Source organism: Chinchilla lanigera, unplaced genomic scaffold (assembly GCF_000276665.1).
Source record: "Chinchilla lanigera isolate Chin_1 unplaced genomic scaffold, ChiLan1.0 scaffold00139, whole genome shotgun sequence".
In the NCBI taxonomy this organism is placed as follows: Eukaryota; Metazoa; Chordata; class Mammalia; order Rodentia; family Chinchillidae; genus Chinchilla; species Chinchilla lanigera.
The window spans coordinates 1569314-1639453 of record NW_004955540.1 but is presented as its reverse complement, the minus strand read 5'-3'; the positions used below and the strand labels follow the sequence as shown (position 1 = coordinate 1639453).

General features: G+C 42.9%; 1 long non-coding RNA gene across 1 annotated transcript; it reads left to right on the top strand.

Moving 5' to 3' along the window:
• The first annotated feature begins 9795 nt into the window (after positions 1 to 9795).
• On the top strand, positions 9796 to 51039 carry LOC106147291. Its single transcript, XR_001232119.1, has 3 exons — positions 9796 to 9933; positions 10710 to 10910; positions 50473 to 51039. It is a non-coding gene; the product is annotated as an uncharacterized LOC106147291 (long non-coding RNA).
• The last annotated feature ends 19101 nt before the right edge of the window (positions 51040 to 70140 follow it).

Here is a 70140-nt window from a genome sequence, read left to right as displayed (position 1 = left end):
CTTCTTCTTCTTCTTCTTCTTCTTCTTCTTCTTCTTCTTCTTCTTCTTCTTCTTCTTCTTCTTCTTCTTCTTCTTCTTCTTCTTCTTGTTCTTCTTCTTCTTTCTTTTTTTTGTCTTTTTGAGATAGGGTCACGCTGTGCACTCATGCTGGCCTTGAGCTCACTTTGTAGCCCAGGCTGGTCTCGAACTCGCAGTGATCCTCCTGCCTCAGCCTCCTGAGTGCTGGGATTACAGGCGTGCATGACCATGCCCGGCAATGTCTGTCTTCTTACATCTGCCCACCAGATCCTCTTAGTCACTTATGAATCAACAATATTTTCCTTTCTTTTTTATTTTAAAGAGAAAAGAACAGAAATAAAATAACAAAAATAAAGACAAAACCAAAACAGCACAAAAATTATAAAAATGATACATAATTTCAAAACTAGATAATCAGAAATCAACAATGGTTCTTGTATTGCTTACTGTTAACCAATATTTTTCTTTAGAGTGTCTGCCATGTGTCTGAGTTTGTCAGTGATAACTTTGGATAAGATCCTTCTGACTTCCCACTGATACAACTATTTTTCATTGAGGGATCTAAGTGTTACATAAATCTCATCACACCTATTTTTGTTAATTTACATATTTTTTTGTTGGAACTAAGGTCACTTTAGTTTTAAGAGCTGTTGAAGAGTGAATGTGTTTGAACTTTATAAATATGTAAGGCTTGCATTTTTGTATTCCCTTGGAGAAAATTCTCCCCTTAAATCTCATCCTTATGGCTTCATCAAAGTACAGAATTGCACAAACATATTTTTATTATTTAAAATGGAATCAATGCAATGCCCTAATTAGTGAGTTTGCTAAGGAGTAATTGTTGTTTCCAGAGAATTTGGGACTGCAGCATAGATCCCAAACCACCCCTGAGGTTTTCTGATTTCACAAAATGATAGCTTCACATCCCAGCAGAACCCTTGGCTGGATTTTTGGCCTAGTTGTGGGTGATAACATTATGTGTTTCTGAGTTAGTTGTTTTCCTCAAGTGAAAGTCTACTTGCCTTCAGTGTGGTGAGCGTGTGCTCACTCAAATGTCTGGGTGGACACTGCAGTCTTTTCATGTGCTCCACGTCCAAGTGTTGAATTTTTCCTTTCCTTGTACATTCACACCCCGCCCACCCTCTGAGGTCTGTCTCTAAACTCTTTTCTCTGAGACTCTTCCCCGTGTCATGATGTCCCTCTCTTCTAAATGATGACACTCTGTAGTTTGGGGTATTTGCTTAGTGGAAGTCATGCATTATTTTGCACCATCTTTTTACTTTTTCCCCCCTTGCTTCTGCTTATTTTAAAGATAAAAAAATTAACAAAACAACAATGAAGACAAAATCAAAACAACACAAAACAACAAAAATGATACATGACCTCAAAACAAAATGATAGGAATTAACAATGGCGGCTACACTACATACTGTTATCCACAACGAAGTTGCTCAGTCCACCAGACATAAGAATATAAGATTGATCAAACAATCAAAGACAGTAATTTTTTTACTTTTTAATGAAACATTATTTATAAATTCATACTGTTATTTAACTTTATATAAGTTTATATCTCATGTCTTTCCTTGAATAATAAGATTTTTTTGATGCCAAAAAACTTCATCTTACACTTGATTGTTCATCCCACAGAGTGGGGAATATCTATTTCTATATGTTCAATAGATGAGCAGCCAGTGCTGTTGACTGATGGGTTGTTGTGCCATTTGCCCATCCTAGCTCTAATTAGTGTACTTGCCCAAGAAATTATTTACAAGAGACAGATTGGCCCAGGCCATCATTAACACTTCCTTGAAATATTGTCATGCATGTAGATGCTTTGCAAAATGTATCCCCCAAATGGCAGTGTGTGTGCACACAAAGGGAAGCCAGCTTATGATCACTCAGTTTATTGTCGATGCCAGATAGTTTTAAAGACTAGTTTTAATTTTCATCAAATTATGTGTATGATTTTCCAGATCAGATAGTTCCAAAAGGCTCATTGAAAAACAGCGCTCTTCTCACTCCAGCCCCTTCTTCCTAGAATCAACAGTCAACCTTTAATTGATTATTTTGCATTCCTCTGTGCACTGGTTTGTGCTGACAGTGTCTCTTTCTCCTTGCTTCTGCTAGCTGTAGGCGTTCCCTGTTAGCTTCGCGCTGTTTAGCTGTCTTTTACCACTCCTGCCGCACAACTCCGGATCAGCCCCACCCCGACACTCTCATGAGCTCACTCATGTTATTTCATAACTTAGCTCAGGCTACTGTTTAGGGACTGTGTTACCGTAGCTGCACAAACACTCTTCATGACTGAAACCTGACTGTTTTTACTCTCTTGTACATAAGTTTGGTTTTCCTGGAGTTAATAGCTGGGTTCTTCTTCCTCTTTTTTTTAAACCATTAATTCATCTCAAAAGCTCTCCTTAATTGCTTAAATATCCCCTCAGTGTATTAACTCATCTCAGGTGCTCTACAAAGGACATCTGGGCGCCTTTCCCACACCCTTCTGAGCCGTCCCATTCTAGACCTGTTTCTTTCAAGGCTGAGCTCACAGCTGTGCACCGGTCTCCTCTCATCTTCTTCCCTGCAACTCCCATTGCTCTTCCTTGGATTAATAGTCTTATTTTACAAGTGCTGTGCCTCCTGCCTTCTTGCTTTGCTCCCTAATTTTAGATGAGCAACCTCAAGTAGCTTCATCAGAGGGGTTTATGGCAGGAAAATATTTTGAGACTTCTGTCAGTCCATATTCAGCTGGTATAACAAAATACCAGAGCCTCGGTACTTCAAAAAATGTTTGTGGAGCACATGGTTTTGGAAACTGAAGACCATGCAGTGGCAGTTGCTCATCTCCTGTGGCCATGTCACCAGCAACGTGGCAGCTGGCAGCAGAGTGGAAGAGAGAGGTCGTATGGCAGAACAGGAAGCCAAGGATGGGAGGAGCCGGTTTTGTGCTTCGCACAACAAGCCATTCTCACGGTACCACAGCCAGCCTCAGTCCCCCAAGCGCCTCGCCCCAAGCGACCTCATCACCTCCCACATCTCTCACACTGGGGAGCAAGCCTGCAGCACCCGAACCCTGGGGAGACAGAACACATCCAAACGATGGCAAGAATACCAAGTCTGGAATAGCTGCATCCCACCATACTATTTGTTGGTAATTCTGCTGGGAATAAAATTCTAGGCTGGAGATGATTTTTCTATTCAATCTTCTGCTTTAAGTTTAGCTGTTGAGAGATCCATACTTACCCTGATCATTTCAGTCACCTTCTTAATTTTTTCTGGACATCTTTATGATTGCATCTATTGCTTTGGAAATTCAAGATGACTCACCTCAGCATGTAACTATTTTTATCTATTGTACTTTGTACTTAGTGTAACTTCAGTCTAAAAACTCATGCCCTTGTATATTGGGGGAATTTCTTGGATTATTTCCTGTGTCTTCTCTTCTATTTACAAGTTCTCTTTTACTGAAGCTTTAGTTATTCAGTTGTTGGACTCCTAGACTGATTTTTCTGAGTTTCTTATCTTTTGTATATCTTCCATCTCTTCGGGTTTTCACTCTTCTAAGAGCTTTCTCTAACTTCATTTTATGACCTGTCTACTGGAAGTTTCATTCTGGTTATCCTAGATTGGACTGCTAAGCATTCTCTTTGTTCTACAATTGTTTCCTTATTGCTAGAGTATAGTTTTTTAAAATTAATAATCGCTATAACTTCTATGGGTCAAATGCATAAATGATAACTTCTTTTAGAAGTTTTTAGCTTCCTGCAGAGTTTTCTAAAATTTACTCCTGACCTGTGCCCAACATTTTGACCTCTGTTTTGAGTTAGAGGGTTTCCTCAGGGGTCTGGTGATAATTGACTAATGCTCACAGTTTGAAACGGGACACTTAAATGCTAATTCGAAGGGTGGAACCTATTAAATGTGGGGTTCAGTACTTGCAAAGTGATTTGGTTGGTCAGATTCTTCTGGGGAATTCTGCTGTCAGTCATTTAAGTCTTTTCTTGTAGTATGCAGACTTCTGAGAGAGTTGAGTCCCAGTCTCCAGTAAGGAGGGTGTCAAGTCTGACTGCTATGCTCTGAGAGGTAATGGAGATGTCTTCATATTCTGCCTGTGAAACTCTTTTTCCTGTTTTCATTCAGTATGTTGTCCTCACCTTCAACAACACCTTTTGTTATCGCTTCTCGGCCTTTTGGCTAAGATCAAGTGTAGTAACAGTGCCTTTTGTGTCTTCATATGCTTTCACCTTTCCAGGGAATAAATCTCCAACCTCCAGGCTGAGGAAAGGACAGAATGGGAGAGCTGGAAGGATTTGCCTATTTGTTAAATATGCTTTCAACCAATCATCAGTGGAAACTATACCCAGGGGTATCAGGATTCCACAGACGAACTGGGAGGTTCTTGTGCTCTTTCATTGGCTGGAAAGCAGCATTCTCAGGTGCGTTGCTGAGTTATCATCATTCATCTGTTTCCTAGATTTCCACATTTTATCACTATGTTCTTTCCTGTTATTTTTGCCATAGAAGTTTAATGCCTTTGCCACCATTTCCTTTACTGTGATTTTTATTGGGATTTCCAGAGGGAGAAGAAAGAATGTGTATGCTCAGCTCATTATCTTTCCTGGAAGTCTGCAATGCCCTTTTATAGCATTGAATACTTTTATGGAGAGGGTGGGAAGATGTTTTAACAATTGGCTTTAGGAAATGGTAACAACATTTGCAGGACTCATAACAAATGTTGGGAGTTGGCACGGCTGACTCTTAGATGAAAACAGAGACCCCTGGAGAAAATGAGTGAGCAGACCCTCATGAACGGCAACCACAGCTTGGATTCCATTTCACACTTTGAGAGCAGGGAGTGTCTGTGTTCAGTAAGCAGGGCCTTGGCAATCTTCTGGGGATGGTGTGTGAAGAACAGAGTCATCATTTCTTGGAGAGCTTGAGAGCCAGAGGTTATTAATCCTCGGCAGGGAACAGGGCATCTTTTCTTCCCCTGAATCTAAGTACTTTCTCCTATTTCTAGAGTAGAAAGAATAATGCAAACCTAGGTCATTTTCATATCTTTCAGATCTGCCTGGGAAAAGTTCCTCTGCCTTATGAGGCTCAGATTCTTCACATATTAAATAGTGAATATGGAGAGCCAATTCTGTAAGGTTGTTATGAAGTTTAAACAAATTACACTCTGAGTTGTTTACCTTATGAGTATCTAAGGCACCTTACTTGTAAGGTAAACAACTCAGGGCCTACTATCTCCATTTTACAGATGAGGAAACTACATTCAGAGAAGTGAAATAGCTGGCCCACCCTCATGCAGACAGTCACTTGATCTTGATTCATTGATTTGTTTGTTCAACATATATATTTAAAAAATTCTATTGTGTTGCTGTAAGATTCTAGGGATTTAATACTGAACAAGAAAAAGTCCTTGACTTTGTGGAACTTATTTCTACAAGGAGAGATGGACAATAAATCAATAAGCACATATATGACATATTGATTGGTTTGAGTAAGTACAATAAAGTAAAGCAAAGCAGAGGACAGAAGTAGCAGGGAGCTGGCTGGGAAGAGGGAGTGGGGGGGCTACTGTAAACCAGATGTTCAGGAAATCTTCTCAGAAGGGTGACATCTGGGCCGAGAGCTAAAGGAAATGAGGGTGTTAACTGTGCAGATAACTGGAGGACGAACAGCCTGGTGAGATGGTACAGCAAAGGTGGAAACTCCAAGCTTGGCAGGAGCTGGGTGTACTCAAGAAACAGCAACAGAGGCAGTGTGGATGGGGAGAAGGGAGAATGGGGAGGAGCAAGAGAATCCTCAGAGGGGTAGGCTGGGACTCTACCTGGGGCTCACAGGTCCAGGGAGAAGGTCAATGTCACTCCAAGTGGGAAGCTGTGGGGAAGTGATACGAGCTAATTTCACCTTGCAGATATCCCTCCGGCTGCTGTGTGGCTGGCCGGTGCGAGGTGCTGGCTGTGTAGGTAGGCGTCAAATGGAAGAGTGTGCGGTGGGCTGAACCATGCGGCGGGAATGTGCCTTGTGCTTTGTAGAGATGTTCCATGCCATCCCCACTCTGGGATCTGACTGATGGAAGAGCTCTGTCTGGAACATTGCTGGGCTCCGGGCAGAGACACCAGAGCTTACAGGAGCCATGCTGTTTATTCTGTACTCTTCTGCCAGAAGTGAGAGGCAGCATTTGTGTCCCCTTTCATGGTTGAAGTAAGGTATATGGCAAACAGTACTAATGGGGAAATGAATGCAGATGGTCGCTGACTTAGGATGACTTCATTTACAATTTTTGATTTTACCATGGTGCAAAGGTGATATGCATCCAGCAGACACCATACTTTGAACTTTGATTTCTGCCTGAGGTTGGGGATGTTTTGTACAAAACTCTCTTGGATGCTGGGCAGTGGCCGGAAGCCACAGTTCCTGGTCAGCCATGAGACCGCCAGGGTAAACAGCTGACACTGTACAGTGTCCTGTATTGGTAAGCAAGGGTACGTGGCAGGTCTTAGGTTCATTTTGGACCAGGTAATTTGAACTCACAATGGGTTTATGGAGATGTAACCCCGTAAGTCCAGAAGCATCGGTAACTGGAAATTATGGTACAGTCTACCTCCAATTAGCAGGAAGTTATTGTAATTAGACAAAAGCGTAACAGGTTTGGCCAAGGTAATAGCAGTTGAGGAGGCAAAAGCTGTTGTTTATTGAATAAGATTTGGTACAAAAGAAAAAGATAAGACCAGTTCTCGAGATTTGATCTGAGCACCTTGGTGAAGAATGAGCGATACCATTTGCTGAGGGAGGAGTGGGGGTAAGGGAGAAAATTAAATTCCATTTTGAATCTGTTAGGTTTGCAATTTCTGATGTGGGTAAGATTGGATTTAATGGTAAAATCTGGGAGTTACTAGCATGCGGTCTGACTGCCTTCAGAAGCGTGGGGCTGGCTGAAGTCACAGAGGGAGTGAGAGGAGAGGAGGAACGAGGCTGAGCCCTGGGCACACCAACACATAAGGTCAGGCACAGGAGGAGAACTGAGTGGAGCAGAGGGAGAAAGGGCTGCTGAAAATAGGGGAGAGAGTGTGGGATGGCCCCAAAGCCCAGAGAGGAAGTGTTTCACCGAGAGAAAACAGTGTCTGCAACACTGAGTTAAAATCCACCGTGATCTGTGGCCAGATGTACCACGAGCCCGACCAGCCACTCCCCGCCTTGCTGCATTGTGTAGTGGGGGTGAAAGTCCCACTGGGATGGGTTCAGAAAAGTCTATGTAGCCCTCTGATTCCAAGTTCAAAACCTCCCTTGCTTTACTAAACTGCATTGCCAGGTGTCAAGGACAGAACAGAGTCTTTAAAAGTGTTAAGGATCCACACCACTTGTGCCTTGCTCTTTGCATCACTCAGTCTGGAGAAAAACTGCCTAAAATCCTGAAGCAACCACCTGGGCATAACTGAGGTCACTGCCTTCCTCCTGTGAGTGTGCAGCAGAGTGGAATTTGTACAGAAATCTGTCTCTTTCCATTTAGGCTCCAGGCCAGTCTCCATGCATGATAGGGCCTGGTGTCACTTTGTGAGGCCCCTGTAACCACAGAGATGCAAGGAGAGGCTAGAAAAAATATACGCATCTCATTTACTGTCCAATGTCAAGCATAGGAATTAAGATTCACTTCCAAGAGCAATACACTGAATTAAATGAGGTAATTTTACTCTAGAATCATACTCCAAGGGACTTTTGAAAGTAATAAAACAGACAGCAAAAGCCATGAAGTAAAGAGAGAAAAGGTGAGGCAAGGAATGCACATTTATTACCACGTTTGGTTCTGTTCAGCCTGCGGGGCATGACTGCTGACATCTGTGTCTGGTTGTACAAAAACTGTGCCCCAGAAACTGGGGAGGGCACTTCTGCAGTGCAGCCTCATGCACTGGCTGTACCCAGAGCAAGCTGGGTCGGGGAGGCCAGGAAAGGAAGGCTGGAGGGTGTTTCCTACAGACTTGAAAGTCTTCCAGTACTTCCCAAAGATGAGTATGATTTATGCCTCTTACAGTCACGTGCTCCCAGGCAGTCTTTCAGATATTTAATAGCCAGTAAGGAAAAGGCTGTGAGTAGTTGAGACAGACACAAGAGCAATCAGAACTGAGTCTGCCAGTTGCCAACAGCTGAAGTGCAGTGAGACTGATCTGCCAGTCTAATCAAGTCCACCTTACCCAGCACTTGGAAGTCATAGCTCTGTCTGTGAGGGAGTGAACGCTGTACTGAGCCTCGTTTTCCTCCTATCTAAACAGAGGGAGTAATGTTTCCTTTACTTTGAAAATGAAGTGACATGTGTTTCTGTTGTGCCTTGGTATGTAACACATCTTCTGAAAACTTGGAGGCTTAAAGCAATGATTTAAACAACTATTATTGCTTGGTGGTTTGGCCAGGTTCCATGTGGTGTGTGCTGGCAGGGACTCACTCCGTGGCACCCACCGGCAGCTAGGCCTGTTCAAGGGGTCCAGGGAGGTCTCAGGCATGGGTCTGGCACCTCAGGGCTCCTCCATGTGACCTCTTTCTCCTGCGTGGTGTCCCGTTATGCTGGAACCACATGGTTCTGGCTCCTCACAGCCAGAGGGGAAGCTGCCTGGTGTTTCCAAGTTCAACCCCGGAACTGGCTTCGTGTCGCTTGTCACCGTGTGGAAGGGGAAGGGAGTTGGGCATCATGTGTGTCCATGGAGGGAAGGGATTACTGGTGACCACTGTTGGAGGCTGCCCACCCCAAATGAGCGATGTACAGTGCTGGAAATCTTTCATGCTGGCGTTTCAGTGTTTTCAGCATTTCAAGCCAGCCTCCAGCCTCCAACTCCTAGCAACTGCGTTTAAGACCTTTGAGGATCTGGCCCCTGTCTGCTGCTCCTGCCTCAATCCTTAGTGCCCCCTTCCTGTCTGGCCCCCTCTAATCAGTTGTACCCGTTCTTTGCTAACACAAACACCTTTCCTTCCCACGCTGCTGTCCATGCCTGCTGCCCCTTCAGAGCTCTGCTAGTGGTCGCCTCCTCTGCACTCCTCCTGGTTTCCTGCCTCAGCTTCTCTTCTACAGTCCTTGGGTACTGTCCTTCGTCTGAGCAAAAGCCTTGTCCGTTGGTTGTGTTTAACTCATCCGTTTCCTGTGCTTCTCTCCTGGGCTCCTGAAGGCCTGGACTGAATTGTTAGAGTACCTGTGCCCAGGAGGAGGAATGTCCTCCACAGATGGCAGCTGACTCAGTAATGACGCGAGCGTGCAGCAGTCATCAGCTTTCTGTGGAGACCTGTTCACTTCTTCACGTGAACAGGTGGCTGGGACAGGGAAGACAGGAGCTGCAGAAGTGAAAGACCTGTGTGATGGCTCTGAAGCTCCCCAGGGACGACAAGGAAGCATCCTTAGTGGCCAAAAGGTCACATGTGGGATTAATTGCTAGGCTGTGGAATTACTTTCCCGGGCTCTACAAAGGCGGGGAAGATGAGAACCAGCAATGTCAGGTGGTGTTCCCATTCTGCAACTTAGACAGATTATGTAATCATCCTTTGCATTCCAACCTGCTCCACCTGTACCTGATATTTTGCAGAGGGGATGAGTGAGATTCCAAAGTTCAGTTAGTGAAGAGGGAGTGGGTGGAGCTGGGCTACTCAGCAGCACCTGACAGACACACCCACCTCCTCTCCTGTTCCACCTTGTCCATTTCTCAGTGAGTGAGGGAGGATCCAGAACCATTGGGTTCTTCTTTTTCTTTTGGATAATGAAGACGGTATGCATGAGGCAGTCAGTGAGAGGACCCAGGGTTTGTCTCTGCTGAGAGATGCTAATGTTGATAAATGCTCCATCTCCATACAGTTGTGCCGTCCCAGCCCCCCAGTTAGGTGTGAAAAGCCTTTGGAGATTGGCTGCTGCACCATGGCCCTGAGTGTTGCTCAGTAAGTATTTTCTGAATGAATGGGTGGATGAATGAATGAACGAAGACAGTTCAAGCATTATCCAGTCCGTGGCAGACTCAGCTCTCTAAGATCCAGTCTCTAACCTAGTTTGCTGGAGAGTTTCTTTTGTTTCATCTTGCTGCTAAGACAGTGGTAGCCACCCCACAGGTATTTCACTCCTCTTGGAAGTTTTCTGGCTGCACCTTGCTATCACACACTCTCACAGAGACCTCACTGCTCAGGACAAGGGCAAGTGCTCTGATGCTGGGTGAGGCAGAAGGGATGCTGTCCAGTCGATTGCATTTATTAGGTGTTGCTTTAATATTTGTGAGGAGGCTGTCTCCATAACATCTATGTATGTACTGGTAAATTTTACCTTTTAGTGGCTGTGATTTCCTATTGCTATTTGATTTAAAAGTCTTTCCTTCCTTTCATATATGTCCACATGAAGGAAAATCTGAGAGAGAAGAATGTCTGTCTGTCTGTCTGTCTACCTATGGCCAATGTATTAAAATTAAATTGACTTAGAATTTAGGAAAGAGTTTATACATATATCTTCAGATTACCTGAAACTCTTGGAGTGGCCCCAAAGCTAGGCTCCTCATGATGTTCAACACCACTATGAAAGCTCATGCCTCTGGTGGTTTGTTAGTTAACTAAGAGTTTTCTTTCTCTCCATGTATTTTAAGGTGTTCATAAAATTGTACATAACAGTCTGTGGGGATATGAAATGTTTCCTTGCCAGCTCATTTTTTTATATGTTTGTGTTTGTACAGGTCAAAATGAAGGTTTGAATTTCCTTATTTGGGCCAAGAGTGTTATGTGAGCTGGATGGACCAACTAGCTCTTAAAGGCAAGATTGTGCACCCTGAGTGGACAAAGCCAGGCAGCAGCGTGCCTCCCAGCATGGTGTCTGAGCCACACTGACAACGGTCTGCGAGGAACATGCCCTGTGATCCCACAATACTCACAGCGAGGTAAAAGGACTCCCAGGGGAACTTAGCATCCAGCTTAGCATGTAGGAGACATTTGAACATTCAGAAATGGTTGAGTGATTAAATCTATTCTATTGCCTTTTTATGCATGATGATAATTACCTTGTTTACTCTCAGGGATTAATGTGGTACAAAAACAGGGAAGGCCACAGCAGCCTTCCCCTTCAACTCTGCTCTTTCTTGAAGCTTTGGCTTGAGAACTATGGGCAGGAGGCCAAATCTAAGGTCTCGCTGCACCTCACCCCTCCTCTTTCTTTTGGTTGTGTTTCTAAGGGCCACTAAGTCAAGTTAGTAAAACAGGAAGGAAATATTATTTTAGCCATTGGGGAATAAGACACTGCCGTGGGCTCTTAGTGGATGTGGCCCCTGAACTGATATCTCTGAGCTGTTGCCAGCACCTTTGTGACCAGCCTTTCTCAACCTGGAGGGAAAACAAGCAGAAGCATCTACTTTTCTTGTTGACAGAAGCAATCACCACAGGACACTCGCTGAGTCTGTGGTGCTCAGGACTCCCAGTCTTCTCTATCTGGCCTCTTCATGAGGAGCCGTGGTAACCCTTGTGCCACTTGGCCCGTAGAGTTTGGTTAATTAAAGTAACCCAAAGCCAAATAATAGCTGCTGGAATTTGAATGCAGCATTTTACAGTTTAATCCTAGGCATGGTGTTAGTATCTGGAAGCTTTACAGGTCGGTTAATCATAATATTCCTGAAAAAAATCCTGTATTTAGTGATATGCCTACTTTAGTGGTGGGACAAGATTCTAAACAAGTATTGTCTGACACCAAAGTCTGAGCTGTCTTACTGTAGCACTCTCGCTTAGCAAAGAAGCCGCCCAGACACCTTTGGGATTTACCTCCAAGATGCTGGCCTATGACTTCTTACTTAATCTCCTTGTGTCATGACTCAACAGACAGGAGCAAAGGAGTGGAACAGGAAATGAAATGTTAGCTTTGTTGCTGGCAAAGCTGGGTTGGAGACTGACTTGGCTCTAAGCTCAAAAACATTGTCCGATTTGTCTCTGGAGGTCTGACTCGCCCTCTGAGTCCTGTGGTAAAGAATCACTGTTCTGTTAAGATGACTGGCACGTGGAGCAGGAAGAATCACAACTTGTGTGTGTGTAATATAGATGAGGGCCAGATCTCTACCCACTGTGGCAGGATGAGCTTGTGCTTACTGAGTATCTACGAACCATTTTTCATCTCTCTGCCCCACTTGCAGCAAGAGTGGGGCAGTGTGACTGGGTCTGGCTAATATGGAACACTTCCCAAGCTCAGCTCTTAAAAATGTCCTTGGATCCTTGGGTAACTATCTTCTTACAAGGTAGTGAGTTTAGGGACTATGTACTTCACAGGGCAGGGATACAAGATGGAGGAGGACTGCTCAGGGTGGGAGAACAGTTAAGGAGAGCTGAGGCCTAGCTGGCCTCCTCTGTGAGCACAAAGGAGAAAGGCAGTGTGCAGGGATGAGGGAGCATTGCAGGTTCTGGGGAAAAATCAGGAGAGCTGAGACCGGGTCGTTCACCTGGGTGGGTACTAATGCATAAGAGGAGGCAGGTGAACCTTGTCTTACTGTAATTGCTTGTGCCTGTGTTTGAGTGAGTAAAAGCAGGATGAACCAAACACTCAGGGCGCCTTTGCCCACTAGAGGTGGGAGCCCCCTGGCTGCCCACGTGCTAAACTGACTTTGTGACTGTCTGTCTTTCATCCTCCTTCACCCCCAGGTCCGGGCGACAAACTAGCAGGACTAGGTCCCTATAAGTGGCGCCTGGGTAGGGAAAGACCGAGTGGGCTTGTTCTCCATGGGTGGCACCTGGGCAGGGACCTGGGGCCTGTGTAGACCAATTCGCTACAGCTCAATGGCTGCGTGAGCAAGAAATAAGCCTCAGTGTGTTATGCGTTGGAAATTCTGGCCTGGAATTGTTACTACACTATAGCCATGCTATTTTTTCTTTTCAGAGCTGAGGACTGAACTCAGGGCCTTGGGTATGTTAGGCAAGTCCTCTACCATGACCTACATCCCAGCCACACCCTTGCTAATACAGTGTCATTTTCCTTTATTGATTCTCTCCACTCAGGTAATACACTGCCTTGAAGTGGAAGACAAGAAGCTGGACACTATTCACTACCTCAAAGGGAATAAAAGTTCTTTTTTTTCAGCAGGAAAAGTAGGAAGGAACAGGAAACGGGCCTTTCCCCATAGGTGCTGCTAACCATGCAGCAAGGTAGATAAGTCATTTTTAATTTTTATTGTTGTTATTTTATTCCAGCTGACAAGAGAGCTGAAATGTCATGATGGTAAATGGTTTGTATAAGGTCATGTCCACACCAATACCCCTGAGGCTTCATCCTCAGAATCTATCATTTTTACATGAATACCAGACTGTTGCTCCAAAAGGATTTGCCCTCCTCAACTGTAAGTGATGTTGTATCAGAATAATAATATCCATGGTATCCGCCGGGAAGTGCAGCAAAATTTGGATGGAGAACTGTATGAGAAATTGCAATGGCCACTGTTAAATCTCTGCCCTCCTGCAGACATCCTATGCAGAAGTCTGATGTACAGATCTTATTGAGTCCTCACAGTAATTTTGTAGAGTGTGTGTTATCACCAGCTATTAGCAGATGGGTTTGTCAGATGAGGTCCTTGTCCCATCCATAAACTCTCAGTCATCTAGGAGGTGCCACAGGCCTGGGTAGAAATTTCTATGCGTGGCAGTGGGGGCCTCAGTCAGGCACCTTTGTGTCAGTGCCTCATTGGGTTTTCTGGCCTGGACAGCAAGTCCATGTGTTGTGGTGTGGGAAGCTGGTAAGAGGTAGCAAATGATTAACTCCCAGGAACAAGTTTCAGACAAGGAGGGCAGGGAGTTTGTGAGTTATTACCCCACCTCTTTTTTACCCACAGAATGAGTCTTCTGAGGGCGGGTCTATGAAGGCTGTTGGCAGATACTGAGGATGACTAAGGCTGGCTGCCCACAGCTGTAACCTTCTTAATAATGTGTCCTTTATAGCGTCCTTCCTTTTGGATCGTTTTGCTACTTCTTCACCATATGTTTTAGGTTGATATTATGGCTTAGACCTCAGATGTCCCTCAAAGGCCTCATGTATTTGGAGGTGGGGCCTCTGGAAGGTTGTTGGGTCGTGGGGGTGCCGTGCTCATCAGGGATCGATCCACTGATGAGTTCATGGCTAAATGTGCTGTCAGGAGGTGAGAGTCCTGGCTGGAGGTTGTACATAGGAGTGTGACTTGGAAGTGTGTATTGTTGTCCCAGGTCCTCCCTTCTTTGTCTGCTTTGTGGCTGCCACAGGGGAGCAACTTTCCTTTGCCTTCCATCAGGCCATTTCTGCCTAGGAGCCAGTCGACCATGCACTGAGTCCCCCAAACCATGAGCCAAATTAAACTTCTCTGCCTTTAAGTTGTGAATGTTGAGTATTTTGTTCCAGTGACGGAAAAGCTGACTAACACAGCCAGATTCTCTGGAAATACATTAAGGTGGAGATTTGTATGGTTTATTAGAGAATATATGTTGGAACACTGTAAGGAAGGGAGGAAAAAGATCAAATGAAAACATCACTGCTGGGCCAGGGGAAAGCTCCACTTTCCTGGAAGCTGTGCTGAATCCTCAGCTATAATTAGTCAGGAGCTCAGACCCTGAGTCAAATGGGCCAGGAGTTAATAGTCATTGAATCTGGGATGCCCTTTTGTAGAGGATCTAACCTTGGGCTAGACAGTTCTTCTAGTCTACAGGGAAATTGCAGAATGATGTAGCTGTAACTTAGCAGGCATCTCATTTGGAGGCTGAATAATGAGCCCCTAAGTCATGAAGTGGATCCAGACATGGCATTGTCATAACCACCGAAGTCCACCCTTGCTCTGGTAAGATCTACTTGCTTCTTAAAGATTAGCAGCAGAAAATATTCTCTGGGAGTGACTGTACACAGGACCACCCCCTTGTCTCCTGAGTCCATGTTCTGCTTATCGGGTACAGAGCAGTGAAATGGTCACTGGTTTGGGAAGTGACTGTGTCCTTAAAGTGACTTTGCAGCACAGCAGAATATCATCTCTAAACTGTACTCTTCTCTTGTTCTTGGCTGATTATGGGTCATGTACTGTGGACTAGAACTGATGCATCTATCCCCTCAGGTCCATCCATATCCCTTTCCCAGGCCTCCTTTTTCTCAGTCTTCCAGTATTTCTATTTCCAGGCTGACTGATCACGCAGCTCTCTGGCTGCCCATACTTTTGCCTCGGGCTCTTTCTTTGCCTACACAAAATGGATTATCAGGTAGACCACCTGTAGCTCTGGCTGCCAGGAAGACCTCCTCTCCTGACTGTCTTTCAGACCATGTCTAAATGGGACTGTATTTCAGCAAGGGCTTGAACGCACATGCTGAGCCAACTCACGGAGACCAAACTTGGCCCTTTTTCTGTTCTACCATCCATCTATTGTAAGCCAAACTCCCTCCCCTTCACCATGACTTTGAATGGGGGAGAGGTGTCAGTGCTGCAGTGGTGGGTGATGAGGGTCTGGGCCAGTTGCTTGTGTAGCTTCTCTGTGTTCCCAGCTCTCAGTGCCTGCATGCCATATGTGCCCTCTTCATCTTGTAATCCTTGCTGCTGGGTGTCTGTACTATATGACCTGATGGGTTTGATAGAAGCCAGCTCATGATGGGAATCTCTGGCTGTAACATCCTTGATGTCCCCCTCCATCTCTACTAGTATTTGAGGAGTTAGGAATGGCCTGCAGTTCTTTGCTGTAATGGCATGGAACTGTGTAATGCTGGGATTAATGATGTTGTTTTTCTTATTTGTCCTTGTTATACACCCCATACAGCATCACTTTTTATTTTACTGCAGGTACCTCTTGAACCATATGGTTTGACTCAGATGGCAAAGCTCCATACCCAGAGGTTGGAGCTGATGCTCAAGCCAGCAATGCTACAGTGGGTCAGAAAAATATTCTGAGTTGTAGGAATAGACTTCTTCTGAACTCTAAGGGTGTTCTGAGGCTTGCATTACTTTTTTAGTGGAAGTGTCTTTAACCTTGAGGAGGATGTTCCAATATGCCACTATTTTCCTGAAAACTTCACCAGTGTGGTGGCTCCCTGAATCCTTTTGGATTTATTTCCCACCTTCAAGATTCCATATTTTACCAAGAGCTTCAATGTAATTACCAGTTCTTACTTGTTCAGTTCAATTACTAGGAGATCATTGACAGATTTGTCAGATGTGATATTCTGATGGATGTCCAGAAGGACCACATCCTTTCAGATTCAGAGTGGAAGAGTTAATTTAGACACAGGGAGAGACTATTAATGTGTATCCTTACCTAACTTGCATAAATATAAATGCTTTTGATATATATTCTTCATAAGGACAAAGAAGCTCTCATTTGCTATATCAGTAACTGAGTACTGGGTACCTGAGCTGTGCTCTGGCAGGAGCACCGTGTACAAAACAGCAGGGACAACTGCAACTTAAATCTGTAGTTATTCTCTGTCATTGTCTAGGATTGCTATAGTTTCTTGGGGGTGGCGTGTCATTGGGTAAATTAAATAGGAATATAGTGAGGGTGGCACCACTTTATTTCTTGTGTATTTTTGAAAAATTATGTTTATTGGTACAATTTAAGAGATACATAATGATCACATTCATAATATATCCTGATTCCTCTTTTTTCTCCTTCCCCTTCCCTCCCTTCAAGCCTTCTTTCTCTCCTTATTTACAAAGCTTTGTTCCCATTTTATCCTCCTTTTCTCTTTCTTTTTCCTTTTTTCCCCCTCTACCCTTCCTAGTTCCCTTTCCCTTGTGAACAAACTCTTCCTATTTCACAGTATCTATTAAACATTTTGGTCCTTATTTGCACTTTCCATATCTCACACCAGAGATAAAATGCAATATTTAAACATGTGTGGCTTACTTATTTCACTTAAGGAGTATGGTCTCAAGATACATCCATTTACCTACAAATGCTTCAAGTTTATCATTGTTTATGGCTAATTAGTACTCCATTATATACAAAACCACATCTTTAGCATTCATCAGTTGATGGACATTTGGGTTGTTTCCAAGATTTAGCTATTACAAACTGTGCTGCTATATACATGAGTGTGCATATATTGCTGTGGTATGATGTTTTTAAATCTTTTGGGAGGATACCAAGAAGGGGAGTAGCTGGGTCAAATGGGACCTCTAGTCCTAGTTTTTTGAGGAATCACCACACTGATTTCCATAGTGGTTGCACCAGTCTACACACCCACCAACAGTGGTTCGTTTTTCCTCACAGCTGCACCAGCATTGTTATTGGTTGATTTCTTGATAATAGCCATTCTTTCTGGAATGAGATGGAATCTCAGTGTTGTTTTGATTTGCGTCTCTTGAATGACCAGTGATGTTCAACATTTTTTCATATATTTATTTGCTGTTTGGACTTCCTCATCTGAGAAGTGTGTATTCATTTCAGATACCCATTTTTGGATTGGGCCTTTAAGTTTGGGGAGTCTGATTTTTAAAAATTTTTCATATGTTCTAAATATTAGTCTTTTGTCTGAGGAACAACTGGCTAAATTTTTTTCCCACTATGTGGGTTGTCTTTTCACTCTGTTGGTGGTTTCTTTTGCTGTGCAAAAGCTTAATAATAAGATGATATCCTGTTGAGTCTTTATAATATTTCCTGTGCATTTGGGGTTTTGTTCATGAAATCTTTGCCTACAAATATGTCTTCTAGAGTTCTATCTATTCTGTCTTCCACCAGATATAGTGTTTCTGTTTTAATATGTAGATATTGGATCCATTTTGATTTTAGTTTAGTTCATGGTGAGAGACATTGGTCTAGTTTTCATATTTGCATGTGGAAAACCAGTTTTTCCAGCACCATTTAATAAAGAGGCTATCTTTCTTCCAGTGAACATGTTTGGCTCCTTTGTCAAAGATAAAGTGGCTCAATGTGTTTGGAGTTGTTTCTGCATCTTCTAATCTGTCCCATTAATCCTCGGGTCTGCTTTTTTTTGCCAATACCATGCTGTTTTTGTCACAGTAGTTTTGCAGTAATTTCAAGTCTGGGATTGTGATGCCTCTTGCCTTGCCTTTGTTGCTTAGACTTGTTTTTGCTGTTCTGGATCACTTCTGGTTCCAAATGAATTTTAAGAATGTTTTGTCTAGGTCTGTGATATATGCTAATGATATTTTGATTGGGATTGCATCAAATTTGTATAACAATTCTGGGAGTATGATCATTATCACTGTGTTAGTTATTCCTACCTGAGAGCAAGGGACATCTTTCCATTTTCTGATCTCCTCTTCCATCTTCTTTTTCAGAGTACTGTGAAGATCATTTTTCATTGTAAAGATCTTTTATTTCCTTTGATAAAGATTCTTATGTATTTCATTTTACTATTGTGAAGGGTGTTGTTTCTCTAGTTTCTCTCTCAGTGAATTTGTTATTTCTTTATAGGAATACTATTGACTTTCCAGTGTTGAGTTTGTATCCAGTTATCTGAGTAAACTTGGCTATTAAATTTAGAAGTCTTGGTGGAATTTTTGGAATCTTTTATATAGAGTATCATGTCATCTGCAAATAATGAGAATTTAACTTCTTTCTTTTCTATCTTTATTCCTTTTATTTCTTCCTCATGTTTAATGGCTCTGGCTAATGTTTCCAGAACTATATTGAGTAGGAATGGTGATAATGGATGTCCTTGTCTTGTTCCTGATTTTAGAGAGAAAGCTTTCAGTTTTTGACCATTTAGTGTGATGTTGGATATTGGTTTGTAATAGATGGCTTTTATCAGACTGGGATAAAGACCATCTATTCCAATTTTCTGTAGGGTTTTATTATAAATGAGTGTTAGATTTTGTCAAATGCTTTTTATGCATCTGTTGAAATGAACATGTGATTTTTGTCTTTGGCTTTACATGTAATGATTTACATATGTTGAACCAAATCTGCATCTCTGGAACGAATCCGACTTGTTCACAGTATATAATCTTCTTGATGATTTGCTGCATTCTGTTTGCCAGTATCTTATTGAGGATTTTTGCATCTATGTTCATTAGATAGATTGGCCTATAGTTCTCTCTTTTTGGTTGGCTCCTTCTCTGGTTTTAGTCAGGGTAGTACTTGCTTCTAGGAATGACTTTGGGAGTATTGCTTCTCTTTCAATTTCATTAAAGAGTTTGAGAAGTAGTGGCATTCAATCTTCTCTAAATTTCTTATAAAACTTACAATGAATCCATCAGGGTCTGGGCTTTCCTTTGTTGGTAAGTTTTTAACTACAGTTTAAATTTCATTGACTGATATTAGTTTATTTAGACTTTTTATATCTTCTTGATTTAGTTTTGGTAAATCATATGTGACTAGGAATCTGTCAATTTCTTCTGTGTTTTCCATCTTATTAGAATACAGGTTATTAAAGTAGGTATTGATGATCTTCTGAATTTCCACAGGATCTGTAGTGATTTCACCCTTTTCATTCCTAATTGCATGAATTTGAGTCTTTTCTTTCCTTTTTTTATCAGGTTGGCTAAGGGTTTATCAATTTTATTTAATTTTTCAATGAACCAACTCTTTGATTCATTGATTCTTTGTGTTGCTTTCCTAGTCTCATTAAATTAATTTCTGCTCTTATCTTTATAACTACCTCCCTCATATGACCTTGGGGCTTGACTTGTTCTTCTTTTTCTAGAAGTTTGAAGCTCAACATTAGGTTGTTTATTTGAACTCATTTTGTTTTTCTCATATCTCAGCCTCCCAACTGCTGGGATTATAAATGTGTGTCATCACACTTGGCTCATTTTGTTTTCCTGGTGTGAGAATTTACTGCTATAAATTTTCCTCTTAAGATTGCTTTCATTTTGTCCTATAAGTTCTGGTATGTTATATTGGCATTATTGTTTAATTGTAGATACTGTTTAATTTTAAAATTTTCTTTAATTTCATCTGTGACCCATTGATTGTTCAGGAGTGTTAATTAATTTCTATATGTTTATGGAGTTTTTATGGTTTCTTTTGATACTGATTTTCAATCATTGTACTGTGGTTTGATAATATGCATAGGAGTGTTTCAATTCCTTTGCATTTATTTAAGCATGTTCTATGGGCTACTATGTACTCTGTTTTGGAGAACATTCCATGCAGTGCTGAGAATAATGTGTATTCTGATGGTTGGGTGGTATACTTTGTAGACATCTACTAAGTCCATTTGTTCATAAGATTGAGTCAGTTCTGATATTTCTTTGTAGAATTTTTTTGCTAGTTGATCTGTCTTTTTGTGACAGTGGTGTATCAAGGACCCCTATCACAATTGTATAAGTGCTTATTTGATTTTTCATGTCCATTAATATTTGTTTTATATAGCTGGGTGCACTGATATTTGTTGCATATATATTTATGATTGTTAACTCTTCCTCTTGGAATTTTCTCCTAACAAGTGTGTAGTGACCTTCTTTTTATCTTTTGATCAGTCTTGGTTAAAGTTCATTTTGTCTGCAAATAGAATTGCCTTTCCTGCTTTTTGACAGTTTCCTGTCATGTGGAGTATTGTTGTCTACCCTTTGGCTTTCAGTGTATTAATTTCTTTTTTAGTTAAATGTGATTTTTATATGCATGATACTGTTGGATCTTGTTTCTTGATACATTCTGCCAGTCTGTTTCTTTTGATTGGTGAATTGAGACCACTTACATTTATGGTTATTAGTGATATGTACTGGTTTATCCTTCTAGTATTATTTTCCTGTTGTTGGTTCCCTGTCTTTCTGCTCTGTTTAATTGCTTGCTTTGCCTGGTGCTTCTTTCTGTTGGTGTTCTTGGAATTGTGGTCTTTGTTACTCTTCCTAACATATCCTAAAAAAAATCCTTCTGAACATTTTGTAGAGCTGGTTTGGTGGTCATGAATTTCTTCAGGTGTTTTTTTGGCATGGAAGTATCTTATTTCTTCGCTAATTTTGAAAGATGATTTTGCAGCATACATCAATCTGGGTTGGAGGTTGTTTACTTTCAAGACTTGAAATACTTTACTCCAATCTCTCTTTGACTTAAGTGTTTGTGTTGAGAAGTATGCTGTGATTCTGATAGGCTTTCTTTTATAGGTGATCTGTTTCTTTTGTCTATCAGCTTTAAATACACTGTTCTTGTGCTGAATTTTTGGAATCTTGATTATTATGTGCCTTGGTGTAGATATATTTTAGTCATGGCTAGTTGGAGTTCTATATGCCTCACATATTTTTTGTGAAATTTTTTTCTATGTTTGGGAAGTTTTCTGCCATTATGTCTGTGAACAGTTTTTTTTTTTTTTTTTTAATAGCATTTGGGCTGTCTTCTTCTTTTGATTGACTCTGATCAATCTTATGTTGTTCTTCTTTGCATTATCTTGCAGCTGTTGGATTGATTTTTCATAGTCCATTGCTATTTTTAAGATACTGTTTTTTTGTGGTTGGTAACTACACTCCTGTCTTCTAAATCTGATATTCTGTCCTCACTTGGTTCAATCAGTTTCATACACTTTCAGTGGATTTTTAATTTCCTGGATATCTGTTTCAAACTGTTTTATGAATTCCATTTCTTTCCTATGTTGGGCATTTGTGGTTTCCATCATTTTCCTAAGCTCCTGTATTTTTTAATCTGTGTCTACACTAGGTTCACTGAGCAAGTCCTTCATTTTGATTGCTTTTTTTTAACCTGGGAGATTATTTCTAATCTGACTTTTTCTATAGCCTCATCCATCTCTTTCTTTTACTTTTGCTGTTATCATTTCAGAAAATCCTGGTCTGTGGCTTCTGGTTTCCTCTCTCATTGTCCTCTAGTTTTGTCCTGGTTTGGCTGGAGGTCTGGAGTTGCAGTTTCTTCGGATCTTCAATTTTATTTTGTTTTCTTTGTTGATGCTTGTAAATTTTTTAGATGTATCACTAGTATTGCGGCTTCCCTAGGAAATGTCTATTCCCCAGAGATGTCTTCTAGGTGTAGGTGCTTCTTGGTCTTTATGTATTTCCCAACATCCTAACTTCCCAATTTATTAAGGTTGAGAAGTTGTTATCTATTTGGCTTAGCACATAGTCTTTTGGTACTGGACTATGGTTGTGATTACGACCCCAGGCAATCACAGTGTTGTCATACAAGGGAGAACAACTGATTATAACAGATATGATACCCTGGTTAAAGTAGTACAATTAGCAATAACAGTAGCATCAAACACAGTTTAGAAACTGATGAACTGTGCTAACTATTATTTTGGTATCATAGGAGAAAGATCTACAGTTATGTAACAAAATCCAACATAAACCAGGAACATCCATGAAGTTGAGTTTCTCCTTAGTAGAGTGGTTTTATCCTTGGTGTATTTAAGAGGGATTAGGAGCAAAACAGAGGGATAAATGAAGAGAAATATAGTAGAAGCTAGGCTGGAGGACAAAAGATATTCACCCAAGCTTTGGGAAACTGGAGCAGATTAGAGGAGAGAAAGAATGAAGGAATAAGCAAAACAATATTGAAGTGAACCAGAAAGACTAGAGACAATGTTCACTAACATGAAAATATCTAAAAATCAAGAAAGACAATTGAGGAAAGAGAGAAACAAGATGAATAGAACAAAACAAACAATAACGTGAAAACCTAAACAACCAAAAAAAACCAATCAGTCCTATGTACAGTTGGCTCCTCCTGGTCCTTGCACAGCCTTCTCTGTTCACATCTCTATCCTTTCATGCCACTTGTCACAGGGTGGGGTAGGGGGAATGCTGTTGCCTCTGTGGAGACAGCCCAAGGCTGTTCGATACCCTTTCAATCTCCTCCCCAGCAGAGGGGAGGGAAGGTCAACCTCCCATTCATTGCTCTGCAGCAGCCCAAGAGTGTTTAAAGCCTGTGCATCCACGTCCTTCTTTCAAGCCACTGGTCATGGGTCAGTAAGGGTCGTGCTATTCCACTCACTACTTTCCTTGCCTCCACTGCAATTCCTAACCCGTTGTCACTAGGGGTTCCAATTAGCTGCTATGGGTCACAAAACAAACAAACAAACAAACAAACTGGCAGCTCATTGGGAGGCAGCAGTTTCCTGGCCATTGTGTTTGGTGGTGAAATTTGCTGCCAGGCTGCAGTGTGCTATGTGGAGGAAAGCACACGGGGAAAGGGGCTTTATACCCCAGATCTGTCCTGTGTGGCTTGAGTTAGCCACAAGATTGCAGCCCATCAGTTTGTTGGAAACTTCCCACCGTGGCAGTTCCTGCTCTACTTGCAGGTGGCAGTTCCACTGGCAGCCCTGGGACTGGTTTGCTGTTTTATAAAGTCTTATATCTGTGTTTTGTTTGAGCTACAAGTCTCTTATTTTGGACTGAGTTTGGCATCAGGATGTATATTCCTTTTCTTCTAATTATCTGTGTTTTTATTTGATTTTTTCTGAGTAGCTCCATTGCAGCTCCTCCTCTTTTCAGCCATGTTGAGTGTCACTCATCAAACTATTTCCATACATAGGCTGTGCTCCGTAGAAGTGTCCCAGGTTCTCTGCATCCTTATGAGCATGCATTTCCTTAAGTAATACTGATGTTAGGTGCTGTGGTAGGGGGTTATTTTGTGCATGTCAAGAGAGGCGCTGATGTCCAATACTCCTCTGGGAGCAGATTCTGGTTTTCATTTGCTGCCTTGGCTCGCATGAGTCTGGGAGAGGTGGGGAGCAGGAGGCTTCTGCTTGGTTTTCCTGTTTAGTCACCAAGAATAAAAGGCACCTAGGCCAAGGGACTAGAGTGAAAACCGTGCACACCATCATGTTTGTTCATTTTCATTGTTTCTGGTGACCAGGGCAATGACAACTGGGTGGGCCTGTGGATGCAAGAGACCACCCCACAACTTGAGCTGGGCCAGGGCTCCACTCACTACCTGGCCCAGTACATCATTGCTCCAGTGGATGGGTTACAACAGCATTTTAGAACCCCAAACATCAATGTGAACTCTGACTTTCTTTCCAGCTGTGCATAAAATTTCTGAGCATTCCTCTTTCCCAGTGTATGGTTACCCAAGTAAATGGCCATGGGTCCTGTGGGGAATAGGAATAAAATAGTCTTCATTTTACACATTAGGGATACTGCAGGGCCCTTCCTTAGGGGAAACTGACCTCACATTCAGTCAGTGGGTTCTGAGTGTGGCAACTGCTGCTGGTCTCATCACTGGGCCAGCACTTGTAACTCTTAGCCAGGTATTTGCCTTCAGCCTCCTGACCATCTCTCCTTGGTTCCTTTTGATTGTATGGATTAGCAAACTTGTGGGTGCCAGTTTATGATACTCCTATGAATACCATGGTTTACTAATAAAGACCATAGTACTCCATGGTTCAGGCCCGGGGCTGACACCCCAACCTTGTCATTCATGATGTTAACTGTGACTCTGTTGGCCCTCTGTGTTGTGTAGTTTGCATCTACGAATTCAACCAGCTGCATATGCAAAATATTCAGAAAAAAATTGCGTCTGTGCTGAGCATGTACCTCATTCCTCACACAGTGCAGCATATAGTATTTACTGCACAGACCTCTCACAGCATGGGGGCTGCCTGCTTCAAGCCAGCAGGAGTATTTCTCACTCCAGGATGCCAAACTGGATCTTACATGATTTAACAAAGCCATAGGGCCAGCAGATAGACCAGTCTCTAGCTCACAAATCCTGTGTAGGATTGGTGATGGAGAGTGTTAGAACATCCATGGATACTTTAGTGAACTGTGACTGCTGCAGCAGTTGATTGGCTACTCAAGAGTCATAGAGCCTTTCTCAATAGAACTGCAGAATGAGACAATTATTTGAATGACCTGGATTCTCCCAAAATTAGTATATAACTAGTACCATTATAGATGCAGAGAGAAGTTAATTCATTACATGCAGTGCATACTTCAGGGCTTTAAGGTTAATTCTCTTTGAGATCTAGGTTTCTTTTTCTTTTTCTTTGGTACTGGGAATCGAACTCAGGACCTTGCACTTACCAGGCAGGCACTTGTGCCACTGAGCTATATCCCCGGCCCTAATTCTCTTTGAGAAATCTGATTGAGAATGGGTATATGGCTAGAGTTCCTGTCCAGTTACTGAGATTCCATTCATTAATGTATTTGCTGATGCAGTCATTCTTTCCTTCACTTATTTACTACTTCATTTAACAAGTGCTCATGCTAGCAGTAGACACTCTCTTATCACAAGCATACTTTGGAATTGAAACTGACTTGAATTATCATCATCAGATGATGCTACCAAAGATAGAACTGAGAATCCGGACAAGTGGAGTAAGTTACTCAAAGATTCTTAGTGTTTATTTAAGATAGTCAGGGTTACAACTATGTTCCAGAAGGAAGAGGACAGCCCAGCCTAGTCTTTCATTGCAAAGACAGGGATATGTAATTTGTCTTAATTTGCATGTTATTAATATGCTTCTTATATTAACTTTCTTTGACCACAGTCCGAAAGTACAGGATGTAGCCTTCCCTTCCAACTGTATTAATCTAGAAAGCTGTGTACCACTGGGTGCTTTTGAGCTGGAGGTTTTCATAGTCCTTGCTTCAAATTTGCTTGAGTCAAGAGGGCAATTCAGTTCCAAGAAGTTCCCCTTGCAGGCTAATTCACAGCACAGAAATGAAACTCTCTTCAGTCTCTGGGAAGGGAGGCCCTGGATTGCCATTGAAGAGAGTAATCTGTGAAACTGCCTTGTTCCCCAAGTGCTAAGTCCAGCCATTTGCCAACTTAATTGTAAGTAGAAAAGTCACTGTCAAGAGGATATAAATTGGGACTTGGGCTTGGAAGCTTAATTAGAAACTGCAGTGCCCACTGTCTTTGCCTCAGCCCCTGAAAAGCTCAATTTTCTCATTCTTTTGGGACTAGTTATGCACCTTTTGTTGCAAGTATGGTTCTGGGATAGAAAGCTGATTTGTTTTTACTGACTGACAGACAAAATTCATTTCATTTAATTCACGTCTGAGCACTGCCAATTCTCCATTTTGTAATTCAATCAAGAGCACTATCCTGTTATTACCACAAAGGTGGCTTTCCCTGGTATTTAGTTACTAGTCTCATGCCAGAGATTAACTTGATTCCTAAGGAAACTATTCTCAGTACCCATTACAATAAGTTAAAGGAGGGTTGTTTCCATAGTAACCACACAGGCTCCAAATTTGCTACCTGTGGGTTTAAGCCTAAAGAATTTACATAGTGAATTTCTGTTAATATGTTTAATTTTTAAAGGTCTTGGCTTTACATTAGTTAGGAAATCAGGGATGCATGTGGGTGAATCCTACTAGCACTTGCTTACAGGCAAGGGGTTTATGGGCTCAGGCAAAGGGCAGGTCATGGGTGGAAAAGGCTTAGTGATAACTAGGACCTGGTACTGGACAGCTGTGCTTAGCCTGGCCTGTACACATTTGTTAGAAGTAAAAGTTTCCCTAATCTTGCTGATAATTATGTGTACTGAAAGGAAGGGAAGAGGGTGGCTTAAATCTGACCACAAGTGTGGGAGAATAGGCAAAGTGTTGCTCTCAGCTCAGGCTCTATCTCTCAGAGTCCTAGAGAAGATGGCTCTTCTCCCTTGCAGGTACTTTGAGGAGGTCTGCGATTTCCTAATAGTGCCCAGGACTGGGCAGAAAAGTCTGCCTGACTCTGGGTTTCCCGATTATCCTCTGTACGGTCTGCAGACAGAGACCACACTATCTCGCTAGCACTGCTTGTGGGTAATGAAGGTGCTATTTTCGTCTCCACTGTACTGACCTGTCTCTTGGGTTATTTTGAACCTGGGTGGGAAGGTAACTGTTATTTTCTGGACTATCTTTAGCTGCATCGTCAATCCTCCCTTCAGAGGGTGTTTATTCTGTGATCATTATGTATCGGGCATTCAGAAGAGCCGGCAACCTAGTGAGAATTGCCTGCTGATGTTTCTCTAGGGCTTTGCACTCTTGAGAAACATCCATTGAATAAGAGAATGAAAAGCCTGTGTGATGGTGTAGGGAGGGTGCAGTGGGTGCTGAGGAGTGTGGTCTAGAGCTCCCTCAGTGACTCACATGCTCTGGCTTCCAGTGTCGGTGGCTCTCAGCTAGTCTGTCTCCAGCAATTGCCCTTGGTGGAGGAAGTCTCACTCAAGGTTATGTCCCTTCCTTAAGGGCCACCTCTGACTGGAGCATGGAAGACACCGAGTCTTGGCTCCCCTGTCTCAATGTAGACCACACTGAAAGTCTGTTTCAGCTTTAAAGCTCCCCAAAGTACCGTGCTGAAGCTTCTGTGTTGGTCCCTCAATAACCTTCCTGTGTGTGAACCTCCGTTTCAGGCTTTAACAGAGGATCAAGACACAGTGTGGAAACTGTGGCATTACGGGAAGGAGTGTAATGCAGTCAGGCCAGCGGAGCATTGCTGAGCCAAATGTGCTTATTAGAATAACCCCACCTTGTGCAGCAATGGGGTGGCTGTACTGCCTGACCTTGCTCAGTTTGGCTGGGAGCAGCCTAGACAAACTGTGACCTTGGGATTCAGGGAGGTTACAGCTGGGTCTACCAACTATGTTCTTTGTAGTGGATTCTCTCAGAGATCCGAGAGATGTGTTTCCATGGCCACCACAATCCCTCATTCAGACAGGAGGCTCTTCAGGATATGGGCTGATCTGATTTATCTCTGCAACCTTAGTGCTTGCACAGTGGGCAGGTCTGGCACACAGAAGGTGCTTGATAATTATTTGTTGAAACACTGTCAGGAATATATTTGGAGAGATGTGAAGAAGGGCGAGAGGTTCAAATGATAGGAAATGGAAAGTTTTTCATGGTCTTAGAGTAGAAGATCCAAGCTACATGTAAAGAACAATGTAGGATGAAGTGAAGTGGGAGCTTTTCACTTTTGCAGAGTATAGGAATGTAACTGGTTGAAGGAATAGAAAGGAAGACAGTGACAGTAGATGATTTTGGAGGTAGTATCTTTAGGATTTTGAAACTGGAAGTTGGGGAAGAAAAAGTATGGGGTTAAAAATACTATGAGGTCCTGGGCCTTAGGGCCTGGGAAAATGGGGAGAGATAAGGAGTTGGTATTTCAGGTGAAGTGCTGATTTTGGTGTTAGATTTGCTAAACTAGACATGCTCTTAAAACATGCAAGTGGAAATGTCCAACTGCCAGTGAAACTTGCCTGTCAAGAGCTTGCCCGAGAGGTCCAGATTAGAGATACATATTGAGAAAAACAATCAATGAGATCCAAGTGAAGACGGACAACAGAATTCAAAGATTAACTGAGATGGACCAGCTATGTGGGAGGCAGACAGCTGTTAGGCCTTTGATGCCTTCTTTGGCAGGTTTGAATAAAACAGAGTGATTCTGTTCACTTCAATCCTTTTGATTCTTTGGTGAGAGGGGTTTCTTTTATTTGTCTGCATTTTTCTCTTAAATTGTGACTTTCCAAGTCTGTCATTTCACCTTTGATGCTCAGAGAACAGCAAGATGATTTGCAAAAAAGTGGTGAACTCCTGAATGGTAGACTTTGCTTATTAATTTCTGTTTATCTAGTGTCTAAAATGGTACCTAGACAATAGGAACTATTTAGTTAATATATATGGAATTGAATTATTTGATTTGTATAATTACAGTTTAGAAAGTTCTTGAAAGTATATTGTAATCCTTAACCCTCATAATAATTCTGGGAACTAGTATTACACCTATTTATAAATGAGAAAACTGAATGGCGTGTAACTTATTTGAAATCCTACAGTTAGTAAGAGATGGTATCAGTCAGGACAGGTTAGATTATGCTTGTAACAAACAAGTCTTAAACAAATTGGTCATTAAGAGCACAAAGTTTCTTTATTATCTAGAAACACTCTCAAGAAACTCCCCCCATTTAGTGGCTCAGAGTTTTGGGATTTTCTAATCTCGTATCAACTGCTTTCGTATTTGCTGCAAAAGATCAGAGAATCATATATCTTCCATTCATATCTCACTGGTCACAGATATGTGCCCACAAGCATGTGACCTCAACTGAACTCAAGGGAGGAGGGAAGGGGATCTCCTTGGGTCCCTGGAAGGAGGACTGGAAGGACTGGTGTGTAGTTCTGTTATCTATCACAAACGCAGAGCCAGCTTTTCAACTTGGATTTCTGATTTCAAATGTGGGTTACATTTTGCTCTTTGCCTCAAATTTTATTTTTCACTAAGCATATTAAGGAAGCTATCCCTGTTCACGCCAGTTTCCAGTGTTTAATTAATACCCTGAAAATAATCATGTTCTCCACCCTCTTATTCTACTTTTGCTACAGACCCAACCTTTGTATCATAGCACTGGGGGTCAGAATGGGCTCAAAGGAACCCAAGATATCACTTTTTCAGGGCTGAAGATGGGGTTTAAATATGAAGAGGACCCCATAAGCACCAGATCTTTCTCTGCTAATTCAAGTTCTCCTTTCCTCTTGAATTTTCAAGAATGAGAAATATCCATATGGTGTGACCTTGCCATCAAGTGGGGTGGTACCTCCTGTCTTCCAGTGGCTCTGTCTAGCACAAGCTCTGTTCAAGTCATACACCAGGCTTCAGGCCTTGTGGAGTTTCCAATCTTTGTACAAGTCCAAATCCACATATTGGGTTATATTCTGTTAATGTCCACTCGTATTGGGGTTGGAGACCATGACCAGTATGCTATGTGATGAGAAAAACAGCATGACCAGGACTACTAGGCATACAGACAGAATGGACATTGAGGTTCATTGGCTTGGACAGAGAGACAGGCAGCAGCATATACACATAAGGAATTCCTCAACTACAGAATGTGATGCAGTAAAAGCCCACCAGATCTATACTCTTGGGGATGAGGATCTGTTCAGAGAACTGGAGTTGTATATACACCTATATTTTACTTGTAAGAAGATGGAGGGCCCTAGATGTGTGGGCTTCATGACTAGTTAGAATTTGAGTTGCTTCCATTGTAGCTCAGATAGGTCTAACACTAGAATGATAAAAAATCTATCACTGCTGCATTTTTAAAACTGTGCTAGGCCTTTCTTTTGTGCTGAGTTTATTTTACTTAACCTTACAATGTTATGGATGGGTGCTTTTTTCACTGATAAAGAATGTGTAGTTCACAAGGCTAGACTCTTTTCTCTGTCTCAGTCGGCTAGACTGGTGTTTGGTATACTTTGGGTCTTCAGTATATATTTGTTGAATAAAAAAGCCCAAGTTCTCTGAGCCAGTGAGCCGAGGAGCTAAGAGAGAAACCCATCTAACATGGGTCTGAGATCAAGGCTTTCCTCTGAAGCTTTACATTGTAATGTGATCTCATGTCTGTGTCGCTCTTGTTAACTATGATGTATACTGTTTGCTTATCATGGCTCATTCGTTAGCCTCATTCCTCTACTCCCTCACTATACTATGAACACCTTGGGAGGCAGAGATAATGCCAGCTTCCTCTTGCACTTCCTTTCCCCCAGAAACTGGGTAAAGAGTGAGTTTGAATCACTCCTTAATGGGTTGCTTGGCTGCAAAGTTGCTCTCATACGACAAGCAAGGTGGCAGATAGGCAGCCACAAGTTTTGTTTTTTTTTGTTTTGTTTTGTTTTTTTTTGGTTTTTCTCCGGTACCGGGAACCGAACTCACGACGTTGCACTTGCCAGGCAGGCGCTTTTGCCGCTGAGCTAAATCCCCAGCCCCAGCAGCCACAAGTTTTGGTAGCTGGTTTTATCTTCCCCAGGTGAGGTTCCATCTTTCCACCTGCCTCCTTCAGGAGACAAAGCCAGTGCAGTTTCACTGCTCCGCTAGGGGGACCCACATGCTAACAAAACACCTCTCCTTCCTCTTAGGTCACGGGGGTCCTTGCTGCCACCCTCAGGAGGGGCGGGGAAGCTGCATGCTGGACCATGTGCCCCAGCTCGGCTTTCTGCTCCCCTGACAGCAGCTCTTACAATCAGGGCTTTTGGAGTGAATTCCACCCTGTGGGGCCAGGACCACTCAGTACTTGGGATCCCTGCTGCTTCTGTCAGTGCCGACATGTGGATTTGTCTTAGGAGCAGAGAAGATGGAGTTTGAAGAGCTGCCAGCTTGGAGATGGGGCTGCTCTGATTTCACAGGGAAGCCCCACAAGCAAGATCTAGTTAAAAAAAAAAAAAAAAAGGTACTTTCTCTTCCCCTGCTTCCTCCTCCTCTTTTCAAAAGTCCCGGGCCTTTCCAAACACTTGATATTTCGGGGGCGGCCATTTGACATTTGTTCTTCCTTTCTACAGCGAAGGAACAGGAGGCGTGGTTCTCCTACGGCCATCCCAGCTGTGCAGAGACAAGAACGATCGATTTTGACAACTCACCTGACAGGGATGGATGTGTTTGTGCAATGTCAAGCAGTTTTATTTTATTGGTATATTTTAGCGCTGCACTGCAGATCCCTTTTTACTCTCTTTAAACATCTTGCAAGCATACTGCAGGCATTTGGGGAAATTCTCAGCTATATATGTTCTGTAATGCAATCTGATATGTTATTTCTTCTTTCCTATGATCTCTAACTAAATCCTTTGATTTCATTTTCGTTGTAGAGTTTTATTTCCTCTAAGACCTCATTTTCCTTGAGAATGAATGATGAGAGATATTCTCACTGAAACGTAGTTACCACTTTGGAACTTGAAAATACTAGTATAGACCCAAATGTGCTTGTAGAGGGCGTTCCACAGTCGCTTTGCACTACAGAGGCACAGGATTTGGGCTGGCACGGACCCCAGGGTGGCGCTCATCGTGCATCATCTATGCGAGGGTGTTTGCAATGAGCTCTGCCTACAGGCTGGGACCTGGGTATGAATTTGTGCCTTTGTCATGATAATTGTTGTTTAGAGGTGAACAAGCTTTTAGGGACAGTGGTTCCAAAACGTGTAATGTCAGGTCTCCATTGTGAAAAAACAAAGCCCACAGTCCCTTGCTCAGCTCTAGGATGCACTAGTTGTGGTGCCTAGAGTGACTGATTTGATGTTTACGGAAAGCTCTGAGTCCCCAGCCCAGTGGGGAAGCATTTCATGCTGTAATAGCAATGTCTGCTCTGGGTGTAGAGCGGAGGGTTGTCTTGTGTGTTGTGGGTTTGCTATCTTGGACTGAAATTTTCTGTGCTTTTCCCTAAAACTACTATTTTTTCTTCATTTTTATTTTTCTTCTGTGCTTTCTCTACCTTTTGGTACTATGTGTTTCTTTTTTTAAGGAAACTAACTGAATCATTTCAAGTGAAATTACACACAGAAGCTAAATGTATGCAAGCTGCAAAAACTCTGATGATGTAACAGGAGGGCCTTTGGCACTTACCCTGGCCCTGACGCTCTGCCTTGGAATCTGTGGGTCAGTGGGCCAGCAGCCCACTTCCGGCTTATCCCTTTCCTGTGCTTTGCTTTGCTTCTTTCTGTTCTCTTCATCTGGATTTATGTCCTGTTTATCCTCCAAGATCTCTGGGGTCCCTCTTCCCCAAACCCTCCCAACTACTCTCTGGTTGGATGCATTCTCACCAACAGTCATTGCATTTTTCTGTAGCTTTTTTTCTGGCTCCTAGTTTGCTCAGATATGCTATAGGTGCTTCTAAGTAGGTCTGTTTGTGAAGAATAATTTGAGGTCCACTCAGTTAATTCAAGTGAAAGAAATAACATTTTTCCATATGGATTTTTTTTTAGGTGTTGCAAACTCTTTGTAGTTTTCTATCTCGTACATGCACCTACTGGTAACTTTTCTGGACATGTTTTTGTTTTTGTAAAATTGGGGCAGTTGTTTTGTTTTTGTAAAATTGGCTCTAGGGTTTCTGTAATGAGTGGATTCATTTTACGCAAAGTGCCTATTTACAGTATGTGGCACACAGTGCATTAGTTGCTGGTATTATTGTAATGTTTATGATCTCAGGACCGTCAGGATAACAACACTTCTCTGTTTTGACTTCACGCCCAGGATCTTGCCTGAGGGGAGGCCTGCATTTGCTTTTCACTTGGATGCACAAGGAATTGAAACTTTTGGCTCCTGGCTTGGATGCTGGTTGTATGAAGTGACAATTAGTCATGGTCTTATTCACAGTCTGAGAACAGTCACACTTGCTGCACCTGCATGGAGAAGCTTGAACTCAACCAGAAAACTTCACAGTTCCCAGCTACAGCCTGGGGCAAAGCTCGAGTTAACAGCCTTACAAAGGCCTCTTTTCCACAGCTCAGTGACTGCAGTCAGGACCTGGTGCTCTGGAGAGTGTGTGAGCTGGGCTCTTCTGAAAGGCAGGAGAAAGCCATGTCAGCTGCAGCCTGGGTCCTCCTGTCCCACACTTGTTGTTCCCAGTGTGTGACTCAAACCCAAGCAGCAAAGAACAGTCTTTGCTAAAGACATCAAGAATCCTTCACAAAACTGCTCCTTGGAGGGGAAAGATTAGGATGCCAGGATCTTGGCTGGGATCATCAAGTGAATTTACAACCTGCAAAAGAAGCATCCATAGGGGTAGATGACTTTGGGGGCCTCTCAGATGTGCAGGGTTTGTGGTGTGCTGTTTCTCCTCTGTCCTTTCTGTTGACCTCTCCAGTTGTTGGACAACTTGCATTTTGATATTTGCCATGTTTTCTCTTCCTTTAGGGCCTCTACTAACAAAAGTTGGCCAGTTTCCTTTCAACTCCCATTCTAACCTTTTGACCTTCTGGTCACACACTGTGCCTTCCAGAAATCCCTCCTCACCTCGGGCTCTCTTTTTTCAGTCCCCATCACGAGGCTTCTAAAACTGGATTATCATAGCCCGTTTCCTTGCATCTCTCCCATTGGAAAGTGATCTGCAGATCCCCAGAATGTGGTGTTTGTTTAAGTTTGTAACCTGGGGCCTGGTGGGGATCTGGTCAAAAGTTATACAAATTAACAAATGAAAACAATTAGCCAATGAACAATTGAAAAAGAATCAGGAATAAATAGTTCTTTAGGTCTATCTCATTTTTAATGATCTTACCCAAGCGTGAGAGGATGAGAAACAGAGAGGAAATTTGTAAGCATGGTTTCAGAGTAGCACTTTTTATGACCCACAGTTTTTTTGTTTTTTTAGGGTTTTTTTTTGGTACCGGGAATTGACCTCGGGACCTTGTGTTTGCTAGGCGGATGCTGGTGCCACTGAGCTATATCCCTGGCCCTAAGAGTAGCACTTTTTAAACAGTGACATAATCTCCATTTTTGGAACAGATGGGAGATGTATGACAAGAGGTATAAGGCCCTATCATGCCACTTTTGCCTTTCTGCCTTTGGGAGACTCTAGGTTCTTTGAGAAGAATTTGAAAATTACTGTCCTCACAAAGATGGTACTGTTCGGAAAAAAAGAAAAAAACTGAGTAGAGAGACCACAGTCCAAGCAACACCAGATTCCCTTGCTGCCTGGAGCTAACAGCACTTACTACACGTAAACACCAGGACAGTTGCTCTAAGTGCTTTGTTTGTATATTTTTCATCCTCACAGTGATCATGGGGTATGCCCTATACTTGCTCATTTCTCTTTTAGAGAAGAGGAAATAGAAGCGTAGAGAGATTAAATCATTTGCCATGGCCTGCATCTCTGCTGAGTAGCTGAGCTGGGTGTCAACTCTTGGAGTGTCTGCATTTGTAGGCTGAGCCCTGTGCAGCCACAGGCAGCCTCAGAGCAGAGCTGCACATCAGCACCTCTGCCGAGAACTGTACAGGGCTGTGATGGCCACAGTGCTAAGTCCTTCCTGGTATTATTAGCTCTCAGGCCTCCCCACACCTCTAAGAAGTGGGGTTCATATTGGCATGTTATCACATTAGCACTGGCCTAAGTGTGTGCACTTTTCTCAGAGGGCTCTCAGCCCATCTGTCGCCAAGCAGAGAACCACTCAGTAGACTTCAGATGCCTTCTGTGACAAGACAAGCTTCATTTTTGTTTTAAGAGAAGCACAGACTATTTAGGGCCGATAGGGTTAGTTAGGCTTGGCTGCCTCAACAGGACAAAATAAATTGACCAATCTACCTTTTGGAAGCAGAATGTGAAGTAGCTTCTCCTGATCTGACTATGCACCAAAGGACAGAGCCTTCTTTCATATAAATTGTCTATGAAAATTCCCCAGATGAACTCAAGAGGGGAATCTGGCACAAGTCCCAGAGAAGGATAAAGATGTTTGAAATCTTTTCAGAAGTCATAACTTAGACACTTCTTCTACCTGCCCCATTGCTGTTTATTGGCTGCAGGAAATATGACCCTTTGTCTCATGGGTCCCAACACACAGGACAGGCTGCCAGATGATATGCAGAGTAGGAAGTGCACTGTTTTTCCAAGTGGACAATTTGGAGCCCCATAGACCCTTCTCCAATTATACTGTAAGGCTGAGAGCCCTATGGTAAGAAGTCTAAAGAGAGATGCTTCTATGAATGTGTGGCTGTCTGTTGTCCCATCTTCCCTCAAAGGTAACCCCGTATCCTGTGAAAACAGACTGCTTCCGCCAGCATAGTCAATAAGGGAAGGGTGAACAGTTATGATACTTTTCTTAAAAATTCAGGCAACATTATGATACTGTGGAGTTTATTAAGGTTGCTCATGAATGTTTTTGTTCTGTTCTGGGACCCTGGGTTGGATTATACTTTCTTGACTGTATGGCTTGGGAATGGGGATATGGTTCAGTATGGCTTGGGAATGGGGATATGGTTCAGTAGTGGGATGCTTGTCTAGCCTGCACAAGGCCCTGGGTTTAGCACTGGTTGGAAAAAAATGTTGGGAAGGCCCTGTGACTTCCTGTGAGCCCCAGTGCTACCAGTTAGCTCTGGAAAGAAATGTCAGGAGGCAGTGTGATTAGCTGTGGTCTCCTTTTCTCTGTCAGACAAAATTTGAGACTGTGGCTGATTCTTTAGCCTGGATTTGATGGTTAATTTTATGCATCAATGTGGTTAGGCCATGGTGTCCAGCTGTTTGGTTAAACCTTAATCTGATACTGCTGTGGAGGTACTTTTCTTTTCTCTTTCTTTCTTTCTTTTTTTTTTTTTTTTTAGATGAAATTAACATTTAAATCAGTAGATTTTTTGAGTGGAGTAAACTACCCTCTGTTATGAATGTGGGATTTATCCATTCATTTGAAGGATTTGAAAGCAAAACTGAGGTTCCTTCTTCAAAGGAATTTTTCCAAAGACTGTCGCATAAAAAGCCCAAATTTCCAGCATGCTGCCCTGAAGAATTTGGATCAGGAGTCTAGGCTCTGGGTTCAGCTGATTTTCCAGTCTGCTGGTCTACTCTCTAGATTTTGGTCTTGTCAGCCCCACAGTCATGTAAGCTGATTCTGGAAACTAAATTTCTATCTGTAGGACATATATGTGCTAACCTGCTTTCCATTACTGTAATGAAACACACACACACAGGCTGGGTGCTTTATAATGAAAGAGGTTCACTTAGTTCATAGTTTTGGAGATTGAAAGTCTAAGATTGAGAGGCACCATCATTTTGGCCTCTGGTGAAGAATTCAGGGCAGAGGCGCAATTGCTGGGCATGGTGCTACAGGTAGAGACTGCCTGACCAGAAGGCAAGAAAGGGCTTCCTTCTAGGCCCTGCCTCTTAAAGTCCTGGCACCTCTTAACATTGCCACATTAAGTACCAAGATCCCAACATCTGAACCTTTGAGGGACACAGCTGAACCATAATCAAACCAGAGCATGATGGGTCTGTTCTGTTTCTCTGAGTAACACATTGGGCGAGGATGGACTAGAACAGAGACCCACTCAGCTCCTCACAGAGATGTGTTGTGAGCATCCATTTGTTGTTGAAAAGCCACTGATATTTTGGGGTTATTTTAGACTGTATATGACCTGGAGTATGCTCACTTATAGAGACGTTATATAGGATCCATTCAATTCATCTGTTTCTCCATTTAAGCTTTTACAGAAGTCCAACTGAATGTCAGTTGTACAGCATGATTGAGCTTGGTTTGCATGAACTTAAAATCACTTCAAAGATTTCTGGCCCTAAGTATTGATTTGAAATATCCAAACCAAATCTATATAATATTACTTGGGAGGAAGAAAGGTTGGGAGGAAATTAATATTAGCTAATGTTTTACTGTTGAGCCAGGTGCTTAGACTATACCATTTTACATATTTTGAAGACTAGTTTATTATTATTTTTATAGATGAGAGAACAAAGACCATGAACACACAGTTAGTGAATTTAGAGTTCCAATTATGTATTTTAAAGTGTATTGTGATTCTCTCAACAAGGACTTTTTAAAGTGTGAAAGGAGCATATTGCAGTGGCATCAGGTAGAGGGAAATAACTAGAGAAGTAGGGTATGAAAGGACAGATTTGGTGATGGTGCCAGTAATATAAGCATAGGAATGTTGATGGGCTTTTCTGGTCAGTTTCAAAGACCTGATTTCAAGCATTTCAGCTTCAATCATGGGCTTATTACAAGAGACTTGCATTTACAGTTCTGCAAAGCTACCTGCTACTGGGAAAAGGAATTCCTCAGACAGAAATCAAAGGCCACTGTCACAAAAAGCTGTGTGTGTGAGTGTATGTGTGTGTATAATGGGTGAAAAATTGTATGTCTTGGCTGAGTGGGGAAAAAGCCTAGGTTTCTGTCTGTTGTCTTGATGTAATTATTAATAAAAGCTACTTTCATTCCTAAAAATGTCCTGATTGGAGTGTAAATCATAGGAGGTCACTGTATGATATCCCAGGCACATAAGCCTATTACTTATTTGGATCCTTGAGTGGGTGAAATGGAGTATTTCATCACCTGTAAGGTGACAGCAGAATTAAACACATCTGTAGATTTTTTTTTTTTTTTTTTTTTTTTTTTTTGGTTTTTCTCCAGTACTGGGAACCGAACCCGCAACCTTGCGCTTGCCAGGCAGGCGCTTTTGCCATTGAGCTAAATCCCCAGCCCCTGTAGATTTGTTTTTGGTTTAGTTTCTGATAGGGTCCTTCTAAATTTCGGAGTCATATTTTTATCTTATTAGCTATTATCTTCTTTTCCCAGGTAGAGGCTATATCGGTCCCATGGAGATGAAGAAAATTATGCTGTTTCTGCGTGACAGACTGATTTCCCCTGATGAAGGACTGGGGATGATGGGACTGGAACTAGTCTAAGTTTTGTGTGGGGTTTTGATTATTCAAGAGGCTGTTGCCCCAGTGTCCATGGCAAGGTAGACATGACCACGAGCAGTTCCCATACACTCAGCTTCCTCAGTATCCTTTGAATCCTTTTCTGCCTTTACTGTCTACCTTGGTTCAAGCTGCAACTGACACTGGGATGACTACAAATGCCTCTCAGTTGGCATCTGGATTTCTACGTGCCACTAGTCGTCATTCCCCTGCTCTGACGGCTCTGTATTGCCCTTGGCTACAGTCCGAGTGCCTGCGTGTGGCCTGCATGATCTGGCCCAGCCTGACTTCTCAGACCTCACTCTGATTCTCTGGTCTCAGCTCTTCTGAAGAAGGTGTTCCTTTTACATGAGCACCCCCTGCTTCCCTGTTCTCCCCAGCTCCTGCTCATCCTTACCTCTTAACATCTGTAAGAACCATCTTACTAACAACTTACCTACCTGGAGCAATCATTTATATGTCAGGGGCCCTGTGAAGGGCTCAGGCGGAGCATCTCAGCTGGTCCTTTCAGCAGTCCTGGCTCAAGTAGGTGCCACTGTTATCTGTTTTAATGATCAGGGGGTGGAGCACACAGATGATAAATGTCTTGCTAGGTACACAGCTAGAAAGAGGTAGAGCTGTGCCAAAGCAGGCATGGGGCCTTTTCCTCCAAACCTGGCCCACGCAGCTTTTCTAACATCTCCAGGTGGCCTTTCCTTCCCTGACCCCCAAGTCTGCACTCAGTGCCTTTCTTGGTGCTTCCATTGCATGAAACTTTGCTGGCACAATCCTCACTGCTTGGTGCTGTAGTGTCTGTTTACTTGTACCATGGCCTTTAACTCATGGGGGCACAGTTCTTAGAATACAGTAGATGCTCAGTAAATGTTGATCAAGTGTATGATTAGAACCAAAATGTTGGTATTTAGTTTTTGAGAAGTTACCCAGTGCTTTGTCCATCCTCTCTCTATACCTGGTTCCTCAGGCTATTCTCTTTTACCACCTGCCGCTAGGCCTGTGCTCGTGAAATTTCCTTCTTGCACAATCTCTCCTTTCTCCTCTCTGCCAATTCACATTGCTTTTGCTTCAAATGCCACTAGGGAACGAGTCTTTGCTGACTTACCTATTGGCTTCCTTTATCCATGTCTCTTCGCCTGGAGACGGTCTACTCAGGATTCTTTGGCACAAATCTGTGCTGCCCTCAAGACATATTGTCCTTCTATCTCTGAGAAGATGGAATATTACCAATGAGTAAATGACTCCTTTGCAATTGGGAAGGAACCTTTTGATGAACTTCAATTTTGGCCAGTGAGCCAAGGCTTGTAAGTAAATTCTGGAAAGGCCTTAAAAGGAAGAGGCATGCTTTTCTTCTAAACCCCTCCCCACATAACAGGTGTAGACTGGAGCTCTAGCAAAACCTCCTGTACCATGAGAATCAGAACTACGCTTCAGAGATGGCGGCAAGGGGTACTACATGAAGCCTGAGTCTTGGAAAACTTTGTGTTACTTTTTGGAGCCATCTCTAGCCTGTCTTCTTTTAGGTCAGTGAGCAATATGCACGCTTACCTTTAGCTTTTCTGTTATGTACAACTGAATCTAATCCTTCTGGGACTGGCCCAAGGGAGATGCCACACATGATGAGCAGTCTTGAGAACCTGGGTAGTGTCTCTAGACACCAGATGGCAGGTGCTATTTAAAAGATATTTAAAAGAGAAGCTTCTATATAGGGTATTTAAAATATCAGCCTTAAATTCTGACTGGTGTCCATATATCCACAGACAAGCTGCACCACCCTTCAGCACCTTATTCTCCCACTGGGGATGGCTGGTGAGTAGATGAGGTTGGACCATGAGTTTTAAAGTGTCGGATATCAAAGGCCATGTCTCTAAGACAAGAACTGCTAAAGACAGAAAAGTGTAGCTACCCCTTCCCCTGATTTTGGTGGGTAACTTCTCATATTTTTTTCTGAGCTCTGCAGTGGTCTTTCCCCACCGCTGCCCAAATATGCTCTCTGGCCCTTGTCTTGACCTTGTATACACATGAAAGGGCACGGGGGAATCTGGGCTGCAGCAAATGTTAGTGCTGTTTGTGAGTGATGGGTCTGACATTGCTGTTCCATCTTTAGGTACCTCTTAGATTGCAGTCTGATCTTACCATCTTGGCCAACCTCCCCTTCCATCTCTGTCCAATCCAATAAAAATGTTTCAGTTCTGAAGTTATCTTCCTGTCTAAAGCTCCAACTAAGGCAATGCCAGAGGACCACCCGAGTCCTGTGCTCAGGACAATCCTCCCCCTGCATATCTGCACTGTATAAGTTGCTTACGCTTTCAGACTTTCCTGACTTTTATTGACCTGACTTCCTAAGATGCTCCCACCTGCCTTTCTGTATATGTCTGTAAGTCTGTGAGTGTTTGGAAGTATAGAGAGAAGAGAGAAGAGAGAAGAGAGAAGAGAGAAGAGAGAAGAGAGAGATATTCTGAGTTAAAACGAAATTGTTTCTAGACCAGATTCTGCCTTGAGATAGTCTTGTGTCTTTCACTCTATGTTAGATTTCTCTGCACTGGAGGTTGTTTCATCCTTCCATACCTGGGTCATTAGGCCTGCAGGTTAATAATGCCCACCTCTTCGCATTCCCCGTCATTACCAGCTCTAGAGAAGACACTCCTTTCTTCTGAACAGATAAAGCCTTACAAGTCGCTTTCAACATAGTCCTCTAGGTAACCTTTACTGGTGAATAAAGTTGGCCCCCAGGTGCACTCACTGTCTCTGGTCTCCCTGGTGAGGTATGAGCTCCTCTGCTGTGCTGGGGAATATGGGTGGCAACCAAATGTGGACTTGAATTGGCAGACTCCAAAGATGCTCCTAAATGACATTCCTCATCCATCCCGGGCTCTGTGTCCTTCATAACTCAAATCCTTTCAGGATGCTACTTCCATAGTGGAGAAATGAAGCCCTGAAATTGGGGTGAAGTGAATCAGTCTCAGGATCACTTAAGCGAGAAGGACATGGGAAATGTAACATCCTGGTGGTGGAAGGAGCCCAGGACACAGAGTCAGATTTTGGTTTGAAGTTCAGGTTCTGCCTTGTTCTTGGAGAACTGCAAACAGCCATCTGGCTTCCTCATTTTTCTAAACAATAAAAATAGGAAGATGAGTACAATACTAAGCCATGAGTGGCTGGACTCATGGTAGAAGGAGCACAACCATTGGACAGGAAACCCTAGCCTAGAGCCCTGGTTTTCCTCTTCTAGTCTAACACTGAGATAGAAAAATGTCATATCCTCTTTCCCCTTGACTGTCAGTGGACTTACTGACCACCATCACAGCCCTCCCCTCACTGCTTTGCAGTTCATCTATGACAAGTAGCTTCAGTGTCTTCCTGCCTCCTCTAACAGTTGCCTCAGCAGCTGCTTTCTACGCTGCCAATTGCTTCCGCAGCACTGACAGGCTCTGGCTCAGTGACAGGCACAATGAATGCCCTCCTCCTCCTCCATACTGATCAGGTGCTGCTGCCACTGACTCTCTGAGGAGGTGCTAAGGACCACATATGACAGAACAAAGACCAGGGATGAACCACCTACCATTATTCCCAAAGTCCCCAAACCCCAAAAGGCCATGATCAACATGGTTCTGCTTCTGGAATCTTGTTGAAAGAGGCAGCAGTCACAACTTTAGCTCCACCACTTCCTCTGTTTGCCTGAGCTGCCTGTGACAACTGAGGTTGTCCTCCATGCCCCCTACTTCCCCAGGAGATGTTTACCTTGACTGCAGCTGGCTTTAGATACAGATCTAGGACAGATGATTGTGTCCTACAGGTCTTCTGATTGACTCCACCCTGCAACCTCTCCCACCCTATCACTACTCTAAAAGTCCCCAAATAGGGGATGCCAGAGACTGCATGTTTGCAGCCTGGCCTTTCTCAGTGTAAGCCGTATTCCCTAACATGCCTTGGATCCGATCAGGAAAGCTCTCCCCTACATACCACCCCTCTGTGCTGCAGCACAGACCCAAATGAAGTCTAGCTTTGGTGACCTTATTGCCTACTCATGACTTTTATCTTGGATAAAATGGGCTGAGCTGGTGGACCAAGATAGACCTGGTAACACTAAGGTCTATTAGACCTGAGCATGCATGGCAGCTAGAGGGCTACTGAAGAGCTCCAGGGAGTGGTGGAGCAGTGAGGAGCCAAGACCTCTCAGACCTGTGGAGACCTGTGGAGGAGGCCCAGAGAGGCACTGAAAGCTGCTAGGAAGAGCTCCAAGAGCCACCATGGGTATGAGCAGCAGCAGCTGAGGAGCTGATGGGGGTGACTGGGAGCCTCCTGGACCTGCTAACACTTAAAGCTTAGAACCATAACACTAAGAACTCTGTTGCAAAGGAATGAGAGTCACTGACACCCAAAGCCTGGAGATGCTAACACTGAGGGGGCTGTCCTTTGCCAGTTTGTGATTTCTTTTCTAACTGGGCAAAAGAATTCCTGGGCAGTTGGTGCCAACACATCTTAGAAAAGTGTTTGAATGTTAAATTTTTATGTCTTCATCTACTGATAATAACTTTTACTTCAGAGGGAGTTGCATTAAGGAGAAAGCAAAAATAAATGTGCTATAATAATTATGTATAATTATTATTGTCACTAAGAATGAGAATGACTCTCTTCCATATCCTGCCTTACAACTGTTCATATCTGTACACTAACATTTACCCGTCCTGATTTTCAGTGATCAGTGTCCTCATGTTGGACATCGATTGTCTGTCACTGCTTCCTGTTCCTCCCTGGGCACAAGCCAATGGACTCAGCAATATTGCTAGTTGCATTCTGACTTTTGCCTGCTGAGCAGTGAGTACTTGGCTATGTAAGCAGCATAGGCTACTCACAGGTGAGTAATAGCATATGATGCAAAGGACACCATCTAGAGTGGTGCAGTTCATGGTACAACTGTGTGTGGTACACAGATCTCTGGATTTCCTTCCTTTAGGGTGTTATTTAGGTAAAAGGTCCAGCTTTGCTGGTAAGGGCTTGTGGTGTTGGAAGCTATGTTGAATTTTCCTCACCTGAATGATCAGGGGACTCCAATGTCAAGGCATCTGCAGAGAAAAGAACCATGGATGAGGCTGAACTCTAAAAGACTACAGTCTAGAAGCAGGCAGGTGACCTGATCTGAGGTAGATGTCTATGTGAAGGACCCCGAAGGAGCTGTCAAAGTTGGGAGGGGAGTACACAAGCCCAAAGGGAAAAGAACAGCCATAAGTAGATAGAATGCAGAGGGAGAGTTAACTGTCTGGACAAGACATGTCGGTTTGAGATTTTATATTCAGGCTGAGTTGTAATAGGCCTTGAATCAACCAGTTCACAGGCCAGGAATTTGGCTTGGCTTTGATATGGACTAAATTATATCCCCACCTAAATTTGTATGTTTAATCCCTATCTCCAATGTGATTGTCTTTGGAGATCGGGACTTTAACACTCTTTGTTCAAAATTAATATTATGGTCACATCTAATTGCAAGAGAGGAGATGAAATTTGGAATTCCACCTGGGAGCATTTCTGCTCTAATAATGTTGGACTGTTGTTTCTAATGAGGAAGGAGAATATGTGTGTTGTATGCCTCTGCTACAGGGATCTTTTGTGTATCTCTGTACAGCTGCTTTGTGGAATTACCTTTCTCAAAAGCAACTGGCAAGCACAGATGATTTGCTGGGCTTACTCACTGAATACCAATGGGCTCTTGAATTAGAGTGCTGGTTAAACCATTGCACCAACTGCAGGGCAGAGGAATACATGAGCTTCTCTTTTTGAAGATGTGGTGGTCAGGACCAGAACAAACATTCCCAGTAATGACAGCCTGGCTTCCTGAGAGCCTAACTTTTCCCAAAAAACAGCAGGAATCAAAACTCAGCCTCTCCTTATCGCTTCAAATGACAGTGGTTCTCCATGAGCACGTTGTGTAACACGGCTACTGATGCCACTGGAGGAGCAGTTGTGACTCAGGAAATTTCTTCTTGTCTAGAAATGTAGTAAGACAAAGTAACAAGGCAACGACCTTCTGCTTTCATCTAGATTCCATGGCACTACCTGCCCATGATTGTTCAAGGAAACTTGGGTTTGACTTGGAACCAGCACATACTGAGTTTTGCACATTTTTAGGATCACTTAATAAATAGAAAAGCCAGATCGGATGTGGTAGAGCATTAGCATTTCAGCTTTGATGACACATGCTAGCAGTCATGGTAATAGGAAAAATCTACTGAACATACACCACTTTTTTTTGTGGGGGGTTGGCACCTACAAAGAACAGCTACTTGTTTTTTGCTTACCATTTAGTGAGGAGATGGGATGTGGATGGGAGGATTAAAGAGAGTAAAATGTGAGGCAGCTGTGGTACAGAAGCTGCGGGAAGCAAGGCAGAAAGGCTCAGGACGGTGCTGGGAGGGGTTCTGAAGAAAGCTGCCTGAAGGGGTGGAGAGCTGTACCTGGACAGATGGGGAGCTTTGGGCTCTCAGTGATGTGGGTGGAGGAACATTCACTAAGGTAGGAACAGCATGAGGAATGGCCTGGAGAGGAGGTGACCTGGGCATCTTCAACAAGAGCTGAGAAGCCAGAGGCTTCAGATTACACATGGACTCTGGGGAAGAGCACCGGCCCCCGCCCCCCCCCGCCTCTGCAACACCCTTAGCAAAGAAGCCTGAGAAAATGCTGAAGATTCTAGCTAAATATTAGCCCATCAGGGCTTGAGGACACCCTTTCTCTAAAGGCAAACTGACATTTATTTAATTTTGTCAAACTAATGCACAAATTTGTATGAACAGGAAGACCTTTCTTTTACCTGAAACTACTACTTCCTGAAATATTAGCTTGGAAAATCTGTAATATTAGCTTGGAAAATATTGGTATGTGTGACATAAAGGTTTTAGGCTCTTTGTAAATGTTACCTAATGATGATAATTATACTAAACTTAATGAAATAAAAAAATTAATTTTGGCTGGAATAGAAGGAACGTAAATGTAGTTTTGTGAAGTGATGTTGGGAGATATATGTATAATATATATATTATACATTATAGTATATATAAATAAAAGTATAGATGGATAGATATACCTACCTATATCTATATTTCTGTATATATCTGTATATCTCCATATCTTTATATCTATATCTAATCTTTATTTAATTTCTATCTGTATCTATATATAAAGTAAGGAGTTGTTTCACATGGTCATGGAGGCCGAGAAGTCCTATGTCATAGCTTTGATCAAGGATGTCCTAAGGCCTCATGAGCACCTTGGTGGGGCTTTTGGAAGGTGAGGGAGTCCTCAGGGAATTATAGTTAATTTGCCATTGGGAGGCAGGGTCTGGTTGGAGGAGGCAGGTCTCTGAAACTGTGACCTGGAGAGGTGCATCTCCCTCCACGGCTCTGTCCTTCTCGCTCTGCTTCCTGGCCACTGTGATGTGAGCAGCATCCTCTGATATGCCCCTCTGCTATCCTAGTTCTGTTTTGAACCAGCCATTCATGGGCTGCAACTGTGATCCAAAACAAACTGCTCCTTCTTTAGGTTGTGGGTGCTCAGTATTGTGCTTTGGCGATGAAAAAGCGACTAACACATCCCTTAATCTACTGTTTGCAAACTGCAGATCTGAGACTGGTGATGATATGGTTCAAGTGGTATAGATTCCAAACTCTTGTGAAGGCCTGAGAACCAGGAGCAGCAAGGACCAGAGAAGAAAGATGTCTCCTTTCCTGTACTCAGGCTTAGTGCGAGTTCAGCTTTCTTTTGCTTTTCTCTATTTGGGCTCTCAAAGGACTGGATGATGTCCACTCATATTGAGAAGGCCCATCTGCTTCCCTCATTCCACCAATTCAGTTGCTAATTGCTTCCAGAAACACTCTCACAGATACACCCAGAACTAATGTCTGACAAGATATGTGGACATTCCATAGCTCAATCAAGTGGACACATAAGTTCAACTATCACACAATGCTAAGGTACTTGAACTTTATTTGGTAAGTAAGGAGTCTATTGCAGTCATTCCTGTGATGTATAACCTCTGCAGATTTTCTATAATAAATTAATATTAAGTAGATGAATACCTATATTAGATTTCCTATGATTTAAGGATGAATACATTTGCCTTCATTTTATTTGTACCTTCTAAGAGACTGACCTTAGGTTTTAGTCATGAATTCAAATGAATGTTGGCTTAAAATGAATCCATTTGGTTGAATTAATAGTGGTTGTTTTATTATATATCATTATCTTCAATGAAGTTGTTCAGATTACCAGATGTAAGAGTGGAAGATTGTTCAAACCATTAAGAATAAAAAAAAATATTAAAAAATTAGAGATGATATAGAGTTTCACTAGACAAGATGGTAGGAATTCACCAGTGGTTGTTCTATTGCATATTGTTGTCTTCAAATTAGTTGCTCAGATTACCAGATATAAGCGTGCAAAATCGGTCAGAACATAAAACATAAGCATTAGCTGTTCCTTTCAATATACTATCAAACATCAGCAGTAGTTATCCTATCTATCTATCATCTGTCTATCTATCTATCTATAGCCTTCCTTCTTTCTTTTTCTCCTTTCCCTCATCCCAGTTGTTCCTTCCTTTGAGCAATTTCTTTCCCTTTCATATTATCTATTGTATGTTTTGCATTTTATTTACTCTTTCAGGTTCTTACACTAGGGAGACAATATGATGTTTATACTTGTGGGTCTGATTTCTTTCACTTATGAGTATTGTCTCTAGTTGCATCCATTTACCTATAAAAATCTTGAGTTTATCTTTTTTTAATAGCTGTGTAATACTTCATTGTATAAAAATACCACATCTTTTTTATCCATTCCTCAGTGGATGGGCATTTGGGTTGTTTCCAAGATTTAGCTATGACAGATTGTATTGCTATAAACATGGGTGAACATGTATTGCTGTGGTATGTTTTTAATTCTTCTGGGAAAATGGTAGCTGGCTTAAGTGGGACTTCTAATTCTAGTTTTGTGAGGAATCTCCAAACTGATTTCCAAAGTGGTTTCACCAGTCTATACTCCCACCAGCAGTGGAGAAGTGTTCCTTTTGCCCCACAGTCTCTCCAGCATTTGTCATTGGTTGATTTCTTGATGATAGCCATTCTTTCTGGGCTGAGATGGAACCTCAGTGTTCTTTTAATTTGCATTTCTCGAATGACTAATGATGTTGAACAACTTTTTATATATTTATTTGCCAGTAGTATTTATCATCTGAGAAGTGTGTATTCATCTCAGATGCCCATTTTTGGATTGGGTCATTGAATTTTGGGGACCTGATTTTTAAAAATTCTTTATATGTTCTAGATAGGAGTCTTTTGTCTGAGGGGCAGTTGGCTAAAATTTTTTCCCAATTCGTGGGTTTTCTTTTTACTCTGTTGTGATTTCTTTTGATGTACAAAAACACAGTTGATGATTGTTTGAAGTATTTCCTGTGCAGTTTGGTTGTACAGTGTTTGGCATGTGGAAAGCCAGTTTTTTCCAGTACCATTTATTAAAGATACAGCCTTAGTTGTGATGAACATGTGAAATTCAGAATGATCAAAATGGAGGTGGTGGTTTAAATGGACCCACTTGCACAGAGTAAGAGAAAACCTTTAAATCTGTAAAGAAGATACTTCTGAATCAATTCTTAGGGGTATTAGAAGGTGTGTAGATCCAGATAATTGGAGGTTTTGCACACACGCACACATATATACGCACCTGTGCATGCATGTGAGTACTGTTCTTTTTGATTACACAGTTTACTATCATTCTTCTTACTTAGGTGGACTAGATGGGTTTTCTGGGCGGCTACGCTAAGCAGGGGCTCAGGAATCCATCCATCTCGCAGATCTGACATGCTGAACACAGAGCTGTGTCGTTAACTGACAGATTAGAAGAGAGAGGTATCGGAAAGTATATTGATTATCATCATTTTGGCCTGGAAGGGCACATCACCTTCCTCACCTTCCACTGGCTATAACCAGTCACATGGCCTCCTCCAGATGCAGTGTAGGAAAGTCTGTTCACAGTGTTGCCAGGGAGAAAAAATGTGTTTGCCGAGCATTTGGCCTGTCTGCTTACCGATGTGCTCCTCAGACTGAAGTGGTCAGCAGCAGGAAAGGGTGGCAAGCCCAGAGCTTACTCTTCTTTACCACAGATTCTATTGCTCATCTGAAAAGAAAGTAAGACACAGCGGTCTTTGAAAATTTTTTCCTTTATGCCCTAAAAATACTTTGATATTTGGACATTCCTTATGTATTTCTTAAATTGACATAAATTTTTCTTCATAAATTTAAATAGCTTTAAATGATAGAACTTCTAACATATCATAAATATTAAACATTTTAATATAAAGCAGTACATCACTTTCAAAATGAATCAAGGGGCAATAGATGTCATAGTCATTTGACATCTACTATCATCTAATTATAGCCACATGAATAGACTCTTAATAGGAAATTCTACACCGCATCTTTTCATATTAGATGTCCTGTACCCATTCTATTCCCATTAGAGGGTTTTCTCTTGTTGCAGTGCTTTTATGTTTAGCAGTCTTTTATTGATCAACCTATAAAATGTTTCTGCAAAAGAAAAAATGCTTAAAACTTGAACCCAAAATTCTTTTCCTATGATTCCAAGGTTCTGAGTTTCAAAACAGATACCTTTTGATTGAGTTATCATTACAATTATTAGCTCTCAATTGATCAAATAATGTGTGTAGACTGTATATTTTACTAAGTAATTATTGGTCATGGAAGTAAAATATTCTTAGAGATGCTTTCCTGAGTGGTGAGTAGAGCTGGGGGTTGCTTCCTCACTCATGGAGTCTGGAGATACCAGCATTTGAATTAGTCCTTTGTTTGCTGTGGAATATGCCTTTTTTTTTTTTTTTTTCCCCAGAATGAGTGAAGAATAGAGAAGGCAGTGGGGAAAGGGAATTATCTTGCTGCCTGAAGGTGTTTTCTCACACAGATCAATTTTATAAGACAGTGTGCATTTGATGCTTGTAGATCTAGAGCCTGTCCCCTCTAAACTTATTTTCTTTGTGCCCACATCTGCCTAGGAAGGTCTTCGTGCACCTATCCAGTTGGAAGACCACTAATGCACGCAGAAGGAAAACAATCCTCATGTCAGGAGACTTTATTTTGCTCATTGTTCTAGATAAGATACCTAACATAAGGCACTTGGGGTCCTAATTTAAAGAACTTTGGGGCCCTTCCAGCACCCATATTTAGATTCCAAGACATCTTCCTGGGGGGCAGGGAGCTACTCCAAAGGGGCATTTGTTACTTACCACATCTGCCTCATTATCTTTTCCACACCATGAGGTCCTGCAGCCATGTCATCTCAACATTTTAATCAGATTTATGAAATTAATCTTCGATTTTAGGACAACTAGAAAGAAACACAGATAAAGGGAACGAACTCTCAGGCATTTTTTCTTCTTCTTTTTTTTTGGTCTTGATTAGATATGTGGTTTCCGCAGCTTGCAATTTGTGCTTCAGCAAGTCCCTTATAACCCATCATGTAAAGATGGAAGTGGGAAGGATGGTGTGGGAATGTGGCCGCCACCTCACTCACAGCCCTGAAGCACCCGGTTAGCCTGGCCCAGCTGGCCTTTCCTGCTGCATCCTCTCCTTTCGCCTCCAGTCTGGCCACTTGATCACATTCAAAGACAGCCCACTCCACCTCGCAGGGAACACACTGACAGGAGGCAGGCAGTCCGTAAACCACAGAGGGACTCACGCAGGGGCGTGTTGGGATTGGATTTCTGCTTTTGATTTACTGCTTTGCCTGCAGCTGTGAGGGGCTGCTCGGGTTATGCTGGGGTGATAAAGTTATTATTCTACTGGAGAAACCCAACGAGTTCTCCATCTTTGCTGCCTATGTTACGCAGTGAACCCTGACAGCCCCAGCACGCAACGTAAGGCTGCTGTTGTGATCTTTTTTGGAGATGAACAAACCAGGCTGAATTACTGAACAATGGCTATTTTTGAGAGTGCTGCCACTAACCAGCTTGGTAGTGTGCATTCTGATCTCCCACACTCTGCCTGTTGTATGGCCTTGGCCAGCTCCTGGCCTCTCCCAGACCGCTCCTCATCTGTAAACTGAGGAGGATACTTGCAGGCACTGCACAGGATTGTTGTGGTGATTATGTGCCTGGTCCATATAAATTTTTTTTTTTTTTTTTTTGGTTTTTCTCCGGTACCGGGAACTGAACTCACGACCTTGTGCTTGCCAGGCAGGCGCTTTCCGCTGAGCTAAATCCCCAGCCCCGTATAAATATTATGCTGTCAATTTTCTTTTCTTTTTTCCAGTTTTCTTTGTTGAATCAGTGTTGTAAACAGTAGGGGAGAGCTTCTGGGCAGAGGAAGGCAAGAACAGGACACTAGAGCTGACACCCCTGAGTCGGACAGGCAGAGATTCCGCAATCTTTTTTGGTTTCTAAGCCCTTATTGTATATTTATAAAGCAAACCTTTGAATATTCAGGGATGTTAAGCTTTTAAATATATTAAATTCCTCTCTCTAGGTCAGTATGAAGGATGATGAGCACTGGTGCAGGGCACTGTGTACCAACAGATACGGCCGAGCGTCCCGCACATCACCAACAGCAAGAAACCAAGAAACTGGAATCTGGGACGAATTTGGCCAGCAAGGAGAAGGGTCCAGCAGTTAGCAACTGTATTTAAACTGAAGCAGCCTGCAAATTTTACCTTTTGGTTTTATCACTGTCAGTATGGTTCCTCTCCTCCCCCCCACCCCCTTTTTATTTACTTTTTGCTTGTTCTTCATCCTTTTCTTGGACTTCACTTTGGGGCCTGTCTGGTTTCTTTTCCACCTTTCTATTATCTCTCTGCGCACTTTCTCATCTGCTCTTCTATCGCCATGTGACAGCTGTGCCTGTGTAACTTTGTACCCTTCTTCGTGACTTTTTCTGTCTCTGTCTTTGTCTTGGTGTCTGTCTCTGTGTCTGTGCCTTTTGGATTCCTGCTCCCATTCCATTTCATGTTCTTTCTGTTCATGTGGTATGAATCACTGTAACATCTCTGGTGATCCCCTTCACCCCTATTAAATGATCGATCCCATGGCGGTTGGTCTTGACTACCCCAAATGTCACTATGGTGCCTTTCTGGTCTCGGAATGTCTTTAACCTGGTAAAAGTTCTGTGGGCCCATATACCTTGATGCTTGTGAAAGGGGACTCATCATATGTTGTGGCTGGCCTGGGAGATGAACAACAGGTGGCCAGGGAACCACTGGATTTTGAGGAGAGCCAAAGCCTGGAGGGGGCAGTAGTGGAGGTGGCAAATGTGGTGGAAGTTAGAAGGCCCTGTAAGTGGAAACCCTGGAGGGCTGGATTTGAGATGCTGGAGGTTGGGCTGCTATGGCCGCATGGCGGAGGGCCATGGGGTTGAGGCTCACTGCAGAGGCAGGCACTGACACTGACTGGGTTGTACAGTTGCGGCTCATACAATTGTGAAGGCCCAAGTCAAAGTCTGCAGGGCTGGCTGGCAGGTGAGAGACACAGGGAGGAGGTGCAGTCTAAGTCAGGGCAGCCTGCTGGCAGACTGCCTTTTTGTTTGGTGACTAGACTCTGTTCAAATGTTGGACAAGGCCCCCTCTGCAATACTGGTGGAAATGGGCTTTATTCAAGGGCCACTCATTTAAGTGTTCAGCTCATCCAACAGACTCCCTCATCGCAACGTTAGAATAATGTTTGACCAAATGCCTGCATGCCATGACCCAGGTAAAGGACGCATAAGACTTACCATCACAGCAACCGTGCAGGACAATTGGCTGCGACCTGGGCCATCTCACACCCAACACACACCACTCACTTACTTACCTTCCTGACTGTGGTGCCTGTGGGAGGCTGTGGTCATTACTCCAGCATCCTCTTCATAGGTAAGCACAGGACATCCAGTCCATTATCCTGAACTGGCTGGAGGCTATCTGTGAGGCACGTTGGGTCTCTGGCTTGAACAGATATGTGACGGTCACTCAAATGAGTTAGAGGGGAACGATGTTGAGATTGTAATAGCATGGCCTCAGTAATAGATAGCCAGAGAGAATGGATGCTGGGAAACCTGACTGAGGGGAACACTTGTCCCATGCAGCAGTCTGGAGATCCAGCCTGCTGTGTCCCAAAGTTATGGCAAGTTCTTGTGTGCTTGGGCAGTGTGTGTCCCAACAGGAAGGTCACTGTGGAAGTAAGCTCCCTTTCAGTGGAAGGGGCCAGGATGGGCAGTTGCTTTGAGCTGTGAGAAACTATCATCTTCTTTGCAGCAGACTCTGAACAGCAGAGAGGGCAGCCTCAGCTACTGGGGTGTGCTTTCATGAAGAAAGCTCAGGCTTAAAGAAGGGTCCAGTTCTAGCGGGAAATGGAGACAGGAGCTGGTCCTAGGGAATGACCAGAACATCTGACAGGGGCTCGGCTTACAGCTTCTATAGTTAGAAGCCATGTGGTCAGTTCAAGGTCATCCTAGCATGAAGGGACCAAGACCCATGCAAGACCCATCGCAGACTTGGTGTGGTGGTGCATGCCTGTAATTTCAGCACTCTCCTGGAATACATGTTCAAGCCTAACTTGCACAATTTAGCAAGATCTTGTTTCAAAATAAAAATGGCTGGGGATACAGCTCAGTGCAGAGGCCCTGAGTTCCATCCGTACCTACCCACTACTCCACACACATCCATCTCGGACCTTGTCTGATGCTGCCATGACCTGGGCTGACGGGTGGGGTTGAAGCCACTGCAGAGACAGGCGTTTTTACTGACTGTGCCTGCAGCCACAGGGCCACACCTCCCTGTGTGCCGGGGAGCCTGTGGTGGGAGTGCAAGGGCGCCAGTGGTTCATTTCTCCATGAGGTGGCGCTCACATTTTGTCTTTGTGCGTGCTTGTAGTTTACTTCAGTGGGAAAAAAAAAAACAAAAAAAATCCAAACAACAAAAAAACCCTTCTGTGGAGTCTGCTGTTTTAAAACTCAGAAATATGACTTGTCTTTCCTAATTTAAAAAGCAGATTTCATGTACTTTCCTGTTCCTGGAGGATCATGTTTCTGATAGTGCTTACTTCATTTTTCCTTCTGGGACATGGTGACAGAGAGAGTGAGTGTGTGGTAGTCTGTTGCCCAGCGTTCCTGGACCCCATGCCTGCCCAAGACAGAATGAAGATCCGTCCTGTGCTGCCACATGAGGTGGAGCAAGAAAGGAGCCATGGCAGAGATAAAAACAAGTGGGTGCTACTGTGTGAAGGACAGAGTCTAAATCTGTCTGGAGCTTCCAAGGAAAGGTTGGAACATCAGGGAACCATGAAGAAAGGTTAATTTATAAGGTAGAAAATACTCTTTCTGAATATTGTGAAGGGGAGTCGCATACAACCCAGGTCTCCCTTTGACAAAGCTGCTGAGGTCAGACATTTTCCTAAGCACTGTGAGATGAAGAGCCCACTTGTGAGTCTGAAATAAAAGAGAAAAGGATGAGAGGCAGGGACGTCCATTTATAAAATCCAGGAAGCACCCTCCCTTTCTGGAGAGAGGAAGGACTGGGGAAATGCTGCAGGCCTGTGATAATTAGGTGGAATATGCACTTTTGAAATCATTTGAGGTGAGAGTTAGTGTGAGGTAGTAGGAATACACATTCTGAGAGTCCATGAATAATTAATCCACATTTATATCGTATCTTATGGTTTAGAAAGCAGGATCACTATGTTGGAGTTTTGGGCATTTCTCTATAACAGACGAGGAAGCAGATTTAAATGTGTTACATGATGTAGGAGTTAGGATGATGTACAAGTTAGGAGGCCAAATCCTATTGAAAAAGTGGGTCTGGAATAGCTGATCTGCCTTTTAGCAACTTGTAGAACTTTAATCTTTCTCCAGTGAACACTGACTGAGCATCTGTCTATCATGGGCAGGTACTGGGTATCTGTTTCTGATGCTGTTCCTGCCATCCGGGTGCTCACGGCACGGTGAGTGGCCCTCTGTGATTTGGGCTGCTACAGTAGAAGGCCACAGACTAGGTGGCTTTCTAGGGACATGGAAGGGCGGAAGCCAGCTTATGTGGGGTCTGGTAAAGGCTTGTAGATGGCCCTTCCCCTGTATCATCGATGGCAGAAGGATGCAGAGCATTGGTCTCTGCACCTCCTTGTCAGGATGCTAATGTCTTCCTGGGGTTCCACTTTCATGACCTCATCTATCCCAAATTGCCTCACAAATGCCCCAACTCCAAATACCATCCCAGCGGTGGACAGGGCTACCGCATATGAATCGTGGAGGACACAAACACACAGTTCATAGAATCAGCCTGACTGTCAGTAGTGTGGAAGTTGAGAAATTCTGGTCTGGCTCATCATTCAGTCATCCATTCACTCACTGATTTATCTATTTTATAAAATTTCTGAGTGCTCACAATGGACCAAGCACAGTGTGAACATGGAGGATATGGTGGTGAACAAGACAGGAACAGTTAGCTCTTCTTGTCACTTCCCCTCCTTGGGGGAGGGGCCCCAGGGAATCTTGATTAGAAGCAAAGATTATGTCAGGGTGCTCAGCAGAACATTCAGGTATGTGGGCACCATTAGTATGACTTGGTGATGGCTCCAGCTTGGCTGGTCACAAAAGCCTTTCTGAAGAGGCGGTACTTAAGATTAACTTAAATGACAAGAAGCCATCCAAGGGAAGGTGGCTGCCAATGTCTTCAGGTGGGGTTGATGCTGGCATCTTCTCCAAGGAACAGAAAGGAGGCTGGGGTAATGGATGAGGTAAGAGATGGGCAGCAGGGACTACTTTCTATTATGATGTTGTTAGCTAGGACCAGGAGTTCAGATTTTCTTACATGTGGCTGTTCTCAGCATGCAGTTGATGAGTGTTGTGAAGGAAATGAGACAGAGTTCTGGGACAAAGGTCTGCGGGGTGCAACATTGGACTGACAGCCAGAGAAGGCCCTTCTGGGGCTGGCTCTTGAGAGGTTGCTGCTTGCCAGAAGGTCAGGGGGAACCCACGGGTTTCCTGTGTTATGGGTTTAGTTGTGGTTCCCCAAATTTGTAAGTCCTGACCCTGACTACCTCAGAATGTGGTTGTCTTTGGAGACGGGACCTTACAAAACATAGTTCAGTAGAAATGAAGTCACTGGGATGGGCCTTTGTCTAATAGGACTGGCGTCCTTACACACACAGAAAGTGTGGGCACAGAAAGGTGGTGTTGGGGACTTACAAGCACTGAGAAAAGAGAAGCCAAGGGCAGTGCCTGTGGAAGAAACCACACCTGAGAGCATGGGCTCTTGGACCCTTCTGCCCTCCAGAGCCTTGAAATGTGTACCTTTGTTGTTCAGGCTTCACAGTCTGTGCTTATAGGAGCCTGAGGAAAGGAATGCATATGGGGTTCAGTTTTCTCCTCTGTTAGATAGGAGGTGGTTGTGGTCCTGTCCAGTTTGAGGAGCTTCTGACTTTGAGAAATAGAGCAGCTACTTGTATAGTGCACTGCCTATTCCTCAGAAGGCTCAGTTACAGGACCTGCCTCTTCATCAAAGTGTAAGGACAGGGCAGTTCTGAGGGGAAGCTGAAGAGCCTGGGGTGGAGCTTGGAATTAGAAATGAATTTTCCCGTCACTCCCAAAGTGGGTTCAGCTGGAGAGTTTCCCATTTACCCTTTTCCCACATAAAGAGAATTTGAAGCCCCAGATGGGGCCCTGTGGAATCACAGTAGCGTGCAGGTCTCCACTGGGACAGGCCGACTCTGTGTCACAGTTTCCAGAAAGGAAATGGCACTTCAGGAATTTTCCTTTTGGAAAGAGTTCAGTGGAGCCTGTGAGCCCTGTGGCAAGTTTGCACCCCTTGGGTCTGGCTGGATGTGTGATTCCAGGCACAGGAGAATACCGCTTCACATGAGAGAAGGCTGGTCAGCCTGTCTGGTCCTGCTGGAGTCGAGTCTGGTCTCCAGGCACAGGGTCTCAGGATATGACTGGTGCCAGGGCTCAGCAGCAAGGAGGGTGAAGTTCCTGCCACCCTCATGGATGCACTGCTTGCTGAAAAATTTGGCCTTGGAAATTCTCCATTGCCCTATAAACAAGAGCATGTGAACAATGGCAGTTACTGTTCAAATTTTCCTGTAGTTTCTAATTTTTTTTTCTCACAAGTTGAGATACATCAGAACACACTGAAGGAGCAGACTTGGTACCAAGCCTCGCAGCTTTTCGTAGTTAGCCATCTGACCAAATGTTGCAGGACTTCAAGAAATGTCTACTCAGAAGCTCACACTGCTTATAAGTTTTGGGTGGGTAGCATGGGTACGAGCTGCAGACACTAAGCCAGTGTTTGGGGTGTGTGTGTGTGTGTGTGTGTGTGTGTGTGTGTGTAGTGAAAAGTGTAAAATGGTCTGCAGGGAGTTGCTCATTAAATGAGTGTTAATCAAAGAAGGAAGGAAGGGAGAGAGGGAGGAATGGATGCTAAGGGTCAGGGTAAAACCCTACTAGAATGTAAACAGGGCTTTTGTTTGTTCAATGCCACATCCCCAGGACTCACAGCAATACCTGGTCAGAGTAGGAGCTCAACTAACATTTGCCATGTGAGTGAATGAGCGACCGCTACAAAATAAACAGATTTTCTAGGTCCCATTCATTCACTTGCCACATATGCACAAGGTCTTATGTTAGGTACCAAGGACACAGAAATGGCCAACCTAATACCCCTGCCCTCAAGGGCTCATTCACTGAGGGAAATGGGCAAGGAAGCATATGATTAAAATGCACCTGGAGGATTTCTATGATGCGTAAGAGGAAAGGGAGTGACCAGAGCCAGAGGCACTGACTCTGCAATCATGGTTGTTGCTTGAATGAAAGGGAAGGAAAGAGGATTGGAAATGGCACGCATGAAGGCACACAGGCCTGGGAAGCCTGATACAATGGTTTTGTGGGGTTGGATTGTGGGTGCTTTTTCCTGTTCATGGGCTGTAGAGTAGCAGGAAAGGAGTATAAGGAAGGAAGTCAGAGCAAGACTATGAAGAGTCTTCAATGCCATGCTGAGAAGTGGGTACTCTAATGTGAGTGTGGGGATGAGCCACCTGGCCACGGAAGTGTCAAGATGAGACTCACAGTTCAGAAAGAGCTCTCTGGCTGGACGGGGATGGAAAGAAGCAGTAGTAATGGCCATGGAGGATGCTGCTTAGAGTAACCCAGTAAGAACAGATCAAGCAGAAGACATGGAGATATTCAGGGAGCACAAAAGGCAGCACCAAGCAACTAATCATTTATGAGGGTCAGAGAAGAAAGTCCAGGGAAGTACCCAGAATTCTGCACCTGAACGAATGTGCTGGCAATAGCAAAAGCAGGAAGAAAGCTGGGAAGAACACTGGACAGTTAAATTTTCCTAAGAACATCGGGCCTTTGTTAGTTGGTATAATTTCCTCCATCAGCAGACCTTCTGCTTCACCAGGCAAGCTTAAGAGCTGATTCTTTGAGAGAATAAATAAAATTGATAAACCTCTAGCCAATCTTATCAAAAACAGGAAAGAACTCATATTCATGCAGTGAGGAATGAAAAGAGTGAAATCACTATAGATCCTGTAGAAATTCAAAAGATCATTCATACATACTTCAAAAATCTTTACTAGCATAGGATGAAAAACACAAAAGAAAGGGACAGATTCTAGAAACATTTGAATTACCAAAGCTGAATCAAGAAGATATAAAAATTTTGAATAACCTAATGTCAGTTAATGAAATTGAAAACTTAACTAAAAACTTACCAACAAAAAAAACCCAGGTCCTGATGGATTCACTACTGAATTCTATGAGAAATTTAGAGAAGATTTAATGCCAATACTCCTTAAACTCTTTAATGAAATTGAAAAGGGAGCAATTCTCTCTAACTCATTCCTGGAGGCAAGTATTACCCTGATACCAAAACCAGAGAAAGACCCAATCAGAAAAAGAGAACTACAGGCCAATCTCCCTAGTGAACAAGGATGTAAAAATTCTCAGAAAATACTAGCAAACAGAATGCAGCAAATCATCAAGAAGAATGCAGCAAATCATCATGACCAAGTTGGATTCATCCCAGGAATATAGGGGTGTTTCAACATATGCAAGTCAATAAATGTAATATACCATATAAACAGAACCAAAGACAAAAAGCACATAATCATCTCAATAGATGCAGAAAAAGCTTTTGACAAAGCCCAACACTCATTCATGATAAAAACCTGAGAGAACATTGGAATAGATGGTCTTTACCTCAATCTGACAAAAGCCATCTGTGAAAAACCAACAGCAAATTTATAATAAATGAACAAAAGTGAAAACTTTCATTCTAAAACCAGGAACAAGTCAAGGATGTCCACTGTCATCACTCTTATTTAACATAGTTCTGGAAACATTAGCCAGAGCCATTAGACAAGGGGAAGAAATAAAAGGAATAAGGATAGGAAAGGAAGAAGTGAAATTATCATTATTCGCAGATGATATGATACTCTGATAGAGACTACTATGAAGCAGCCCTGAGCAGGACTTAAATTAATCAACTGACTTTCTAAATTTACTTGTGAGTCTGTCCAAGGCCTAGACTCCTTGTCTGGAGATTGCAGTGGACTCATAGTAAGTGAACCTCTGTGAGTCACTCATCCCTACTAAAACCTGTAATGGCAAATGAAGCTATGAAACCTCAAAGGATAAGACAAGGTCACAGTCAGTGATACCTGGATCTGATCTCAACTAGATAAAAACTATAGCCTCAGGAATCTCACTTCTGGGTGGATTAACTTAATCCTTATTAATGATTAATATAATACCTTACTCGGAGAAGTCCTTGAGTAATTCTGCCCTCTTGAGTACTCCCCTCCCTTCTTCTGATAACCAAATAAATATTGGCCACCCAGAGAAGATCTTGATCTTAGCCCTGAGAGAATCTTGAATTATTTGAGAAGGCTTTGACCCTCCTAGAGCCCTGAAATCACTCTGTTTGCCTCTTTTTATTTAGCCTTCACTGTACACTCATTTGGAAGATTGCAGACCTGATCAGCCTACAATAACTAAGAGATATTATTAATCTGATAATACTCTATATAGAAGACTCCAAAAACTCCACCCAAAGACTTCTAGAATTAATAAGCAAATTCAATAGTGTAGCTGGATACAAAGTCAACAGTCAAAAATCAACAGCATTCCTGTACACAAACAACAAACTCACTGAGAGAGAAATTAGGGAATCATACCCTTTATAATAGCATCCAAAAAATGAAATACTTAGGAAACAATCTAACAAAGGAAGTAAAAGATCTATACAGTGAAAATTACAGTACTCTAGAAAAGGAGATTGAAGAGAATATCAGAAAATGGAAAGATATCCCTTGTTTATGGATAGGAAAAGTCAACATTGTGAAAATACTCCAAAAACTGTTCTACAAATTTAATTCAATCCCAGTCAAAATGCAATTAGCGTACCTCACAGATCTAGAGAAACCATTCCTAAAATTCATTTGGAAACAGATGACACATAGACTAGCAAAAGCAATCCTAGGCAACAAAGACAAGGCAGGAGGCATCAAAATCCCTGATTTGAAACTATACTACAAAACGCTGTGATAAAATTGGCATGATAATGGTGAAAAATAGACCTAAGGATCAATGGAGCAGATTAGAAGATGCACACAACTACAAACACACTCAGCCACCTTATCTTTGACAAAGGGGCCACATATGTTCACTGGAAGGATTTTATTTTTTTTATTAAATGGTGCTAGAAAAACTAGCTTTGCACATGCTGAAGACTAAAACTAGACCCATGCCTATCACCATGCACTAAACTAAAGTCAAAATGGATCAAATATCTAAATATTAAAGCAGAAACAATCTACTGGAAGAGAGAGTAGGTAAAAATCTTGAAGACATAGGGGTAGGCAGAGAGCTCATGAACAAAAACCAAACTGTACAGGAAGTATTTCAAAGAATCAACAACTGGGACTCCATCTTACTGAAAAGTTTTTGCACATCAGAAGAAATCATCACCAGAGTGAAAAGAAAACCCAGAATGTGAAAAAATTTTAGCCTACAAAGGACTTCTATCTAGAACATATAAAGAACTGAAAAAAATTGGATCCCCTAAGTGCAAAGACCCTATCCAAAAATGGGCACCTGAGATGAATACACACTTCTCAGATGAAGACATACAAATGGCAAGTAAATATATTAAAAAATGTTCAACATCATTGGTCATTTGAGAGATGCAAATTAAAACAACATTGAGATTCCATCTTGTTCCAGAAAGAATGGCTATCATCAAAAAATCAACAAATAACAAATGCTGGTAGGGCTGTGGGGAAAAAGGAACCCTCCACTGCTGGTGGGAGTATAGACTATTGCAACCACTGTGAAAATGAGTATGGAGATTCCTCAAAAAACTAGGATTAGAGGTCCCATTTGACCCAGGTATTTCTCTTCTGGGTATTTTTCCAGAAGAATTAAAAACATCATATCACAGCAATATGTGTGCACCCATGTTTATAGCATCATAATTTGTAATAGCTAAATTTTGGAAACAACCCAAATGCCCATCAATGAGGGATGGATAAAAAAGATGTAGTATTTTTATAAAATGGAGTACTTCCTCAGCTATAAAGAAAGAAAAACTAGAGACTTTTATAGGTAAATGGATGTAGCTAGAGACCATACTCATAAGTGAAATAAATCAGACTTGCATGTGTCAACATCATATTGTCTCCCTAGTGTAAGAAACTGAAAAAGTAAATAAGATCCAAAATGTACAATAGATATTGTGAAAGAAAAAGCAACTGCTCAAAAGGAAGAACAACTGGGATGGGGGAAAGGAGAAAAGAAGGAAGGAAAACGAATACATCTATATATATCTATATATATACACACACACACACACACACACACACACACGGAAAAAGAATATATATACATACACAGAAGATAGCTTAGGTAATTATACTACTAATTTCTATTAGTTCATTGGAAAGAACAGTTTGTGCTTATATAGTTTGATAAATTTTGCATACCTATGTCTTATAATCTGAGCAACTACTTTGAAGTTAACAATATCCAATATATTACTCATTTCTAATTTCCTGCTATTGTATTTTGAAATTCTGTATCACAGTTTTTATGATTTTTCTCTATTTAAAATTTTTTTTCTCCCAATACCAGACACCCATTTTACAGACAAAAACAGCCTGAGAGATAAAAACAATGACAAGCTCAAGGCTGTAAAACTCATGTGGCATATTTGAGATTTGACCTCAGATTTTTTGACTCCAAGTCCACAGAATGGAGATAACATCTGCCTTCATCACCTTGTAGGGTTCAAAGATTACATGGAATTGTGTAAATAAAGTTCTTTTTAGACAGTATTAAAATCAGAGATACTTGGCTAGAGTTTTCAATGCCTTCATCCAAAAGATTAAGAGTCATGAAGATTCCTGGCATCCTATGGTGCTAGGAACATATTTTATGGGGCGTAGAGGGCTCTCTAACCATCTTCCACATTCTGTTGTCAGGTAGGTTCTCACCTACCGAGACATAGGCCGTGTGCTACCCAGTGCTGTCCCTGCTAAAATTCTAATGGAAACAACAGCTACGACCTAGTGACTATCCATAGACCTGTGCTTTCCTATATTATTTTCAATCCTGTCACACAATAGAATTTATTATTTTCTTGTTCCAGGTGAGGTTCAGAGAGGCTAAGTAACTTGCCCATGATAACACAGGTGCTGAGGGACAGAGACAGCTCTTGAGTCTGGGGTGTCTGATTCTAAAGAGGAAGGTTAACCTATCTGAGGGTTAGTCTTTGTTTTAACAGCTTACAGATGTGGTTCTGGGTAGTTTCTGTTCCCTGATACGTTATCATGACTTGGGATCTTTTAAAACTCAGTATTCTTCCCTAGGTGAAAGCCAACTGTCCTGTGTACACTGAAAAACACGGCTTCAGCTAGCATGGGTCGAGAGCTGAATTTCATTCTGTGTGTGCTGAAATATGAATGCTCATTGAACAGGAGCATTTAATGACTTGGAAATTACACTGATGCAAGTCATCAACCAAACTAAGCTCAGCGAGCCCACATTTAACGCAGGAAACGTGCAGACTGGCCTTGGTGGAGCCGCTGAGGATGGAGGTGGGCTGGTCAGCTGCAGTCTGTGGGTGGCACTGGCCGCTCCCTGATCTTTGATGGCCCTCAAGAGCTGGGAGAACTTTCCATGTTTTTAAATGATTGGAAAAATTATAGAAAATAAATTTAACTTGTAGTGTTTAGACCTGATAATACCTTTGATTACTCTTGCAGTAAAAGTTTGCCTATTCTTGAAAAGAGGCCTGTATCTCTCTCAGGTGAGAAAGAAGGATGCGGTATTTCCCATACTGCTGGGGGCCTTTCCCCTTTGCAGTGCCATTCTCTAGCAGATGTCCCCAGCTGGCTGGGCTGTCACTGGAAGTATGGCAGGGAGGAAAAGTGGGTGAGGCACCCAGTGGGTCTACGGATGCTGTGGGGTTGCCTGTTTCACCTAAGGGTTTTGTTCTGGGAGGAAAGGGAAATATCTCAGGGGAAACCATTTTTCAGTGAGCAGAGTGAGCACCTGGCCCACCGTGAGCCTTTGCCTGGTCTGCACTCCTGTATCACAGATACCAGGAAGAATGTTTTATTTTTGTTGGGCAAAGAAAGGCTTTTTCTTTCCTATGGGGCAGAGAAATTAATGGGGGAAGCCTTAGAAAGTCTCTCCTTTCTGCCTAGAGAATGAAAGGGAGCCTGTTGTTTGAACAGGCTTGCAGCACACTCTGGAGCAGACTGGGTCCTTGCTCCACAGCCGGGCTCTGCAGCACGCACTTTGGTGGGCTCCAAGCACACTAACTTCTGAAGGCCCATAGGTTGGGACGACAACCTGGGGGGTGGGCAGAGCTGCCTTCCTCCCTGCGACCTGCATCTCCAGTTGGAGCTGGGCAGTATGGGAGTAATCAGAGCCCCACTACCAGGTGGGGCCTCACTTCCTCAGGGGATGGGGTGATAAACCCTTGCTTGGTGGCACTGGTGTGACTCGTCGCCTAGACTGCCTACCCACTCCATTATTAGAGATGTCAAGTTGGATATTTTTAGAGCCAATTTGGAAAACTGAATGCATGCCGAAATTTACTTTGTAGGTAAATTAACCCCAAGTTCTCTTCCTGCAAGGCCACTTCTACCCAGGCATCCTTCCTTTCCTGGCAAACCCTTCCCACTGCAGTCCCTCTCTGGGTGACCCTCCATCGCAGCAGTGAACTTCTGGTGTTTAGCCTCACAGATCCCAAATTCCAGGGACCGATCAAGGTGGGAATCAAGTGTCTTGCTCTCCCTCTCTTCCCCAGGTATAGAAGCTGTGTGAACAAGTTTGCTCTTGGGAAGATTCTTTAAACACACACGAGAGTAGATGGCTGTGATTTAGGTACCTGGAGCTGTTAACACAACCTGAGCGTGCATATGCAAAGTTGCAGTAATGGCAGGGGCACCATGGTGTTTTGGCTGTGAGTCCCCCTGCCCGGGTCCCCAGAGGACTCCTCCTCACCTGGGTGACCCTATGGTGGCTCTTGGTGGTTAGAAGTCAGTGCTATTGCTGTGCTGGCTGCCTGCCTGCCTTCTCCTTTCTGATTGCTGCTCTGGCTCAGCCTCTGCATTCCTGAAATGACACCCCTAGCCTTGGCCTCTAAAGCTTGGTTGTATCACCACTGTTATTACTGCAGGGCCAGCCCCAAATCTTACCAAGTTTGTTGAGCCTCCAGGCCCTGTGGGGGGGTAAGACTTCAGCATGCTCTTCAGGGCATGGGGAGACTTCTCCTCCCAAGGAGGTCACTGTGCACCCCACAGCAGCCCTGCCTGTGGCTCAGCAAGATTAGGTGTGGAAATGGACCTGTTTCCCGTGGTGCAGCCTTTCTCTAAGTCTCAGAGGCCAGTTTCTGGGGACCGAGATGAGAGCCCGACACAAAAAGGCTCTCAGGATCTCCTCTGAGCTGAATGTGCACTTTGCTCCTGGCTCCTCCTTCTCAGGGGTCCTCTGACCCCACACCACACCCACAACTAACCCCAGCCATCTGCAGTCCAGGCTCATGCAGATCTGCAGCAGAGAACAGCTTAGGCTGCGCCCAGGCCTGATATACACACAGCAGGCTGCCTTTTGACTGGCAGTGTGAGACAACCTGGTGGGTGCGGTCTACTGGACCCTTAGGATTTGCAAAGTGCTTTTATGAACACTATAGCACGTAAACTTACACAGATCTGCTTAACTTAGTCATTTTGTCATCTATACTAGAGATGAAGAAAACGAGGCCCAGAGAAATTAAAGCTTCTCCAGTGTCATAGAGCAGAGCTGAGATTTGAATGCTGCTTTGTTTTGTTTTGTTTTTTAGCTTGAAAACCTGTGCTTTTAGGCCATGCACACACAGTCAGTGGGTTGGGGAAAGCAAATAGACTTAGGTATTTGTTACAGCCCTTATTGGATTGTACTGCAACTGTACCCAAGAGTGTAGACTTAATGTCTGTCCCCACCTTACAGATATACTCCTCATGTATATTGCTCACTCTATAGATGATAAGTAGAGGCTGGGTCTTACATATTTTTTAAAAACTCAGGATAGCCAGATTGCCTAGTACATAGTAGGTGCTTAGTAGATACTTGTTGAGTAAAGTGTTATGAAGGGTTTCTGTGACCAGGTGCATTCTGAACTTAATCATGAATGTGAAGTACTCCTGGAAGGAGGTGGGGGAGTCCAAGCAGAGGCAGTCAAAGGAAAGGTAGAAAACAGCCCTAGGCATGAAGCACATGAAGCGAGGAGCAGGTTGAGGGTTTGGGGATGGCTCCTGGTGAGCTTTGATATTCAATAATCCAGGCTTTGATTTCCATGCACCAGGCTCAATCGCTTCCTTTGTGTACAGATTGATGAGGAAGGGGGGGAGTGTTTTTTAAAGTGTGTTTCAAATGAAATCTGTAAGGTGGGGACAGACATTAAGTCTACAGCTATGGCTCCCTTTGTTGGACAAATTTCAGAGATTGCTGCAGAAGTCAGAGGTTGCGAACACAGAAACATGGCTAGGATTCCTGGTTGTGGAAACTGCAAAGCCTCATGCTGATGTGCCGGGGCAAGGAGGGTAGGCGTGGGGGCTCCCCCTTTGACTTCCTTCCAGAGCCGGTCAAGGTAGTTCATGGACACTGGGTACACTCTGAGGGCAGCAGGACTACGGGACTTTTGGGGGAGGGGAGCGCATATTAATGCTCCTACCAAGAAGAGCTTGCAACTTTAGGAAATGTGGAACTGTCAGGAGGACGAATCTGGCCACATTATTGGGAAACATCCAGCCTTTGTTTCTACTGTGCTGTGACGACATAAAATAGTAAATTGTCACTCACATAGAGAATGAAGTAACAGTGTAGGCATCACCTTGTGGAGACAGGTACCTGGTGTTTGGTATTGTCTAAGGTGAGTTGCCTGGCCTCTCCTCCCCCTGCCACTCCACATGTTGTAGATGTGCTACACCACTCACTGCCAGGATTTCAGGTGAGAGTGGTTGTGTTCTTGTTGATCCAGGGCTCTAGTCTAGGCATTTCTGATGCTCAGGTTCATTTTGTGGATCCTTAGCGCTGAGATTAATAAGTATATAAGCCCTTCAAATTTCATCACTGCTGGGTTCATTTACCAATGTACATAACCAAGAAAATCTAGCTGGTGAAATTGTTTTATTCAGCATTGCTTCCTACATTGATGAATACAGACAATCATGACAGGAACACTTGAAGGAGAGTCCAGTCAGACCTGTGTTATACATTAGCCATGTGACTTTGAACAATAATTATAACCAGCACTCCATATCTATGTGTTTAACCCACTGGGGATTGAAAATAATTAGAAAAAATTACATCTGCATTGAATATGTATACCCTTTTTCTTATCACTATTACCTAAGCAATACAGTAAAACAACCATCTGCATACATTGGACTAGGTATTATGAGTAATGTGGACAGGATTTAAAGCACATTCAAGTCTTCCAAGAGTCTGCTATATACTAGGTGATCTGCCTCTGAGGATTTAAAACTGAACAAAACCCAGCCTTGTCCACAGGTTATATATAAATACTATATCATTTTATAGAAGGGACTTGAAGTTATGAATATTTTGCTGTCCTTGGGTGTCCTGGAAGCAACCCTCCCATGGATCCTGAGGGATAGCTGTTGTGATGGTTAATCTTGATTGTAAACTGACTGGCTTGAAGACAGAGGAGACTAGCTGAGCACACTACTGCATGTGTCTTTGTGGGTCACGGTGGCATGACCGTGGGGATGACATCTTGTCTTTGTCCCCTTTTCTGGCTCTTCCCCTGCTCCCTGCTTCTTGTATGGCACAGGTTGGACAGGTTTCCTTTGTTCATCATGGAGTTTCTGCCTTGGAGCCAGCTAATAACGGACTGAACCCTCTGACATCACAAGGCAAAATATCCCTTTCTCCTTTATGTTGTGTGCACCCAGCATTTGGTCCCAGCAATGGAAAGCAGTGGCTAATACAACTCTGTGCAGTATTATACAGGACACTTACTTTTTCATATTAGAAAGGAGAGTGTTGGAGAATGTCTTAGTAGTTTGGAGTGCTGTAACAAATTCCCAAACGGGCTGGTTTAAAACATTTATTTATCACAGTTCTGGAAGTTGGGAAGTCCAAGCTCACGGTGCCAGTTGATATGGTTCCTGGTTGCAGATAGTTATACCCTCACAGGGTAGCGAGACAAGGAGCCCTCTATGTCTCTTCTTAGAAGGGCTAATTCTGTCAGAGACTCTGCTCTCATGATTTAATGTAAACTCAAGGGCTTCATCACCTAGTGCCATCATAGTAGGGGTTAGGTCTTTATTCCAGGAAGGGAGGGACACAATTCAGTCCATAGCAGGGGAGCAATGGAGTGACAAGGTGAAAGGTTGATGAATACTTGTCTTTCTCTAACTTATGCTGATCTCTTAAATGGAAAGACTTTATTAACTTGTACCCTTAAAAACTGAGATTGTGAGTCTGCTTATGAGTTGGCTCTATTAGAGAGAACAGTAAGCCAGAGGGATATTTGTTATCTTGGGAAATGAACATGACACATCTGAGTCCTGAACATTTTACGCTGTGGATACATTATTTCACAAAGCGAACATCTGAAGGACCTGTCTGCCTCAGCCTGGCTCATGATGAAATGCGTAGTCACGCATCTGGCCCACTCCAGGAACAAGAGTGCTTAGGGCTTCAGAACATTCCAAGGCTGAGGCAGTACATTATCAGAGGACAGCGTGTGGAAGTTGGCATCTTCATACCCCTGGGCTCATGGAAATTGGTGTAGTCGTCATGCAAGCAATCTGGCAGCATGTACAGAGAGCCAAGCACACAAGCCCTCTGACTCAGTCCCATGTCTGGGAGTTCATCCCAAGCAAACAATCCAGAAGAAGGAGAACGTTATTCATGAAAGCATCACTGGAGCAGTGTTTTCTAATGGTGCAAAATTGGAACTGTATAGAACAGAGGCTGCCAAACATTATCTGTAAAGGGCTAGATGATAAATATTTTAGGCTTTGTGAAGTATGCAGTGTCTATCTGATGTTTAGCTTTGTGTTGTGCAAGATGCTTTAGATAGTATGTAAATTAACATGCTGGACTATTAGAAGGGCAAAAGGAAAGGAATTTTTCTGTGAGTTTCATTGGAAAGAACTGAAAATACAGCTTAAATGGGAGGAAAAGCACACAAATTTATGAACATAGAAACAGGGAAAAAAGTCACAGTATGGGGAAGCTCACAGCTGTGTGAGTACTCACCAGTCCAGCATGATCCAGAAACTCCTATGCCCCTTTATCCAAAGGGAGGGTACAGAATGGCGAGAGAGCAGTAGATGATTTTGAAGGCAGCTTAATGAGCTTGGAGAACACACAACAACCTATAGCAAAGTCAGTGAGGCTGCAGAACACACAACAGATAGTAAATGGTCCTCTGTAGAATGGAAACAAGGGACAAAGCTTGTCCAGGTGCTGACAGAATTCAGTACTTTTTTTTTCCTGAAATATTTGAGTTTAGTTCATGAAAACTCAAGGAAGGGGTGTCAGAGATAATTTTTTTTGGTGGGTCCAGACATAGGTAGATAAAAGCAGTTTTCAGAAAGCCTCTCTGAGTTTTGGGGTGGAGGGGAGAAACAAGCCAAGGTTAAGGGACATTGATTCTGAGCTCATTCTTAAAGCCTTTTAATTTCCTTTAGCTCAAATTGCTCAGCATGCCGAACAGTGCAGGATTTGGGTGTATTGTTTTCTGTGCTGCCAAATTAAATTAGAATAAAACTTAATTTATGGAAACTTAAATATCATATAATCTTATATGTTATGAAATATTCCTCTTTTGATTTCTTTCCTAACCACTAAAAATGTTAAAACTGTTTTTAGCTTGAAAGCCATATAAAAACAGGCAATAGTCCAGATTTGGTTTAGTAATTGTAGTTTGCTGACCTTTGATCTAAATATAGTGGTACCTCAGTTTACAAACTTAATTTGTTTTACCCTTTTGGGGAAGATGGCTGCAAATCTGTCTATGTGTGGAAGATGGCCAGAGTCATGTTTGCCACCCAGTAAGGAGTTTGTGGATGAAAGCAAAATTTTGCTGAACATTTTTGTTTGTGAACAGAATTGTTTGCAAACAGAAGCATTCATGAACCAAGGTACTAGTGTAATAGAATAGTTTATTAAATTATTACACAACTATGTAATAGAATGTTGGATAGCCAACATAATGATAATTAAAAGAACCTGATGATAATGTGAATTGTGCAGATAATATGTGAAAAATGCAGGGCTCAAAATGGAAAATACACCCTATAATATAACACATAAGGGCTGTTGTGGCTAGGATGAAGGGAATATGGGTTTTTAATCAAAATTTCTTTACGATTTTTTTTACCCTTCCTCCTGTGGAAGTCTGAGTAGATGTTTGTTGGATGACTGCTTCATAGTCCCCCTATCTCTTCCTTCCTGGCTCGTCTTTCTCAACTCTTTTCCTCCCTGTTCACATTTGCAGTAATTTCCTTCTGTAAGTATCTCCAGTTACTTCACTTATCCATTGAATTTTTAAAATGAGAGTGAAAGTCACATAGTATAAAATTAGCCATTCTAAGGATAATCATTCAGTGGTATTTACAGCATTCTTGATTCAGTGCAACTACCACCTCGATCTAGTTCTAAGACATTTTCATCACCCAAAGGGAGACTCCATACCTTTTATGCAGCTAGTCCCCATTTCTTTCTCCTTCCAGCCCCGGGAACCCACTTATCTACAGTCTGAGAATTTTGTATGGATAAAATAACACGCTACATGACCCGCTGTATCTGGCTTCTTTGATGCAGCATGCTCTCAGTGTTCATCTGTGTTGAAATGTGTTGGACCTCATTCCTTTTTTGTGGAGCTATATCAATATATCAGTTTATCCATTCAGTTATTGATGGACTGGTGACAGAATCTTTTTTCCTTACTGAAAACAAATATTTATTATCCTCACACAGTTTCTGAAGCTCTAACATCCATGAATACCTTAGCAGGTACTAGTTTAGGTAATCTGTGGTAGAGAATTGAGGGGGTTATTATTATTTCATACAAAGGAGAGAAATTGGAGGCTTAGAGAGGCAAAGTAACCCTTCTAAATTGTACAGTTCTGTAATGGTTGATGCCATTGTTCAAACAAAATACATTGCTTGAACAAAGTTCCTGACACCCACAATTCAAGGGAAGACAGGTTTAATTTTGATTTCAGAGTTGTTCATGTTCAGCTGGCTTCTGGGCAGAACATCACGGTGGACGTGGTAAGGAAAGTGGCTCATTGCATGGTGGCTGAGGAGCAGATCACAGAGAGAGAGTGTCAGAGAGGAAAAAACCAGAGACCAGATATAGTCCCCAAGATCATGCTTCCATGACACCCTCAGACACACCCAGACTTGTGCTTTACTAATCTGCTAGGCATCTCTAAACCCAGATTAATCCCATGGTGGCTAGTAGGGCCTGGGCACATGGAAGGTGAATCTGTGCCTAATCCAAGGCCATGGATGATTCTATGAAATTGTCTATCATACTTGCTTGAATAGACCTTGAACTACGACATTCATTGCACAGCAGGAAACAGAAAGAAGCTCAGAAGATAGGTGGGGGAAGGGCTGGAGGAGGGACAGGGTTTC